Here is a 57,976-nt window from a genome sequence, read left to right as displayed (position 1 = left end):
AATCCTACTGGACATTTGTACTTGTATAAAAGTACTCCTAGTACTAATCTCGGGGTACTTTAGCAGGTGTAGAAACATTAAAGTAGGAAATGAGTACTAAAGTATCAGATTGCGAGCTAAGATTTGCTTTATTTTGAAGAGTGGAGGTTGGCTGTCATAAAGCAAACAACTTAAACCATCCAAGGAACTGGGTTCAGGGAGTTTGTTACTCCTAGCAGCAACAAAAGGAGAAAACGACCAACTTGGCAGCAAATGCTAGAGAAGCAAAAAAAACAAAACAAAAACCAGACGCTCAAACCCAGTGCAGTGAACTGCACTCTGGACTTGGTCATTGTGGAAAATTCAACAGCTTTTTGTAGTTTTTTTTTTAAATCTTGACTGACTTACATGGTGTTAAATGCATGCACAGGATCATGTGAGCTTTTTAGATTTGTCTCATCCCTTAACCAACAATATTTTTTGAATATGTACAAGAATATTGCAGCATTTATAGCCTTTTCAGGTATAGTTTCACATAAACAAATCTTTAAATTTGAGAAATTGTTTAGTACTGTTTTGGGGCTACATTGTTGTGTTGAAAGCTTGGATGCGAATCTAATGTGTTTTTTTTGTTGTTGTTTTTTTCTTTTTCTTTTAAATTGGCGCAATACCAATCTAGAGTAACTGATTAGCTTCATTAATGACAGATTTTAATTAATGCTCTCTGCACAGATATCTTTGTTATAACAGCTGGGCTCTTTGGTGCATTTTCTTCGATTTGATGACCTTTTTGTGGCAACTTGCATCTAACTTTATACTTCTGCTCAATATAATTTCACTTTCTCTCGCGCTCCCAAAGGAGCGACTGTTCTCGCGAAGCTTCACCTAACCCAACACCAGCTGGGGTTCGGGCTTATAAGCCACCCCTGGCCTCCAGTGCAGGGGCTTCCCACCAGAATCTCACTGGCACACAAACACACCCAAGCAGATTGGCAAAGAGCTGGCATTGGCACAACCATGCCGCATGCATGCGTGATCCGACTGCGAATGAGGTGAGAGGTTTAAAAAGGGGAGGAGAGGAATCAAGGGGATGGAGGGCGGAGAGAGAAGGGGGGGCAGTGGAGTTGTTATGAACAGAGATTGTCTGGAAAAAAGTTGTAAAGAGTTTGTTCTGTGAAATGTTCAGTGATGAGGGACAAATAAGAGGCACTTAGAGGTGGGAGGATGGCCAAAGGAAGAAAATGAAGGATGGGCAGCGTGGGGGCCTTTCAGTATGGCAGAGGGGAGGGCAGAGGGGTGAGGTGAATGAGTTTATATATGGAAGTTGGCCCAAAACAACTCTCTCTGAAGTTTGAAGTTTCCTGAACACAGGCTCGTTTTTCTTTTAAGTCTTTTTGAATCTTTAGTACAGTCATAAGACAGTTTACAAACTACTTTTAGTCCTGCTAATGTAATTGGATAGGGCCCTTCACAGCCATGTATCATCCTAATAGACCTATGCTGGGCAATGTATACTAATACACCCTTAATGGTTGTGGCAGGCAGCAGTGAGTTACCCTTTAAGGAATCTGTGATTTCCACTTATGTGTTTGCATCCAGCTCTGTGAGAGACTAAGACTTGTGCATTTAATGTTTTGTTTTGTTGTTTTTTTGTGCAGTGGCCAAGCTGAATGGAAGGCCTAGCAACTCAGCTGTGCAGCAGCTATCAAGTAATCAATGAGTCCTTGAGGCACACAGGAGCAGTGTCAAAACACAGCCATTGACTGCTAACAACAGCCAATTTGCTGCTTTTGCAGGAGATCACCTCAGCTAGATGTCGAATGTGTGGGTGCGCCCCATTATTTATGGAGTATAATGAGGCAGATTGACTGGATAGTGCTGTTACTCCAAATTGTCATCCAATTATTCACCCATTAGATCCTGTTTGCTACACTGAAAACCCCTCTACAATGCACCAATTTTTGCATTACACTGAATAATACCCTATTAAATAGCATAAATCGGCATATCCTCTTACAGTGTACAGAGGTGTCTGACACCTTCCTGAGATTCAGATGAGGAAGAAAGTCATGCATAAACCAGCAAACGACAACTGGACAGAATGTACATCAAATGCGGCTTTTATCTGTATTTACAGACTCAATCTCATTCTTCCATTCATGTATGCACTCAAATTTGCCCCCTCGATTGCTCTTGGGAGGCATTGTCCTCTGTTCTCAACAGTCATCTTTCAGCATTACAAGCCTCTCTGCAGCATTGCTCAACTCCACAGGGTGCTTCACATTTGTGTTTCGGTTTGCCCTTGTTAGTATAAAGACCTAAGGCCAGTGATGTGTTCACTACTGCTGCAATTCTGTTAGGTAACACTTGACAATAATTCACCGCCGCAAGGTCAGTTTTGCCTTTTTAGAAACTTTTCAGAGAATAATTTATCTTTATGTGATAACAATAGAGAGCAGGGATGTGCATAAAGAGTTTAGTCTGATTGCTTTAAAGGGATGAGAAATGATTGCAGTAATTCACAGGCTGGCGACAAGTGGGATTTTTGTTTCTTAATGGAAAGTACCAAGATGTTGTAAATTTGAAGATTCTATAGCAGTTGGTGTTAAATCTAAGCGATGGCTCCTCCAAATGGCCACACGCAACAGTGGAGCAAATTGCCAGATCTCAGAGGAGTAAGATAATGAAGCACATTTGCAGTCAGTCTGTCCTTGAATTCACGTGGCTCTCGTGTTGTGCTTGGTTGTACACAAGCAAACAATGAATAAAGGGTGAAAACGCTGCCCACTAACACATTTCTGACTGCCTGGCAACAAGACCGCCATGTCTTTTTCAGGAAATTACAAAAGACTTTAGATGCAACCCTGCACCCAAACAACCTATTCATTTAAGGATGGATAAGGCAATCTAAGACATGGCTTAAGTCTCCTAGTAGAAACACGGTTTAATGTCAATTTTAAAAATGAGCTAAAATGATGCAGGTAAAACACAGCTGGAATTTTATTTCTACGTAATTCTATTTGCACAGCTCTATGCTGCTGCATTTTTTTTAGAGCATTGTAAAACGTAAGGAAACCTACAGGTTTTTTTTTTTTAGGAGGGAGCCTTGGATGTAGAGTTTAACAAAGGCAGTTTTCTTCTCTGTGGAAATTGAGACGTGCAGGAATCAACTCCAGTGTTGGCTTAGGGCAGTTACTAAATGGGCTTCCATGCAGGAAGGAATTTGCTCCATTGGCCTACGTAAATCCCTGATGTCCTTGCCACCAATTGAGGTGACTGCTCTCATTGGTATCTATTCCAAAGGATACTGCTATTCAACTCAGGACCCACCCACTTAACATCTCCAGTCAATATTTGGCCCGTGGCTGCTTGATGTTGCTGAATGTCCTCAAATTTGTGGTATCCGGTCGTCACTGAGTTTCGTATGTGGGTGCTCCTTATCTCAGGCTCGGCAGCAATCACTGCTCATCTCAGTGCCAGGCCATTTCAGCTGATGGCTCAACTGATGCCCCTCTATTGTTTTGAGACTGCACATCTGCAAGTTGCTTTGCAGTCCACTTCCACTTTAGCTTCTCTTTTTCACCATCCTGTCTCCAACTTTATCTGTAGGCATCGATTCCTCCTCCTGTTCTATGCTGGGGTCTTGCTGCCTTCCCTGCCACCTGCTTTCCATGTTTGCACACTGAAAGGGCAAGGAAGTCCCACAACACACCCATGCTGCCAAATATAAATTACTACAGATGGAGATCAGTCTTTTATTGACTGCAGTTCTGAAAGATGCCTTTTAAAGTAAACTGAAGTACAATCTTTAACATAAGTAAAAGTGAAGAGCGGCTGAGATGAAGGCAGGTGATCTGCTATGACAATCTCTTATGGGACCAGGCAAAAGATTATATTTAACTGAAACAGCTGGCAATTTCCTTTTGACAATCAAGTCGATACCCTTTTAGTCGAGCTCAACCTGTCTCTGTATTTCCTGTTTTTAACCCAGTTAACAAAACCGCTTGAATAACATCATTTTCTGCAGGAAACTTCAGTTTCAGCTTTTCCAACGTTCCCCTTTGGGCTTTTGTCAATGATGCCCCAACTATGCAATTTTTATAGGCAAAATGCTTAAATATAATCGGGGGGTGCGCAATCTTATTGTGTTCATGTATATACTAAAGGCTTAAGAATGCTTATGGATTTATGTCTCGACATCCCACCATAGAAGTGAACAAAGAAACGTTCCTTCGATCAGCTTTGGAGGTCATATGTGATAACCTTCAAAGCTGATTGCAGTGCTGGAATACAAGTATGGCTTCAGCAACAATAAAAACAGCAGCACAGGATTATTAGACTTTAACCTCTGAGAAATGGTGGAATAGTGCTCTGTAGTGCTGAATTGAATCTTTGAGGATGTGGAAGATTCTAGCAGCTCCACTTGCAGAAGTAGGTCAGGCAGACGCCTACAGTGAGCAACTGCAGGTTAAGTGCTTGTCTTTGTATTCATAGATGGTGAAAGTCTGCCTCCACCTCTGGTGGGGGGAGGTGGTTGTCGACATACTGCGTCTACCCACAAGAGGGAGACAAGTCCACAAAAATGCAGAATGCGTTATTTCAATTCAACCACTTTGGTGTTAAACTTTGATCTTGTAATGAGACTGGGAGGGGAAAAAAACTTCAAGAAGCTTATTTGGTTCCTCGCAATAGAGAAGTCACTAAAAATATTGTACAGTAAAACATTTGAAGCTTTGATGGCTTTGAGATCATAAATGAAGCAAAAGATGAGAAGACTGTGTGGAAGAAGACTCCAGTGCTGACCTGCTCCTGTGCTCTGCAGTGTGAGGTAGTTGGTTGTATGGTTTCGCATAATAAAAAGCCTGGAGATAACTGTACAACCTTCTAGCTTTCCCTGCGGAGTCACCCAGACTTCACCTGAATGCATCCACATCGTGCCTCTTGATGTGGTAAGTATGAAGAAGAGCACAAAAAATAAGTGACTTCCTTTTTTTAAAGTGGTAATGAGTTTTCAGGGCTGTAGTTATATATTTATATTCAACACTTTCAACATTTTTAAAATCTCTTTCAAGGTCTTTTGGACGAAACTTCTATTGGCTTTTCAGTCAATGACAAAAAGATGCACCAATGCTCCATGCTGTACAGATGGCCTCCGTTATCAGATCTAAAATAATTTCTCCTCCAGCAAATTCAATTTCACACCAATAATTATAATGAAACATGGAGGGGGGTGGAGGGGGAAAAAAAAGCTACAAAACCGCTTTAAATCTAATACATCTGAAATACTAATCGGGTTTTGCTGTCGAGACCCACCTAATCCAGACATCAATATATCCACCTTGCTCTGCAGTGCTCTTTGGTTTATTTGGTGCAGTCCAACGGGGTATAGAGCCAACTATCAATAACGGTTTGTTTCTGGGCTTTTGTTAGCACGCCATGCACAGGAACGCAGAATATTTCCTGATGTCTTTGGGTTGGAATGTGAGGAGCCTAAAATGCAGGAAAAGTGGAAATTTAATATTTCGTTGAGAGTCAGAAACATTTTATGGTCTGGTAGTGACGATGTAATTCAAGTTTGCCTTAAGTCCCCTATTGTAACAGTTTGAGTATATGAACAGTTTGTGAATATGGCAGAGCTGTGGCTGTGTGTATCCGGCTGACACAAGTCTCCAAAATGAACTGTGCCCGCTGCTCTCTGTAGTCATGGCAGATAATGACAGTGTGCCCAGACGTTCCTATCAGCGTGTCCTCGAGCACAAGGCTGTATGTGAACTTGCTTACTGCCTCCGCCTCCTTCCTACTGCTCCCTCACACCCCCACCCCCTTCCCCCACCCTGCTCTGTCCCCCAGTGTGTCTGGCTAGTGGCTCAGACACCCAGTATCCGCATTGCGTTGCAGTGCTCAAACGAGGAAGGGGGGGAGAGGAGGGGAAGAGCACATATCAGCAATCTCTGCCGATCGTTGCTCTTTTCTACGAGCACACAAAGAAACTACTCCCCAGCATCTTCTGACTCCAAATTCAGCTGTTTGCCACCTGCTGTTTTACAAAAAGGGCGGCTCAAGTCTCCATTTGTCTTTAATTTTTAGCACATTTCACACCGTGACTGTTTTCCCCGTTAACACATCTGTTTTCTGGTTACTTTATTAGTCTGCCACTTCAAATTCTCACTCGTTTTCTAATTTCGGAGATTCTTCTGTCAAAGGAGTTTACTGACACTTTTTTAATAATAATATTTATTATTATATATATTCAGGAGTTGTGGAATAAAAGCTGCTGAATTGATGCGTAGATGGTTCAGGCAGGTTGTGTTGATGAAAGACTGAAGAAGAGAAGCAGCAGTGTTGTGGTCAGAGCGGCTGGGAGGTTAATCACCTTTGGGCTTGCTGTGGCTTTGATCCTCGCGCTGTGTAAAATCCACAGCCTTGGTCTGAGCTCCCTACGCTGCCTCTTCCACCCCCACACCTTCATTCCCCTCTATCCTGCACACACTCTGACATGGATGCATGCGTGCACGAGGACAAAAGTGTGCACACACCTCAAACACACGCCCCTCCCACTGAACACATTGACTCTCTTCCAGATGCACCGAGCACAGCAGCCCAAGTTCAAACGCACACGAAGTTAGACACCCACGTAGAGACACACTGCATCATGTGAACGTAGAGTTGGGGTTTTTTTGGGGGGAGGGGGGTTGTTGTTTGGTTTTTTTTTGTTGTTTTTTTCCCTTTTCAGGCGAGACGGGACGTCAGGCCTGGAAAAAATGAAAGGGGGGGTTGGAAAGCGAGGAAGCAAGGGTGCAGAGATGAGGAGGGAAGGATGAAAATGAGGGGTAGGGCTGAGATGAAGCAGGGGGAGGCGGGGACAGAGTGATAGAGGGTGTTCAAGCAGGAGAAGAGAGCGATAGCTGGAGATACTGCATGCTTGCATAAGTGTCTGCCTGTGTGTGTGTGAGAGAGTGAATGTTTGTATGTAGGTGACACAGATTTATGAAGGGGAGGGGGTGGGGGGTCATAGCGCTGTTGGTGGTTACTGGGTGGTGGTGGTGGTGGGAAGTGGGGTTATTGGTAGCGCACCAGATAATGGAATCAATGCAATCGTCTGTTTTTTACTGTGGTGTACCTGCCTCATAGTCTGTTCGGACTCTAATCGCCTGGAGAATTAATGATGTGACTTGGCAGAGGGAAACGGGTACAGAGCAGAGCCAGGGACAGCGCCTGAGAGAGGGATAGAGGAAGAGGAGAGACAAAAAAAGAGCAGAGCGAGAGATGGAGGGGTAGCGAGAGGGGAATAGCTTTTCTGTTCGCCGTCGCCGCTGTGTACTGCACTCAGAGGAAAAGGAAGACTGAAGATGAGGCAGGATAGGTTTTATCAAGCGCTGTTCTTTACCGCTGGATTAATTGGCTTTTTTTTTCTGTAAGAGGCAAGAATGGATCAATAACTCATCGTAAGAGTGTGTGCGCTTATACCTGTTCTGTGTACATGCACTTGTTGTATGCGTGTTCACAGGGAATGAGTGTGTTCATGTAGGGACCACCAGGCAAACAAATGGTGAGTTCGAAATGACTCAAGCGGGCCGTCTAACAAATCGAGCGATTTGACTGACCACATCCACCCGCCATATTCCTTCATTATGTCCACCTTCATGTTCATTCTGTTATAGGGTCTTCTTTTTTTCTTTTTTCCTCGAATATTTCACTTCATTTCCCCTCCAGCCTCTGGTTCACATCCTCCGCTCTTTGTCTGTCATGCGATGTTTGAGAGCAGCAGAGAAGCTCATAAAACTGGGGCAGAGGAAAATATCTCCAAGCACAGAGACAAAGAGGAAATGGGGAGAGGCAGTGTAAACTCTCACACAGACTGCAAAAAGGCTTTATATTGTGAGCACCTCACTGTCGCATGTTTGTCTGCATGCGTGCACCTGTCCACAGGCTGGTTTTTGGTATATTAAGGACATGCTCTGGATTGTTGGCAGGTGACAGCTTAGTCATCTGGACACAACATGCGTGTGATGCAAATGGAGCTTCTCAGCTGTGCATGAGTTGTTTGAACTCTGCCCGATTCTTTGTGTGGTATCTGCCGTGTCAGGCTTGTGTGACTTTTTGTCTGGCTAAGAGTAAATCAGTGCTACTCCTTCAAGGCTGAACATCTTTGTCATGGGGGAGTGATTGCATAATCCTGTGAGATCACAAGGCCTGTAGGAAATGTAAGACGACAGTGTCTGCGGTTGCAGGCACAGCTGTCCGTGGATGTTACATATATGTGCACAAAGATTCGTTGCGTGTGTGAAATGCACGACCGCTCTAGAGTTTAACTCGTCCGTATAAGGCCTGACTTGTACGATAAATTTGCGGGTTTTTCTTTGCGTACTTGTCTACTAATGCTGTCTGCCAGCAGGGGGCGTTTTTATTTCAACGACTTGCTGCACAGACCTGCACTGAATAGCAGGCGCTGGCTACATCAGGAGGAAAAGCAGCCAGACGGGGCCCTGAAAACAAAACGTAGACGTGTAACATTCCGATAACGGATGTTTATATGCGGACTCGTGTCCTAATCAAATCTGTCTCTCTTCACAGGATTTGATCCAGTTCTGTCGGACGAGACGATCGGACTGCATCGGAATCGGTAACCAACAATGGTAACGTCTCATGTGACGCATCAATTGTCATTTTAAAGTATTTTTTTTCTTTCCCCGTAATGTAAGATGGCATGTATCTAACATAATTGCATAATAGTGGCGTAAACATGACATGCTTATGAATTAACCACAAAAAGATGGCACACGTCACTGCAGTCCATTACGTAGAATTGACGGACACCTGACTGCGAGCAGCTCTCGGTGTGCTTCGTTGTCCCTGAGACCCTTAACCTGTGATGATATGAAAGGTCACAGGTGAGGTCCTTGGGAACAAAGCTGCATGCATTTGCTTCTGGATGCCAAAAACAATGTTCTTTAATAAAGACCAGCAAAAGTAAAAGCTCCAGAGTGTGCAGAATGATCTCCAGAGAGTTTCCTAACCTTCCCACTCATCCTGGAAAAGCTGAGAAGAGACAGCATGGTTCTCTCCAGGGGGCAGAACCTTTTGGCCGGCTTTGTGCTCTGAGTATCAGCCATCTTTTAATAAAGACAGCCAATGGTCGTGACCCCGATATGATTCGCACAGGACTTCTTTAACTCCAGAGATGGAAAACTACAACATTGGAACCTTTAGGGAGAGTTTTAAGCTCCTCATGGCAGCTGAAAATTTGTGCGAGTTCCCTTTTAACACATTCCTGAAAACGATAGGGAATTATTCATGTTTCTTTTCTACACTTTAAGACTAAATTAGCTCTTTAGGTTAACAGAAAACTGGCAAATTTTAAGTTAGATGTTGGTACATCCAGTATTTTTATGGATGTGATGTGTTATTGTATTTAAATGCCTTGTGAATCCAATAAATATAAGAGCACTTGAAAGCATTTCAAACTAATAAGCTGTGTTCCTTTATCTTGTGGGATACTTTTTCAACATTTCATACCTGTGTAAGAAAGATCGACATGTGACTCAAGGCTTCTGCAGATAATGCAAGTAAAACTTTCCAGGTGACTAAAAATGAAAGCGATGCAGCCTTCTTTCAGCCTCTGACGCTCAGCCAGGGTGGCTCTGTGTTCCCTGGCTCGCAGCCCTCCATGTGTTTGTGCATCCCAGGACAGTTGACATTGATTGTGCAGGAGACAGACTGAGACACATTAGTACGCAGCTCGCTCCTGCTGCTGAAAAACGCATTAACTGGCTGCATTGGGAGCCCTGTCTGGTAACCATGGCAAAGCACACAGGCGGGGAGGAGGAGGAGGGCTGAGACGGGGCAGTGGGTTCACCGTGCAGCCTCCCAGGGGTTGTCTTTCTCAAACGCGCCTTTCCTTTCCTCGGGCCACGTCTGTCATTTTCTCTCAGCCTCTCTCCCTCTTTTGAACTGACAGCTCCCCTCCTCACACATAAACACATTTGCATATTTCTTTTTCTCCTCACATTCTTCTGATTGATGGTGACCTCACCGATCTGCCCTTACTTCATACTCCACCCCCTTATCCAACTTCCCAGCACAACATAATCTGCCTCCAATTTACTTTTTTTCCCCACCAAATGCCTTTTTCTTTGTCTATGTGGTTCCTGCTCGTAGAACAATTACCCCCCCCCCCCCTTCCTCTCATTTTCAACCAAAGTAGCTGATCATTGTCCATGTAGCAGGTAACTTTTCTGTTCTGCTTCAGCTCTAACACTTCTTCCTGCATGGGATCAAAGTTTATCTAAAGTGAGTCACACCCTCCTCAAATCACAGTTCAGCCTTTCTTTTGTGGGCCTTGATTCTTTTTGTGGAAACTTCTGTAAGTACATAAAGAGTCCACTTTGTTACTTCTGAATAAAACTTTGTACATTTAAGAGGAGTCTTTTCTTTATTTCATACACGCGTGAGCGCTTCTATAAGAGCAGCGGTTTTATTGTTCTGGAGCATGCAGGTGAGTGTTAACATGCCCTATTCTTTCCAGGAGTGGGCATCTTAGCAAATTTACCTCGAGGTTAGACAGCAAAGCTTTGAAATGTAGCGTGCTGGGGTTTCTGTGTGAAGTGTTTGTTTTATATTTTTTCTTTTGAAGACTACAGGCCACTGCATGTTAAAGTTCATAACAGCTCGCTTGCAAAAGGACCGACTTGTTTGGAAATGCTTCAAGAGACTTCTCTCTAAAAAGAACATGGCAGCATGGCTTGAACAAACCACCCGACCTCTGGAGCAATGTCCTTTGGCCAGATGAGACCAAAGTAGAGATGTTTGTCCATGAAGAACAGAGAGAACCATACGTGGCATATCAACTCACCACCTCATACCAGCTGTCAAGCACAGTGGTGGAGGGGTCGTGATTTTAGCTTGTTTTGCAGCAACAGGACGTGCACGTTGCAGTCACTGAGTCGGCCATGCACTCAGATGGCTTCACATCGTCTATAAACAGCTAAAAGATGACTGAAATTGGTTCATTTAATATGATAATGTTCCCAAGAACTGGAGCAAATCTACAGAATGCCTAAAAAAGAAAATCAAGGTGTTGCAATCCAAAGTAAAGTAATGCAAAGAGTAAAAAATAAAATGTGAGACTAACTCTTTTAGCTGAAGAAGCTTGTAAAGCTACAGAGTCCTGGTTTAAAAAAAAAACTTGGTACAAGAAATTAAACATTTTGTGCTAACTAAAAACATTTAGATATCATTGTGTTGTTGAATAAAGTGTCAAACGTTAAGCTCCAGTGAAAAGGTGTTTTATTATAGGGATCTTGTTTTGAGGCACAAAAAAATAAAGGACTTTGTTCTAAACCTCTTACTCGAGTTGCTGGATGCAGAGATTTTGCTACATTGATTAAATGCATTGCACATGCTTAATGCTTGGCACGATGAATAATAGTAAGTGACTTGTCTTACACTATAATATGTGAAAGCATTTTAGTCCTTCTTTAACATGTTTTATGCCTGTGTGCACCATTACCAGCTAACATTTTCTAAAATCTGCAAATGAGCCTCTGGAGGGCAGAGCTGAGTTAGTCACTCTTCACCGGGATCCATCTGGTGAAGTACTCTTATACTTTAATTAAAACTGAGACAACACACTCGTACCCATCATTTACTAATGAAGATAATGAAAACAGCACTTGTGAATATTTATGAAATGTATAGAACTAAAATATGAAACGCAAAACTAGGCTTTAAATAAAGTAGCCCTTCTTTATACTTTAGTCACGGGGAAAAAACAACTTGGTTAACTGGTACGAAAAAATTAAAAAAAACATAGACTTCGAAAGGGTGAAAAATAGGGTTTAGACAACTGACAAGACGAACGTTTTTTTTTTATGGAAATACTTTCTGAATCTTCCCACCTATGCTAAACTAACAGTGAAACTAAAACTTCAACAATAGGGATGAGATAGCGTATTGAATATTTATGTGGTGATGCATTAAAAAATAATTGTGTGTAATGTAAAAAGCAATACTTCTGGAAATATGAAATATGGTGGTTAAATAATTGTAGAATTTATATATAAAATGTATTTAAGTACAACATGAATCTGTGTGTTAGGCATATTTATTTATAGCATATATTATATTTTAGATTGTATAATTAAAACCGAGATAAAATATGGGTTAGGAATTCATAAGCATTTGTTTTCGCCGCCTCCTTTTCAAACAGCAAATGTCAACATTTTTATTTTTTCCACGTGAAAATGATGACTTTGATTTCACGTTTAATGTATGAACACTTGTTTTTTGTTTGAGATAAAGACTTGATTGATTGAGCACTGTCAGAGTTGGCTCGTCTTTGGCACCACAAATGTAAACCTGGCGATGCTTCCTGCAGCATCAGTTATGACACTCTCACCTCCTGTGTCACTTCGCACTATATTTTCCAATGTGCCAAACTGAAATATGACTCTAACAAAAGAGACAAAACCTCCTGAGAATCACCTTCTGCCAGCTTCACCTGGTTATAGGTAGCAAGGGGAAAAAACCAAAAGCCAGGCAGAGCTAAGTCATAATTTCAAGCTAAAAGATTTGACTTAATAGCTTGAAATTTCCAGTTATTTTCTCTGAAGTGTGGGTTAATAACTTGTTAATAAATAACGTAAAAAAAAATCAACTTTTTGAGATAATCAAAAAATTTTGACTTACACATAAAAATATTGTTTTCAGTGGTTAAAAATTCCCTGCTGCTATCTTTACATCAATTTTAAATTTTGGCAAGCATACAATAAAAATTCTTTATTTTTACTGTCTATGTACTTCATCCATATATAAGGTAAAATTAAAATTAAAATAAAACATATCTTTTTTATTGTCTGTGTAATTTATCCATATATGAAATAAAGTGCATGATAAGATACAATATAAACCTTTTATACTGTCTATGGATTTTACTCAATTATTAATGTTAAATAAAAGACAGACTTTAAGATAATGTATATCTTGCAGTAACAACAAAATCAAATCAAAAAGTGGGATCCTGGTCCCCCTAGGGCCCTAGGAATTGCTGGGGCGGAACTGAAATTCTCCGCTGTAGTTTCCTCCGGAGCCGCGTGGATGTCACGTACGGCCGGAAGCGGTCGCAAATTTGAACAGCCATCACAGCAACAATAAACGCGCACTTTCACTTTACGGTATGTCTGCTGAATCAATATTTTATGAAAAATTAAACTAAAATCATACAGGATATTTATGTAAGGTGAGTTACGCAGCCCGTTGACGGCATTGTTTTGTGCGCTTCACAGCGTTAGCTACTCTTTTCAGCACCGTCGATTTTGAAACAGGCTATTACCTGAAAAACAGTCTGCTCCACAGTCATAGCTTCTGCTAAAGGCCCTTAAATGCAATTAAATGTATTGCCCTGTAGTTATTGCTGAGAATGCACGGGGTCTGTGTCATTTTTTTCGATAAGTTGCACAAGTTTTAATCTGTAAAAATTGCACCATTAAAGTACAAAATAACAGATTTTTGCATGCAGGGGTATTAATTGTGCACGTCATTAATGGGACACCTCAACACCAGCAGACCACGGCTACACTTTCCCGCCGTTGCAAGGTTGTAACCCAGAAAATAGACGTAGCCGTGCAGACCCCATCTCCTAAATAAGACGCTGAGCATGGCATCCTATTTTCCCCGTCAGTCCACCTTAAAAGTGCTAAATCGCCTGCAGAGGGACTCGTTTAGTCATTTTAAATTGATGCACGAGTTAAGTGAATCTATTCAAATTCACTGTAATGATTACTTTAGTTGGCTTTTTTCGTTTTTAAAAATATAAATCATTTTAAATAATTTTTCTGTATTTTTAAGCTATTACGTTTTTATGGTCTAAGCTGGATTTTTCAGGGGTTGCAAATAGACAAGCCTTTTTAAAATCTAACATTTTAGTTAATCCTAGTTTATGCTACTTCCTGTGTTTTTGTTTGATCGTTGATAATAAAACATTTATCACAGTCCTGGAGATTTTCCTTGGTTGGAAGCCCCAAACCTCTTTGGTGCGCACTTTTTTTTTTCTTTTTCACTTTCTGTTTCTTCTTTATTTGGATCTTTGTCTTGTGGGCCGAATGTGTAAACCACTACGCTGTTTTTATTCTAAGCCCAGTAGAAGATATGGCAGGAGACGTTAGAGGCCACCTTTGTTCAGAATTTTTCTTGTTATCACAAGCTGGTTTAACTCACATTTATTGATAGGCTGCTTATTTGTATTTCTATTAATTTGTTGGAGTTCTGAGGACTTTCAGCCTGTGGTCTCGTGGTGGTTGTTATTTAAGACTCAGACTAAAAGGAATGTCATTCTCTGCTCATATTATTCAAATCCATGTCCATCAACTATGCAGTCATATAGTTATTACATAATGTTACATATAATTAAGTAATTACATGGTTATATATTATTCGTGTTTTTGAGTTAGTACATGGTAAATGCGAGAGGACCCAAAATGGAGCCTTGGGGAACTCCAAGAAAGTTTTGTAGACTTAAACATGTCATTTCTGATCAGCATGTGTAGTAATACATTGTAAGGTTGTGTGATATGAACATTTTTCCAACCGACATTCATCAGTCCAATAAATGCCTATAGGAGATATATTCACACAGGTGACTTTTTGATGGGCGGTGTAATCATGCACAGACTGATTTGCACATTTAGAACACAGAAGTCCAAACATGGAATAACTAGTTGGCAAAAAAAAAAGAAGAGAAAAGTAAGTCGCCAATTTGGGATTTCTTTGGTTTTAAACCAGATGAAAGAGGTAAACCTGAGGATGTAACCAAAGGGATGTGCCGCTTGTGCAGACGTATATTTAAATAAAATGTTTTTGTTGTTTTCTGAACATAGGCTACTGCCTGTCTTTGTTTGAGTAAACAACTCGCTGCATTTGGGCGCACTCTGATGAAGGTGCATTTGCTCGCAGCTGGAAGAGGATGCCGTTAAGACAGCCCTATTATTTTTTCCCGTTGACTGCTTCTTTTAGTTTCAACCAACACAATTAGCAAACTTACTCATGGGCAAATACATCAATAAATCGTTCCTGTAAAAACGACCATTGAAAGGCTCAGCCTATTGTCCATGGTTGATAAATACGTCCAATCTTAATACATTGCAGGTGTAGAGCATTAAGATCCAATAAAAACACAACTGTGACTCTGACAACCTCACATCACTTAGACTGCTCTCATTAAAATGGGAAAAGTCCTGACTGAAAGGCATCGGAACTGCTGTTTTACAGGGATAAGGACTTTGATGGTTAGCTGAGGCAAATAGAATCGGCCAGTTTTGCCCTGTAAATGTGTTAAATCTGTATAAATGTGCAAATCTGGGTGGTCTCTAAGATCTCTGTAATTTGATGATTATGATGATTAAAGAGGACCTCAACAGTCTTCAGTATTAACCTATCACAGTATGTAAAGTTTTGATGAAAACATGTCCCCCTGACTCAACATGAAAATGACTGAATACTGCCCTCTATAGGTGTTATCCCCCTTTTAAGGTGGACTTGAAAATCCCCATAAGAAGCCAGTGTCAGAGCAGTGTGAGTTAAATAACAAAAATTAAGCAAACTACATTATTAGCTTCATAATGATATTATGAAAATATAATCAATGTTCATATATGCTGTCTTACAATGCAGACCAAATTTCTTTGTGTAATCATAAGTTATATGAGTATAATCACGCTTTTCGGTGATGATGGGAAATGTTTTGAAGCTACGATGTAAATTTAAAAAAAATAATAAAAGGCCCAGTACTTATTAAACGTAAGTAATGTGCAGTTTTATGAACAGAGTCAGCATTTTTATTGCTTTTGTCACATGTGTCAGTACAAGAAGTAATTGTAAAAGTAGCCAGTAACTCATAATAGCTGAATTTCAGCTTGAGAGGTTATCAGCCATTGACAAGAAAGGCATTTATTTACATTTATATCTATAACTGCATTTTAAGAGCTTAAGGTAGGCCCACTTGTCAGGGACACAAATTTTTAATATTAATTTCATCTATACATCAATTTTATCTGCTGCTTATCCAGTTCAGAATAATGGGGGTGGAGCCTATATGCAGGCTTCACAGTGGACACAGGGTTGTCATAGCGATAGGCATATCCATTAACACCTGTTGTCAATTTAGCATCACTAACTGACAAACAAACATGTCCTTGGACTGTGGGAGTAAGCTGGAGTACTTGGAGAGAACCCGTGTAGGTACAGGGAGAACAGGCAAACTCCACGCAGAAAGGCCTCAGCTGCTTAAGTCACTCCACCTCTGAGACATTTACTATGAATTTATCCCTCCAAAAATTGATTTGAAAAATTAAAAGATTAAATAGTGGTAGGGGTTATCATCTTCCATACACAATCTGTGGTCTGTCTGGACTCCACGTAGCTACACGTAGTTATTATGTTATTACGTCCAGTTATGTAATGAATCATAATGAGTAAAATGAAAACAATATTAAATAATAACTGTAATTTCTTTGTTAAATATGCAGGTGCACACCAACAGAAGTAGTCCACGCTGAAGCCGGCAGTATGGAAGAAGAAATTAAAGAACAAGGAGATCCTGTGAGCAATGAAAGGCAGGCCAGTGTAGGCAATCCAGTGAAGAGGGGAAGAGGGAGGCCGCAAGGCTCCAAGAAGCTGAACGTTTCCAACAGCGAGTCCACACAACCACAGAGGGGAAGAGGGCGTCCGAAGCTCTCTGGCACAAAACAGACAGAGCAGCGGGGCTCAGGAGATGACCATGCTGACAGTTTGGTCCAAATTCACAGGGGTCGAGGCCGGCCCAAAGGGTCCAAGAGTCAGGCCAGCGATGAAGACAGGACAGAGCATTCTCCTAAGAAAAGAGGCAGGCCACGAAAGTCTGTAACAGATGAGGAGGCTCCTGCTGAGGACTTACCGAACGGTGGCTCAGATACGCCAAAAAGGGGACGTCCAAAAGGATCGGTAAAGCGCAAGTCAGAGAGTTTAACAAGTGGGGAAGATGATGAAGGCAGCTCTGTAACGCCCAGGAAAAGAGGTCGACCGAAGGGCTCGCTTAATAAGAAATCAAGGCTGGAGAGCGAGCTTGGCATTGTGGGGATCTTAGATCTAAATGAGAGCCTAAACTCGGACAGAAGAGGACGACTCAGGAAAGCGGTGGTGAATAACACCTCGGCAGATATGTCGAATGGCATCTCAAATACGCCTCAGAGGGGAAGGGGAAGGCCAAGAAAAAGTATTGAACAAAATAAACTGGGCACAGATGGCTCCCAGCCTGTAAAGAGGGGGCGAGGCCGGCCTAAAGGGTCTTTAAACAAGAAACCCCCAGCATATAGGGTCCATGGTAAAGTGGGCCGGCCTCGGAAAGTACACATCCTGCCTGTGAGTGGAAGAAAACGTGGTCAACCGCGACAAAAGCCACCAAACAAAAGGGGGAGGCCGAGGAAGTACCCCCTGCCATCGCCTGAGGAGAAGAAAAAGCCAAAAGTGTGGAAGCCGCTGGGAAGACCGAGGAAATACCCTCGTGTGGATCCCCCAGAGGGATCTCTGCCCCCCCCTCGCAGAGCCCGTGGTCGGCCTCGCAAGTCAGAATCTAAGAAAGGCGCTCATTTACGCAAGAGTCTGCCTGCCGCTCCATTCACACCGCAAGACCCCATCGATGAACCTGCGAGAAAAAGGGGCCGTCCTCCAAGTACTGCAAAAAGCCAAGGCGAGGTCCCGCGGAAAAGGGGTCGCCCTAAAGGTTCGGTCAACAAAAATAAATCGAGAAGCGAAACCTTCCCCAACCACTCGAAAGCGTTGAGCGGTTCGCCTGCGGTTAGGATGGAAAGTGAAGCGGAGCTGGCAGAGGAGGAGATGGAGCACAACACGGAGACGCCGGCCATCGAGCACGCAAGCGATGAAGAAGCAACTCTGATTGATCAGGATGTAAACTTCGATGTTAGCAGCCAGGCTTGATGAACGATCCTGGTGTGACCAAAAAGAAAAGTTGCTGTAGTAATTGCTGTTTAAAACATAGAATCCATTCATATCGACAGAAACATGTTTTTAACATTTTGCCATCAGCTAGGCTAGATATCCAGCAGCTCCTCTGTTTTTCTGACTAACGTGTCCATCTTGTTTTTATCGTGCTACTTTTTTTTTCTTCAATACCTTTATTTCCGTCATCCAAGTAAACAAAAGTACTAATAATCTTTTACTAAAGCCGACATGTGGAAGAGATTCTTATAGACCGATTGTTCCAGTTTACATTCAGCTTTCAGATGTAGTGTTTGTTTTGTTGTTACTGTAAGAAGGACGCCTGGGGAATAACTTAGAGGCAGGTTGAAAGTCCAAATAAATGTTAGGACGATGAAAGGGAGGAGAAGAAGAACTATAAACAGCTTTTGTACGACAATGCAGTCTCTCATTAAGCCTTTCATCCTAAAGAAAAGAAATGTTTTCAAGGGATTTGTTTTCCATATTTATGCCATAAACTGACACAAAAATGCAGAGCTAAGCGTGCTCGCACACACCTCCTACACTGATACTGCTCTGCTGTCCAAGTCCCACAAATGACTGACCAAGTGTGATTGTAAGACGGGCAGATTTTAGTTTGTTTCCCCAAATCTCATTTAACTGGATAAATGTATGCAGTAAGATCAATATAAATCTGATAACAGTGAGCTATTTGCCAAACATTTTAAACTTATTTATATACATATTTCCCCCCCTATTGTGTGCTTGAAGTTGCTGTGACGGATATTTTTGTAAAAAGCAGTTTGAAGATGTGAAAACAGAAATGTTTATAGGTGAAAAATCACCTGAATCTGCAGCCGTACTCGACTTATAAAGTCTTGTGTTTAACCAATGTTGTTGACTTTGGCCCAGTCTCACTGCCTGCACCAACGTTAGCAACTAACTTAATGCAAAGATGGGTGACAAATTAAAGACGAGACCCACACAAAGGGTGATGGGACCAGTAGACTCAAAACCAGTAGGTCCTGGGTTTGAGTCCATCATCTGGCTGGGTTTACATGTTCTCCCAGAGTACTCGTGTTTCTTCCCACAGTCCAAGCTGAGTCTTTTGTCCACATACAAAAGGCGTGTCAGCTCCCTGAAAACAGGTTTTAAAAAACCTTCCGGGTAAATTTTCATGACTTCATGTGGAAAACTTTTTTTTTCTTGCAAATTCAAAGGTGTTGCACCCTTATCACCTGTTTTTTTTTTTTTTTAATTATTATTTTTTGTGCTCCGTGTTGTTATTTGCTCAGGATGGTTATTAGCCAACATGTCCATACGTTTGCGGTTGTATTTCCACCTGTGGGGATGTTGTTAGCAGATTATACAACAATCTTTTAAAGGGTCTGCACTTAATTTCTGCTCAAGGTCAGCGTGTCATTTCACGCTCATCTGTGAGCTACTGTGTCATGATGTTTTTAAACGATGCTCGTGTGGATGGGATTTAAAACAAAAAAACGGAAAGTTCCTGGTTTAAAAAAGTATCCGAGTACCTCTGGACATAGCAATAGCGCACATCTGTGAAAACACTTGTTTCTGCACTTTATTTAGGTTTTTTTCCTTTAATTTGTCACCCAGTCACTTGTAGCAGCTAACAGGTAAAAGAAAGCATGTCATGGGTTTATATTTGCAAGGTGGTTCTAAATCCAGCTCAGAATGTGCTTGATGATTAAAAGTTATTTGGTAATGAGTTTAAATTAAAATGATCTTTTTTACTTTTTTGTCCTTTTTTTGGTCAAACCTATGAGCTGTAGCAGGTTTCAGCCACACTGTCTTGTACTCTATATGAAATTATTCAAACAGAAATGCTTAATAAAGCAGAAACTATTTGGTAAGATTGAATTATTAGCCATTTGTCTCATTGCAACAAAGCAAATGTTGATGTTGTTTTAAAGATTTCTTTATTTTCTTGTTATTTATTTTAAGTTTTATTAAACCAGGAAAACCTTACTGAAAAGTTCTCAAACATGGCCCTGTGTATCCGAGAGGAGAGTTTACAGCCTCTGGAGGTTACTAACGTTTGAAATGATGTCATGATTTGTCCTCTACGCAGGTCCACGGTCGACGGTAGCTTCATCTTTCTTTTGCCTTAATCGCTAAAGCTTTGAATGTACCATCCCGTGCATTCCTCCTCTACATGTACCATTTTAAGCCTTTTTTTACTTTCCTCTTGTTGCAGATATCATTTCACTAATTTTTCAAAATGTTAGTGTAGCTGTGAAGCCTTTCGTTTGTTTGTTTAATCTTTGTAACTGTCGTGAGATCAAAATCCAGCTGTTGGGTTGGTTTCACGAACACTGCCTGACTTATTTTGGACGACCTTGTATAAAGCTGTGTGACATGTACGCCGTTCATACTGATTCTGTTTGGGTCAAATAAGAATTCAAGTTTCTAAATGCTGGATTGTGCTTTTCGTGAACGAAAGAGGTAAAAAAAAAAAAAAAAAGACACATCCCAGTAATATTTGACCTGCCTTTGTGAAGTCGAATAATTTCAAGTTGAAATTTGCATTTTGTGTGTGTGTGTGTTTTAAACAAGAAGCCAATAATTTGTGAGATTATGGTCGAGTTTAAAATAAAAATGTTGATCTTGTCGTTTTATTTCCCAAAGCGTGGTGTGATGTTTTGGTCTGTTTTCTGTCCATCAGCATTATTTTATTTATTTATTTATTTTGGGGCTGTTCATCGCCTTCACACAGTTTACGTGACTAAAGGAAGATTCGTCAGTTATCTGTTCATTACAAAATGCTGCTGCTCCACTCTCACCAGTCCTGTTTATGACTGCACTATGCACCCGAGTCATGCCGGAGCAAAGGTAGTATGTGTAGTGACAGATGAGTCATTCCAAACTATGGAAGCAATACCAGCAGACATTAGAATATTCAGCTTGGCACAAAGCAATGGGCGCTACATTTAAAGGGACAGTTCACCCCAAAATAAAAGTTGTTTATTGAGTTGCCCAATTCTGGTAATGTTGCGTTGCTGAAAAATCAATTTGAACGTGACCTGGTTACTAAGAAAAAATATCAGCGAGCTTATTTTGATCTGTTTGTTGTAGCAATTAGTTTCCCCCTACCAAACTACACCTGCAAACTATATACACGGGATGTAAAAATTAATGGTCTTCCCCCTTGCTGAGCTCTTTTGTTAGCCAGCTGTCAGCAGATGTAGACAGAAAGAAAATAGTTCCTGCGTGAAACTGACAACAACAAGGCTTTGAATGTTTTGGGGGAAGGAACGCTTCCTGGATGCAAATTGTTTTGCTTCATCTCTGAAAGGGAAGATCTCCATGGCGCTTTTATTATTTTTGTGTTTGACCTTAAAAATCACAACTTTTAAACAAGTTGGGAAGCTGTGTAAATGTAAATACAAACAGAATGGTTTGGTAATCTCATAAACTCATATTTTGTTCACCAGAAAACAAGAAATGTTTAAACTAAGAAAATGTACCTTTTTAAGAAAACATGAGGTAGTTTTGAGGTAATCTCAAAAAATTGGCCCACGGCTTTTCTTTTTTTTTTTTTACCACTTTGTAGCATCCTCTCTTCTTTTAACTACAGTCTGTAAAAACCTGGGAACTGACTGATTGGTGTAGGAGTCTAGAAACTCGACTGTCCTGGGTCTTCTTTGTTGTATTTCTTATGTCATGGTGTGTCAAATGTTTCCAGTTGGTGAAGGTGAAAGGTCTGGACTGCAGGCTTCTACTATAAAGCTATGCTGTTAAAATAGATGCAGTATGAGGTTTATACAATCAGAAATGCAGCTTTTGAACTAAACACTGATTCATGTTTTCTGAAAAGGAATCCAAAATTTCGACTCTCCCGACCACAGAACAGACCAGTTTGCCTCAGTCTAGTTTAAATTATCTTTGGCTCACAGAAGACGACAGCATTTCTGGATCATGTTCATATTTGGCTTCTTCTTTGCACGATAGAGCTACCGTATAACCTGCATTTGTAGATGGTGAGGAGAACTGAGTTCACAGACATGCCTGCTTTTTAATGCAATACCGCCCAACGACCTGAATATTATAGACATCCTAAGCTGATTTTCAGCCTTGTGCACACAGAGACTTTTTGTGCTATTATGTCTTTACAGTTTTACACTGGGGGACATTATTCTAACTTGTAGGTGCAGTTTAGTGCAGACTGGTGAAACTCTGCCCATCTATACTTCTGAGAAACTGCCTCTGTCAGATGCTCTGCGTATACCCGGTGTTACTGACAACTGGGTATAGTTTAGTTAATGTTAGTCTTACTTTTTTAGCCTTTCGTTGCCCTGTCCAAACTTTTTTGAGATGTGCTGCTGGCATCAATTAAAAAAAAACAAACAAACAACCTTTTCTATGTTCAATTGTGAATGTTAACAGAAAGCCCACAATATTTATCACATTTAAATCAAAATTACAAAAGCAACACACGACAGGATCAATCACAAATAACAGGAATGCCTCTCTAGAAAGAGGTTTGTTTCTTTTTAAAAATAATAGTAAATAGTTAATTGTGTGTTCTGCTATTTTGCAAACACCTTTTTGTTCTCCCAGCGGAAAATCTTCCCATAGAAACTTTAGCTTATAAAGTGATTGCACTGGAATTATGACCTCATTGTGTTTTGGGGTGTCTGGTTGAAGATGACTGCACAGGAGTGGAGAACCTCAGAAAACTGATTAATGGTGGTTCAAGAAGAGTCTGCCTCAGTACACCATCACTCACAATGATACTCCAGTTTCTACTAGTTATTTATTTATGATTGTATGAATGAGTGGATGAGTCCAAACCTTTGACTTTCATAAGAGTAATCCTTTGTCTGTCATCTCTCCGTACACACAGACAAACAGGTGACACGACAAAGGCGTGTTAAGCAAAGGGAAGCTTTTATGTTTATAAATTACAGACCCAGACAGACTCCTACACCTGGTCCAGGTTTTAAAAATTCCTACTTTAGGAGAATCACTGGTGGAATTTTCCACTCTCACCCGAGGTGGGAGATTCCTGTTGGTGAAAGGACGACCAAATGAGCCATTGTTTAAGCTGAAACGTGCTTGAGGTTTGTTTTTTTTTTTTTTTGTTTTTTTTTAAGGTAAACTTAAAAAAACAAAAGTGCCTTGGAATTCTTTGATCGTACAACAAGGATTTTTGGATTAAGCAGGTAGCTATCCATATATATAGTTGTGTAGATCCATTAAATTCAAGAAAAGGCATATTTCCACAGTTGATATCTCAAAAAATGGACCATCTGAAGGTAAAAAAAAAAATACGTGAGCATTATTTATGCCTTTTTTACTGCCATTTTAAGAATAAAACCTTAGCTTAGAGAACAGATTTATTTGTGGCATACAGGCTTTTTAACAGAAAGTACAGCGTTTAAAAATAATTGTTTTTCGTTTCCATCTGTGTGCCATTGCAACATTAGTTTACACACACACACGCACGCACAGAAATGCTGTTAAGATAGCAGTGGAGTCTGTTAATATGAGGAGCAAAGGGATGAGCGTGCATTTGGATACAGTAATAATGAACAGGTGGGGCTATTATGAAAAAACAGCTGTGATTTTAAACTAGAAAATGCAAAACAACCTGATGACTTCATGGCTGTGGGATGAGGTAATTCACTGCAAGACTCACGAATAGAAACCAGGCTGTAGTTCACAAAAACACCCAAACAGAGGATTTTTGGGACAATCTTCCATAGTGTAAAGCATCACAGAGGTCCTAAACCTTTGACCAAAGCAACCGAAAAACCTTTCAGACTGAAGAAGTTGGATACATTTCTGAAACATTAGCTAGAGGCTGATTTATCAGGACTACAACTTTATTGAGATATGCACCATGAACACGATGAGGATGAGTTGTTAAGGGTGTGTAGCAGGACAGGGAGGGTACTTTTTGGTTTCTGAGCAAATATCTCCATACTGTCAGCTGGAAGCAACATCAGACTGCAGCACATGAAAAATTGACTCAGTGAGTATTATGCAGTCATAATTATTATGCATAATAATGCATAATTATTCAGTTCAATTATGCACATATTATGCATAATTGAAGGTGCTGGAACAGTGAGGTGCTGATGAGAGAGAGTAGAAAGCAGAGGAGAGCTAGTGAATAAGGAAGTGCAGCGGATTACTATGGAGAAGGAGAGGGCAGCTATGAAGAGGAAGGAGAGTGGAACAGCGCTCGGTTGAGATGACATACCTGTAGAGATGTCTAGGAGAGAGGGCAGTGGACTTTTTAACTAGTCTGTTTAATAGTCTTGGAGAGTGAGAGGATGCATGCGGAAAGAAAACCCATGCCACGAAGAGATGAGAAAGAGTTAAGAAAAGGTGGTGATGATCAATGAGGAGCAGTATGACTTAATGCTGAGAAAGAGCGTTGAGTGTGTTGGTATTTGAGGACTGTGGAGAAAGCATATATTAGGATGCCAAGACAGGAACTGTGGTACTGCATGAGGAAGGTGGGAGAGAGCCCGGAGAGATGGAGGTATGAAGTTAGTAGAAGCAAGACAGAATATGTGTGTGTGCATGAAAAAGCGACAGATGGAAAGCTGAAGCTGCGAGGAGCAGAAGTAGTGAAGGTGGATCAGTTTAAATATCTGGGTTTAATGCAATGCAATGGACAGCTTGCAAGAGAGGTGAAGGGCCGAGTGCTAGGGTGGAGTGCGTGGAGACAAGTGTCAGTGGTGATTTGTGACAGAAGAATAGTTACAACAATGAAGGTGAAAGTTTCTAGGATGGTAGCGAGACCTGCTATGATGTATGGCACGGAGAGGAGGCTCCTGGCCTTCTGTTTCTGTGCAGGCCACGCCTCTGTATTCAGGTGAATAAATTAGCCTGTGAAGGGAAATGCGTTTGTTATGAAAAAGGAAATTTTTTGTTGTAAATTTGAGGCTGTAAACATGCTTTTTATGCTGTAAAATTGGGCATGTTAACATTTAGAGATTGAACTATTCTGAAGACAGCTCCTCAAGTGTTCACTAGAGGAACTGCAGCTTTTCAGCTCTGGAATAAAGGTTGATTAGCTGAACACGTGACTTTTTAGTAGAGACCGTAAAGATTAATAATAAAGATAAATACTCTAACTTTGATCAGAACCCCGATACAATAACGCTTTGAGAGAGGGCGGGGATGTTGACGTTTCTCGGGCGGAGTGATACTTCTGCACTGTTTCCGTTTCCCTGTTTAAACAGTGGAAGAGCACCTGGCCTCACCTGTCTGGAACTTTGTTTCCGCTTGCGGGAAACGGCAAAACTGGCGACTTTTAAACGAAGTTACGGATTGTCTCAGTGATGTGACCGGATTTAAAACCAGGTAAATCTACCGTTAACTTTTTTAAAAGATATATTTTAAAACCTGGTGCGGCGAAGAATCAACGGGCTGAGTCGTACTAAATATAGAGTTGCTAAACAAGTTCTGGCTGAAGCTACTTTTTCTTTCACGGGCTTCTAAAGTTACTTTACAGTGCATTTAAAGGCCCAGAAACGTCTCTGTGACACCTTAAGCCTTCACAGCAAACTCTAGACAATAAACTTGATCAACAGTGACCTGTTTTTTTTTTTTGTTTTGTTTTTTTTAAAAAGTGAAATACCGATAATGTGGACCGGTCGTCCAGAAGCAGAAGTATTTCCTGAGAAATCGCAGCGGCTGCCTCACATATTGTAATGCGTGTACAGCTTTGAGCACTCCTATCTCGTTTTCTTAAATGTTTAAGAAAACAAAACATTTGATAACACATTAGATTTTTTTTTCTAACGACTTTGCACGATATTTTCAATCCTGAACAGCTCAAATCAGATTAATGGACGATGCAGCTGATTCTTGGTTGAGGCCTCAAAGTGGTGAAATGCCATGAGAACTGCTTTAGTTCTCAATGTCATAGATTCAAAGAGGTGCTGGAAACGTTCTTCAGAGATGTTGCTTCATGTTGATATGATTGCATCACACAGTTGCTGCAGATTTGTGAGCTGCGCATCCATGATCTGCTGTTCCACCACATGTCAGAGGTGCTCTGTTAGGTTGAGATCTAGTAACTGTCAGTGCAGTGAATTCATTATCATGTTCAAGAAACCAGTTTGAGATGATTTCAGCTTTGTGACGTGGCACGTTATCCTACTAGAAGCAACTATCAGCAGATGGGTACATTGGTCTCAAAGAGAGATGGTTAGCAACAGTACTCAGGTTGGTACTAAGGGGTCCAAAATATACCACAAGAATGTCCCCTAAATTGTTACATCACAAGCAGCCTGAAATGCTGATACAAGGCAGGATGGAGCCATGCTTTCACATTTCTGCCAAATTCTGATCGTACAATCAGAATGTTGCAGTAGAAATTGAGACTCAAAATAAAATGTTATTTGTATAGGACATTTTCAGAAAAATCTCAAGCAACAATAAAATGAATCAAATACAAGTTTAAAAAGAAGCATTTTTAGCTGCTTGTTAAAAGGGATCAAATCCATTGATCAGAGGCTCAGAAGGATGTAATTGCAGATCTGGGGGCCACTGTTATAAAAGCTCTCAGCCTTGTGTGATGCGGGCCCTGATCACTTGACCTCCAGGACCTTGCTGGGAATGCAAGGATGTAAAAGTTCACTGATGTAACCTGAAGTCTGTCTGTGCAGAGCTCTAAAAGTCAAAGCCAGATCCTTAAAGTAGACTCTGAAGATAATGGGGAGTCAAGGCGAATGAATTAACAATGTTGTGAAGTGGGAGCACTCAGGAGATTTAGAAGATAACCTATAGAAGTTTCAAGGAAGCTTTCTTAAGACAAGTGAACAATGAATTGCAGTAATCCAAATGTGATGAAATAAAGGTGTGAATAACGATTTTCCCTTCAGAGTGTGACACAATGAAACTGAACTTGGTAATATTTCTCAAGTAGAATCCAAGAGTGAACCAGAGATTTAACGTGAGCATTCAAAGTAAAGGCCGAGTCAGAAGTTACACCTGAGAGAAGATTTAGCTAACGTGGCAGAGGATCAAAAATTTCCATAACCTTAGACACAAATCTTTTCAAAGCACAAAAAAAGGCTTCTGTTTTTGCTTCATTAAGTAGAAGAAAATTGTCAAACATCAAACTTTTAATATTTTCTAAATCCAAGAGTAACTATACAACTTAGAAAAATCTTGGGGCTTAAAGGAGGCATACAAATGAACGTCATCTGCATAGAATGATCCAAAAAAGTACTTAATAGTGCTCAAACTGTGCTGAAGAGGGACGAAAACAGCCTTCTGGTACACCGTAGGCAGGAGAATAGGACCTAGACTTGGAAGCAGTCATGGGAAAGGACCATTCAGGCAGAAGTGATGAGAGTCATTTCAAACCAGGCCACGATACGCCCACCCAGTATCTCAGTTAACTGAGCAAAAAGTGATCGTCAACATTTCTGAAGGTAGACATCAGCAGAACAGATCAATCTCCTGCATGATTGATCCGGGGCTGGGTGGCGGGGGCAGCACCTCCCTCTACCCTGCCACCTCCTCCCGCTTGTCCTTGGGAACACCAAGACATTCCCAGCAGTGGAACCTGGTGTGGTCTTTGCTGCTGTAGCCCATCTGCTTCAAGTGTTGTGCTGTGTATTCAAAGATCCTCTTCTGCATGTCTTGGTTGTAACAAGTGGTTGTTTGAGTTACTGTTACCTTCCTATCAGCTCAAAGCAGTGCGGTAGTTGCTGGTGAAGTTGCTGCCATGTGATTAGCTGATTAAATATTTGCATTAAAGATAAATTCAACAAGCGTACCTAACAAAGTGGCCTTTGAGTGTACATCGTGATCTCCTAATAATTTTCCCGTTCACCCTCTGGATTAGTCGTTTATTGCATTTGCGACTCAGACACGTAGTGATTCATGTATTAATCCTGTCACATAAATCAGAGCTGCAGTAACATGTTGTATGCACAGTGCTGGTATGTGTGACGACAGAGTGAGCCATATCTGGTAACACGCCCATGATAAACGGTGAACTTTGATGTTTTTATGAAGCTCAAGTTGAAGCAGGCTGCTGCTTCAAGCATCGTTATAATGTTTTGTTCCCTCTCTCACAGAGAAATGCGAACAAAGACGACTTTTAGGAGCTGGTAACAAAAGATTCTCAGCAGTGCAGCTGGTATTGACTGGAAGTAAAGAAACCCCAAGAATGGCTGACCTAATCAACAACACAAGTGAGGAGCTGGCATTTTCACCTGCTGCTTCAACTGCAGAGCCACAAACGCCAGTAAGTAAAAAGCCACAAGAACACAACGGCTTGGAGGACAAAAGAAAGCTTACAGATGATGAGGAGGAGGAGGAGGAAGAAGAAGATGATGATGATGCGACCAGCTCTGCTTTTCTGGAGCCAAGCACTTTACCGTGGTCGGCAGGCAGAAACAGCAGAGCCCTTACAGAGCAGGATGAGGGAATCTCGTCAGAAAAAGGAGGATCAGAGCTTGATGAGAGGGACACGGGAATCAGCAGAGGGAGCCAGGACCTGTCAGAGGAGCAGAGCCAGGAAGAGAGCGATGTGAAGAGCAAGACCAAATGGAGGGAGAGCATGCCCGAGGGGGAGAGGTGGAGGGACGATGAGATTAAGGTGAAGCAGGGTGATAAAGAGGACGGCTCCCTCGCAGATGATGAGGATGAGGAAGAGGAAGACGAAGGGGGATTAACATGGGTCTCGGAAAAATCATCTCCAGGTTTCACGCCACAAGTCACGATTTTGAATCACTCCACGAAAGAGGTTCCCGAGGTGAGCAGGCCACTCGGAGAGAAGGAGGTGGAGCCGGAGATGGAGCACGACTCCGTTGTAGAGTTTTACCCGGAGTGGACAACCAATGACGACAAGTACTGTGAGTATCCCGACCAACCCAGACTCTGCTACACCCAGCCCACTTTTTTTATTAGCATTAATAAGGACCTACTCCTTGCACCGCTGAAATCTTAGTGCTCTTATTCTGAAAAGTTGTTTCATTTTTGTTTTCAAAGTATTTAAAACTCCATCACAGTCATGAGGTGAGCAGCCAAAGTTGGCACACAGGCACATCTTAGGCGCCTTGATATCATTGATATCAGGTATTACGATGTCATCGCATTCCTTAACAACCTACTAACTGGCTGAAACAGCCTATTTGTGGCTTTTATGCACCTAGCACACCTTACAAAAAGAACAGTATTTTAATTTCACACCAATAAAATCTTGAATTGTGCTATATAGTACTCTTTTTAGTACTCTTGGATCTGTCTTTATATGGTTACCTGAGACTCGAGGCTCTACTTGATAGCACAGAAGCTCCACCTCCTCTATTCATGAGGGGCTGCCAATCAGAAGAGGAGCTTGTTTCACACAGTGGGTGAACTGAGGAGCTGCATCAAGACTAAGTATGAGAGAAATCAGGAAGTGTGAATCATGCAAAGTTACTCTATTAAAGTCAAAGAATAAAAATATGGAGTAGTAATTGAGGATAATAGGTCCGCTTTAATTTGATGATCTAATCACATGTTGGTTCTGTTCCAAGTAGGTTAGCGTGTTTTCTGGAGCACATTTTCCCCCAGTGAGAAAGTCATTGGTGACCCGGCCTAGATCTCCCTTTTTTTTTTTTTTGGTGCTTAACTGGAATTAAAGACACGTAATTATGTCTTTAGGTGAATCATGCTGTGGCTTCAGGATATGTTGTGTCATCTTTTTTGGTACAGTCTCCTTCCTGCAGAGTTACTTTGGCTAATCATAAACCGTAACTGTGTTCTTCCTCCTCAGACCTGTGTGAGCATATCTGCAAGGAGAAACTGAGGGTGGTTTTGGCGATGGTGGCTGCAGCAATACTTTTCCCCTTCCTGGTGTGGGGTGGTTACGCCCTAATACCTTTTGATTCGCCAAAGCTTGAAAGCGCCCCCCTCAGGGTGGTGTACACACTGCGCTGCGCCTTTTTTGCCAGCGTGCCCATCCTGCTCGGTGAGACTTTAGTGTTTTCCTGTGTTTAAAATTGTAATGCACCAAAGCAAATCTGTCATGCAAATAAGAAAATGAGGTGACGATGATCTTTCTCTGCAGGCGTGGTGGTGCAGGGCCTCGCCCGGCTGCGTTACAGCGCGGTCAAGCCCCTCGTTCAGAGTAACCTGTTGAACATCCAAGTGGCAGTGCACTGGCACTACGTCAATGAATCGCTCGGCCTCTTCCTCTTCTACTTCCTGCAGCTTGCTGTCATGGCAACCTACATCAGCCAGGACCTCATCAAACTGGTGCCGCTGCTTACCATCGTATTTGTTTTTGGCAGGTACGTGTTTGTGTGCGTGTTGTCAGCAACTGGTAGTTCAGTGATGAAAATATTATGTTCTGTTTCTGGTCTATACTTGCATCGCTGTACCAGTGCTGCAGCAGAGGTACAGTGGAGATAAATTATACGTTCGTGGTGATGTCACTGTTTGCGTGCAACATGGTCACTCTTGTGTGACCTCATCAGAAGCTCGAATGTCCTCAGCAACACTAATATCAGGAGGGACTAGGACTTCTGGTATAATAAGCTGACATGGTGTCACACCTCTTCCCTGCTTCTATAGCAAGGAGGCTGTCTGGTGAAAGGCTCACTCATGGTACTCAGAGAACCGGGGTTATATACATAACCTTATAGTTCTGGTCTTCTACATGTGTTGATGGGCAGGTTTTGTCTGAGTCACAAAAGGAAATTAAGGAAATTAGTGCAAGTTTTGCATGTCCTCAGTACCAGTATAGGTGGTCACATCATTGTGCTTGACACAACCAGTGTGTCGATCATAATAGGCTCGTATGATTGGAGTTTAACCATGCATTGCATTAACTTTTGATAATTGGTGCCAAATAAAGGGATCATCAGCAGTTTTTGAAGGATTGTTTAAAAAACAAAACAAAAAAAAACAAAAAGTTTGTCCAGATGTCCGCACGTCATAATGACCAAACCTATTACAGTTCATGCTAAGGGGGAGGGTTGATGACAACACTGTTGCAGTTACTACTAAAATCCAGGAGCTGTTGTACGTCCGTACGATTTATCCTCCATTAGCTATGATTGGCCCTATACAATGATCTGAATCCATGAAAGTTTTGTCTGTGATAAAGTTTTAAACCTGTTCGACTGTCACAGTCGTCTCTGTGAAACCTGGGAAACCTTTTTAACAGCCTTTTAAATAAAGTTTCACTCTTTGTTCAGTCAGTGGCTGAACAAACAAACATGACCCCTCGATCAGTTTTACTAAATTGAATACAGTGAAACTATTTGCATGCTCGAGCACGATTAAAACAAGATATATTATCTAAACCACAGAGAGGGTGAATAACTTGTTATATAACCTGTTACTTCCTGCTGTTTCTCTGTTGGACTCGTCATGCCTCTAACTGCTTTCCTGCCTTTCATCATCTGGTTCAACTGGGGATTTGCCCTAAACCTGTCTGATCACCCGTACTGCTGCAGTTACTTTATCCACAGTTTAAAGCTTGCATGCAAAAGAAAAACATCTGCAGTGGGGACATCACAGTGCCGCCTGCTTACAAAAAACAGTGAGCCAGTCGTATCGATCCCTGGTTCAAAGAGTGTGCTGTGGGACTCTGAAAACTAGTGATAAGTCAAGGGTAGCTCAGGGTTTATTTCTCAAAATTTGCAGTCTGAAATTGCACTCAAAGATTATTTTTTTTAGTTTTTTTACCTTTGTGCACGTCATTATATTTTGGGTAATCTGCATAAACCAGGGGTGGGCGACTCCTGGCCTCAAGGACCGGTGACCTGTAGGTTTTAGATGTGTCCTTGAGCCAACACAGTTCCAACTGTGATTTAAATGGCTAAATTACTTCCTCAACATGTCTTGAAGTTCTCCAGAGGCCTGGTAATGAACTTATCATTCGATTCAGTTGTATTGACCCAGGGTGATAACTAAAACCTGTATGACCTGGTTGAGGCCTGGAGTTCCCCACCCTGGTATAACCAATTAGGAGCAACATACAGTGGCTTGCAAAAGTATTCGGCTCCCTTGAACTTTTCCACATTTTCTCACATTACAGCCACAAACATGAATCAATTTTATTTGAATTCCACTTTAAAGACCGATACAAAGTGGTGTACATGTAAGAAGTGGAACGAAAATCACACATGACTCCAAACATCTTTTACAAATAACTGAAAAGTGGCGAGTGCGTAATTATTCAGCCCCCTGAGTCAATACTTTGTAGAACCACCTTTTGCTGCAATTACAGCTGCCAGTCTTTTAGGGTCTGTCTTTACCAGCTTTGCACATCTAGAGACTGAAATCTTTGCCCATTCTTCTTTGCAAAACAGCTCCAGCTCAGTCAGATTAGATGGACAGCGTTTGTGAACAGCAGTTTTCAGATCTTGCCACAGATTCTTGGTTGGATTTAGATCTGGACTTTGACTGGGCCATTCTAACACATGGATGTGTTTTGTTTTAAACCATTCCATTGTTGGCCTGGCTTTATGTTTAGGGTTGTTGTCCTGCTGGAAGGTGAACCTCCGCCCCAGTCTCAAGTCTTTTGCAGACTCCAAGAGGTTTTCTTCCAAGATTGTCCTGTATTTGGCTCCATCCATCTTCCCATCAACTCTGACCAGCTTCCCTGTCCCTGCTGAAGAGAAGCACCCCCAGAGCATGATGCTGCCACCACCATATTTGAAAGATGGTGTGTTCAGAGTGATGTGCAGTGTTAGTTTTCCGCCACACGTAGGGTTTTGCATTTTGGCCAAAAAGTTCCATTTTGGTCTCATCTGACCAGAGCACCTTCTTCCACATGTTTGCTGTGTCCCCCACATGGCTTGTGGCAAACTGCAAATGGGACTTCTTATGGTTTTCTGTTAACAATGGCTTTCTTCTTGCCACTCTTCCATAAAGGCCAACTTTGTGCAGTGCACGACTAATAGTTGTCCTATGGACAGATTCCCCCACCTGAGCTGTAGATCTCTGCAGCTCGTCCAGAGTCACCATGGGCCTCTTGGCTGCATTTCTGATCAGCGCTCTCCTTGTTCAGCCTGTGAGTTTAGGTGGACGGCCTTGTCTTGGTAAGTTATACTTTTGCAAGCCACTGTATTTGGCATCAGAAGCTCTCTGGTTCCCATTTGTAGCCAATGTTCTGTTAACCTGTTACATCTGAGCATTCATAAATGGACGGTGTGGAATAGATTTTAGCATTTTATAAACCAGATTTAATAGGTAACAGCTGATTTAGACTTCTGCAGCGAGTCTTCGTTGAGCTGATGATGTCACCTACACACGTGGACAAGCTTCGAGGCTACGTTCTGCTTTTCATAAGCAGTCTGCTGTCAGCCGATTTTAAAAACTGCTGTAATAATGAATACATTTAATTTCCAACTCGGGCTGAGAGCTCTGAGACGATAATTAATTCTTCCTATACCACAGCACTTTGAGCTACATACTGAAAAATAAGGCCTCAAATCTCCAGTACTCCATCACATTGTGCCCTGAAAAAGATCTGACAGTCTCGAAAACACGATGACAGAAAATTAGGACACTTTAAAAAAAGAAAAGGGGAAAAAAAGCCTCTATTAAGCCATTAGTGCAGCTTTGAGTCATCAAGCACTCGATACAAAAACAGATGAAAAGCATAAAGGAGCTGCGCTGTCTAATGTTCCTGCTGAAAGGAGAGAGTGGGTGTGTGGGCTGATGCGGGCAGTGATCAGATCTTCTCTCAGTATTGTGTCCAGCTGCTGGTGACTGCTTCAAACAGAAATGAGTCTCATCCCCCTCTCGTTGCAGGCTGATCTACTGGCTCTGCCTCTCCCTGGGCAGCAGCGCCAGAGGCTTCGGCTTCGGCTTCTCCTTCTTCCCCATACTGGTTATGCTGGGCACCAACCTCTACTTCGTGTGCTCGTCGATGGGACAAAACGGCATCTTTGACGTGGCGCCGCCCACCTCTGCTCCTCCACCCAGGCAGCGCTGGTGGGGTTAAAAGGGCGTGGAGCAGAAAGAGACAATGAAACCTGTAATATAATACTTGGAGTATAACGATACAGTTTTTGCTCACAGACAGCTCGTTCTGTCCTGGTGGGTCCAAGTTTTAATAAAGAAGTCATCTGCTGATGAATTAAATATGCTTTATGATTATTGATCAGCAGTGTTGTGTAAAAATATATATATTTTTGTATAATTTAGCCCTGATGCAGTTCATCATACGGGGCTGTTAATCAGTGACTTCATGAAAAGCTAAAGGATCTCGACTTAGTGCGAAATGTTTCCTCGGACTTTTTTCTGTTTACAAAGAATTCAAACGTACGAGCTCGTTATGTTGTGGGTGAAGAAAGTGACTTTAAAAACCGGAGCGTCAAAATCATCAAAATCAGAAACATTTAATCAACCGTCCAATCATAAAAATATGACTCTGTACAGTTGTCTTTTTTTTCTTGTTTTTGAACTTTGCTTTGAGCAGACTGACGTAGACGATCCGGTTTATATAGATTTAACATTTTGGACGCCCTCATGAGACGATCCGTTCTTAGTGAGCTACAACTCTGTGGTCTCATGTTTTGTGCTGATGTAGTACTTTTTTGTATGTTTGTATATCTACTTGTTATTTTTTCACTTTAGGTCATATTTAGTGATTTAAACTTTAAAATACACAAACTAAAACAAAATATCTGAACTCTCGACATAAGAGAATTAAAAGATTTTCAAATCATTGTCTTTCACTTATTTGTTTATTTTCACACTGCTGCTGCCAGCTGTGTGGCTTCTTAAACTTAATATTTATAACTGTGCCTGTTAAATGCACCTTTGTTGTTTTGATCAAAGGCTTTTTTGTTGTTGATAGCGGCACAAAGTGAAATGCTATTTTTGGATTGTCCTTTTTTTTTTGTGTCCAAAGGATGTTTTGTGTTTATCCCCCCCCTCCTGCTGTGAGTGGTAAATATGTAAAGAAAATGTCAATATTTGGGCCCCTGAACGAGTTCAATAAATCTTCATTATGAAACATGATAAGAGTGCAGCTGATGATTCAGATTAAAATGCCTCATTTCATCAATTCTGTCCGGGAAAGGGTGAGTCAATGTTCTGAGTTTTGGCAACATCAGGATGTAAAGCTGAAAAATGCCCCCAGTCCTGAAAAGCAGACTGCAGAGCCACGATCGCGGTGACCCGACGAAGCTCGAGGAGCGCCGTATCGAAACCAGCAAACGACGGACGTGAATGAACTCTGAGTCAGTGCCACAGGGTTGAAGTCCATTACTGCGTCTGCTATCAGAGGGATCGTGAACCCTCCACTTGCCCATCCAATATCAATCATTAACATTATCAGTGTAACGATGTGTTCAAATCAATAGATTCAGTCCTTGTCTAGCAGAGTCCCTCAAACATCCCAGAACTGTGGTGCCAACACAAAGCTGCTTTACATCTGTGTAACTTTATTTAAGCAGTCATTTATTGATTCATTTTCGAGCTAAAATTTGTGAGTTGCAATAAAATTGCACAATGTACTTTTCCTTAATCACAATACAAGGCTTGTCAGCATTGAAGGGTGGACATGAGCTGCTTGAATGTTCTCCCACACACACACACACACCGTTGCCTCTTTAGACATGTGTCTTGGTTGGTATGTTTGCTTTAGTTTCCCCAGTCTTTGTCATGTCATGCGTGTGCGTGTACACACCCATTATTCCATATCAAACTTTTCCATGTTGGGCTTGTTGTGATCTGTCCAGGAATCCCAGTAAACTCACAATCCGATCGGGAACTACCCTTGAAGGGAGTTTAGAGCCACCTTCATTTGCCGACTTGTTTTCTCTCTCTGCATTTTATTTATTTTCTTTTGTAAATTATTAGAACCGACAAATGTTACTAAGGCTGTAGTCTGGTCAGGCGGTTACTTTGAGGATTGATCCAGCAGCAACAGCCTGCAGTGAAAAACATGTTTGTTTGTTTGTTTGTTCGCAGGTGTGGCTACGTTTTGTTTAAACTGATGACCAAGAAGTCGAGTGTAAATTATAGTCTGGATCTAAAGTCCTGCAACAGTAATTCAATTTTTATCTAATGCCACACTTGTTTGCATTAAAAACAGCTTTTATTTCTCTGCTTTTACCAGTTTCCCCCCTGTGAAACATCAATGCAAACCCTTTAAATCACAATGAGTGAAGTCCATATACAATAACAGCGCCTTAAAAGATAATATTGGCTTTTTAGAAAATCTACAATTATTCATTCTTAAATCTCAGATGTTGTTGATGCACAGCTGCTGCTCACCTCCTCAGAGGTTGTGAGAGATGAGCTAAATTTGGCCGTCTGGTTATTGTCGAATGTGCGAATCGAACCTCCGTCTCACGTGTTTGTAACTGTGACAATAAGCAGAGGATGAAGAGGTGAAGGAAAAAAGGAAAGAGAGACACGTGAATGCACTAATGGACTGAATTCACAAAGATTTCTGGGTATTTCGCACCTCTTGCTGTGCCGCCACATGTTCCGGATGAGTCATTATAAAAGCACTTTTGCCCCCACCTCGACGCAGGAACAACAGAAAAAATGAATCACAGATCCAAATTCATTTCACTCAGTTTGTCTATTTAATATATAAAATACGGTAAAACATACGCAAAAAGGATAAGGTTTCAAGGGACTTGGATACTTTGGTACAACAAACACTTTTTTGTAAAAGCGGTATAGAATTTCAATAACATATCAGTGCATACTTTGTATATGAAAATATACACAAACTGTATATCATTCTCAAAAAAAACAACAAAAAAAGAAATATTTTCTTTACAACAAAACCCAAAGCAGACCAGCTCAACACAATATATTAGCTATAAATTTCATCTTTAGTATTTCATATGCTACATTATTCTGAGTTGTTTTAAAACTCATCTCTGATGCATGTCCTTATCATTACTGTACGTAACATATGTCATTGTTACCTGTATCCCATGCATTTACATGTTTCAAATTTCAGGATTTTACTAATTTCAGTTGTTTCCCGTTTTTATAAATATATTCTGTATCTTAATTAAAACTGCAGCATTTAACTGGTATTTCCTTCATTGCATTTGCTAATACCACAATAACTGATCGTGCAATTGTCAGCAAAGTTGCCTCAAAAAAGGAAACCAGTACTATATGTTTATGATACGGAAGAGAAAAATAAGAAAGAGGAAATTAAAAACAGTTGGCTATCCTACACAAAAAAATAGCAATAAAATAATAGCTCCATAATAATATCATTATAATAATAATAATAATAATAATAGACAATGGAACTGTCACCAGCACAAATTAATCCAAAAATAGTGAGATTCTAAAAAACATTGTACACAACAAGTAACAGGGGTGCAGGTTTTCATTCCTCATATAGATTGTCTTGTGACTACACTGCTAGATTGGACAGAGAACCTTTTTTTTTTTCCTTTTGTACATGAACAAAGCCAATCGGTGTGGTGTCACATTTCAGTCAAACATCAGCGCCCACAGAAACGAAGAGATGCCACTGAAGGTGAGTTTTTCTAAAAGTGGAAATGAGCGGGTGGTACGAGAGGAGATCGTTAGCTCTGTCTGCAGGAAGGCGGACACGCATCCCGAGTGTTCAAAAGGAATAGTTTGACATCTTGAAATTTCTTGATGGGATGTAGGCCGGAGAAGAGGCTCGATACGACGGTCCAACGGTCACACTCTGCCTGCCAGCACCTCTAAAGCTCACTCTGTCATTTTAACTAAAAAAAAAGAAAAATGCTGCATTAATTTTGAGATCTTGCATCTCAACTCTGAGATGTGCCGCAGCTTGTAGTTGTGTAATGTAAATGCCTGAGCTTGATACTTTTATAGTATTGTGAAAATGGATGCAGACGACGCATAACTGAGCTCGAGCTGACTTTATGGTCGTTAACACCAAGACGTGTCAGGTGGAGACATCCAAATTTATTTATGTACATTTTATACAAGCGGGGGATAAAAACAACAAATTTAATTGAATTGATTTTAAGTGTAAAAATTATCCAAATGGTGACACAGGCCTGCAAACGGTTCAAGATTCTCACTTGGATTTACTGCACACACGTTAAATGCTTTGATTGGTGACATATCTAATTTGCACACAGGTCCCCAAACAATCGAATCTAGACTCATATTGTGTATAAGGAGAAAAATGGGCACCCTTTTTTAATCCTGTAAGACCCAACCCATCAAAAAACAGCCAGAAAATTCTGATTTTTTCAAACTGAGATGTTCATTAACCCTTAAAGCAAAATCAACAAAAGATGTTTTTGCTATATCATGTTGTGTATGATATATTTTGATTATATACTTGCTATATATTTCTTTGTATCGCGTTTGATACACTGGGTGTTTTTGGCAATTTTTTGTTAACAACAATGTCAATTTTAGACCAAAAAAAAAAAGAGTTTTGTCCATAAGTTTTTAAAATTATGGCAAGTATTGATCATGTTAATGAGATAAAGGTCTCAGAAACTCCTGTATTAAGGGCATTATAAGGTTAAGAGACACTAAAGATTACTGACAGCTTTCATGCTTGCATCACTTCCCGACTCTGACAAACTCTGGAGGGAATCACACATTATTCACTTTCTTTAGTGATTTTTGGGAAATTTGTATTTTAACGTTTGAATCTGCAGCTGTAAATAATGTAAATAATTCGCTTTCATAAATGCAGCATTAGAGGTAAGCATCAGGCGTGTTGGCTGGTGTTTTGTGTACATACTGACCACATAAGTAAAAGCACAGATCTCCTCGTTCCCACTCACTGTATAAGTATTCCTTTAAAAAAAACTTCTCCAATAAGCGCTCTTTGAAAGTGTTGGCTGTTAAATTGCTAACCGTGGCTGACTGAGAGGGGAAAGCAGCGCTAACCTGAAATCAGTGGAGTGAAAAACTACCCTCCACACATACTAGGAAAGATGATGATGATGATGACGATGAAATACCTCAGCAACGCCGCCGCTAGACGCGTCAGTCTTTTGGAGAAAATCCCACGCGGCCCCAATGTCTTTTTCCGACTCGCGGCATGAACCCAGAGTCGGCGTCAAACGCTGCTCACCTACACTGACGGAAAGGTGTAGGATTGTTTAAATAACAGCCGGTCTGCACTTTGAGCATCGTCTCCAGGGGGGGAAAAAAAAAGGTAAAGTAATCGAGAGCGATAAACAGCCTGGGTTCACACACCAATACACACACTTGAAATGGTTCAACGAAAAACAGATTTGTTCAAGAAAAGCTACACTTAAACGTCAAACTTGGTTTTCCCGATGGGAAAAAAAAAAGAACTTGTCAGCTTACCGTGACGTGGAAAAGATTTTACACGAGTCCGTCAAAGTGTATTTTACCTCTCTACGCTAGAAGTGAACGGCAGTGTCCTGATAATAAGTTTATGTCACGGTGTAGGATTCTTTCTTTGATCGTGGGTTCTTTTCTTCAAAAGAAAGAAAGAAGAAGAACTGTGGCAAGCGAATATGATGACACCACAACCAAGCAGGCCTCTGTGAGTGAGAGACGGAAAGTGCACACACCATCGACACTAGAATAAAATAGGTTTAGTTGAAACACGTCCGATCCGCCGGCACCACCCAGCGCGGCGTAACCCCTGCACCTGTATCTCAAAACATATCAAATGCACACTCATATATGCAAACAGATCCACTGAGAATCAACACATTGCTTGTTTTTAGGGATACCTAGCAAAGTCTATGCAAATATATTCATATGTACATACACGTCGTTGAAGCCGAAAAGCTATTTTTACTTTGTCGCCAACTGAAGCGGTAGAAATATAGAAAAATGTCTTTTTCCTTTCACTTTTTCGAAACACGGCAAAGAGCTAAGGAGAGCTATAGAGAGCTAAAGAGGACATCAAAGCTTATTTTGTATAAGGAGTGATTTTTATACAAAGTCGGAATTCCTACTTCTGGACGACTAACAGAGTTTTAAAATACCAACAGATAGAGAACCAAATACTTCCCTACTCCAAAAAATCAAATCAAATCAAATAAAAAAAAAAAAGAGCCAACAGAGGCTCAAAAAACTCTTACTATTGAATTTCACTTGGATGGCATCTACTCCTGCTAATAAGCTGAGTAACCGGCTGGATTTCCATCCGAGTTCCAGAGGAGATGAGGTGAGAGGACGGGAGGAGCACCCCAGTCTGTGAACAAAGTGACCGCCAATACAATTCAATGTTTCACGACAGTGCGAGCGATAGCATGTCCCTATAGAGAACAGGGGCATTTGGCATTTTGTTTGTTTCTCTTCTTTTATTTAAATCTCAAAGAGAAGTTGATATTGGCACTCTGGCGAGGTGCTCGACTCACACAGCTGCAGAGTGCCACCTGAGGGGCTCGGGGCCTGCCTGGTTGCATGAGGTCGTGGCAGCAGAGGCAAAAAAATAAAAATAAAAAATAAAAAATCCTTTGACACAGAAATATTGTTACCTAGAAAGACCTTTGCTTGAGTCTGTTTTGGTCAGTGCCAAAAATTGCTCAGTCTTTGTCCAGATAAAGTTATTTCCTTTAGTGCAGTTTGGAAGTGCCTTACAGGAGAATCGACAGCACGCAGCCTAAATAAACGCTGGATTCTGGAGAGCAGGAAGTGGCGAGTCGTGCGGCATTAGTCCCGTAATGTCGACAGGCCACGAGTCACATTGTATTAAAATGAAAGGAGGTCGATGTAAATACATGGAGGCGATACGGAAACCGTGTGAAAGAGAAATGTTTGTTTCGTGGTTTCACTTTAAACAACGTATTTCTACCAAAGAAGAAAAAGAAAAATATCAATATGTGGGAGTCCATTCAAGCAAGAAGGCTTTAAAAATCTACTGTCCCTCCATCCGAGGGGCTAAAATATCCAGCTGAGCTCGGAGCCGTCCATCAGGAATTTTATGCTTGTTTTTAATGGGGTTTTTGGCAAAGCCTCTGAAGTCTGAGTGACGCGCTGAGTAATATAACTGTGTGTGATGATAGTGTCACATGACAGTGGGGTCGGGGCAGTGGTGGTGGGACTAAGAATGAGTGTGGGTGCGTGTTGTGGGAGTCACCAAAACTTCACTGTGGGTGCAGAGAGAAGGTGTTGGTGCCTTTATGTGACCCAGGCATCCAATCTCATGCGCTTGATGTTTCCTCCCTCCTGGTCTTGTTCGTTCGACGCCCTGAGGAGCTCGGCCGACGGGCTGAAGTCGGGCGGCACGGACCGGCTGGTGGGACCTGCCGAGCTGCCACCTCCACCTCCACCGCCTCCTCCTCCCGCGCCACCTCCGGCCGCTCCAGCGTCGTCGCGGTCGCTGCCTTCGAAGGAGCTGGCGTTGCTGCTTACGCTGTCTGCGGGCGAGCGGCCGGTCGGGGGCTCCAGGCATAGCAGGGAGCCGGGGTATTGAGGCGGAGCAGTCAGGATGGTACCTCCCGAGGTCGAGGATGGCGTGGTAGACGGAGGAGGGCAAGGGGTGCTGCGATCCCGGCCGGGCGAGATGGGCTCCGATTTGATGCTCACGCCGGAGCTTGTGTTGACGGTCAGCATGGCGCCTTGAGGGATGTTGGTCACCGGCCTGAGAATGGGGTCACAGAGGCAGAGGAAGAAAAATGGAAGGAAGATAAAGGGCAGAACAAAGAGGAAAAGCAAGAGACAATTTACAAATAATTAGCCACTTGACAAAAGGGAATATGGAAAAATTGGAAGACCACTCATGTGAAGACATAACCCACATTACGAAGCACAGCACCAACAGGGAAAAGCAACACTCCATTATTCCATAAAAACAATCAAATCTGAGCCTTTTAAAAGCAGGAGTTAAGATCCCAACTGCTCCCAAAAGATCAACAGAACAGCCGAAGAAGCGTGAAATGATTCGAGTGACAGGGTGGTTTGCAATGAGTCAGCTGTGACGGTGTAGAAACTCCAGAATGAGAAAACACAAAGTAATCTCGGGTTAGAGAACATGGCGGAAGCCGGAACTAAGTCTCTTTTCCTGTTTGACTGCAGACGGCACCAGACATGCTAAGAGAGCGAGGCAGCCAAAAGCGCACAGACACACAGGAAAAAGGAAGTGTGATACAGTACCGGCCCAACCACTCATCTCTACCCAAGAGCAGGTTGGACGGAGAGCCAACACTGTGGGAAGAAAACAAAATGTTGGAGCCCAAACCAAAGGGAACAGGTGGACGAGAAGGCATGTGTGGAGAGAGGTGTGAAACATTATTGCGGGCAACGTTTTCTTTCCAACAACAGCAATAATGTTCATAATGTTTTGGAAGCAAGAGCACAACAAAACCCATAAGAAAATCTTGTTTTCTGATCTACAAATACACAATACACAACGTGTGGAGCGTTTATGCAGGAATTCACGTGTTAATCGGAACACCTGAGTGTGGACGGTGGCCCTAAAGAAGTAACAGAGTACAAGATCGAATGCAAAAACATGGACAAAGTTCTTTTCTTCAAAGCTTGAGAGTGGCGAACATGATGGCATGTAAATCACATGGTACAAATTATTACTTTTAATGTTTGTGCCTTTTGTCCAATTGCTGTTTCAGTTTTTGCAGCTTTTTGTTTGATCCTTAAGGGCCACCGTATCCATGTATGTTTAAATTTAAAAAAAAGATATATAAATGATCAATTTAAGTAAATATCTATTGGCCTAATTTGGAAATACACTGTGAAAACAATTAGGTAAAATACCTATGTCACCCCTCATTTCTTTATATTTTGCTTCCAAGGAGAAAGACATTAATGTATTTTGATCTTGAACAGTAGTTTTCCAGGATTTCTGAAGTTCCTTCCAAGTGTTTCTTTGGAAATTGGTTGTTTTTTCACTCATTACCGGTCCAGTCCTTGTACCTGAGCATTTTTTGTTTTGTTTTGTTTGTTAAACCACTTAACACTGACCTGTGAATCATTCAAGCATAAGAAAGCCTCTAAATGTTTTCTATGCATAACAGACAACTAAGCAAAGAACCAATTAGAAGTGTATTTTTTAGAGACGTCGTTACCAGCTGCCTGTCACAAAAACAGAGTTTGTTCCGATTTCTTAAGTGAAACACAAAGGATGCTCTGTCATGGTTTGGGCCTTCTTTGATGTTGAGGATCATGTCAAAATTGATGATGAACACACAAAACATGCAGTTTTTTGCCTTATGTACTCTTTTCCCATTCGGGTGTCAATAAACTGCTGCATGTATTTCCAAATTTCCTAGAAAACATAAAGAAATGAGGAGTAGCTTCAAGGCCTTTATTATAGACGGAGCAATCCTTTCTTTTACAGTCTAAATATTCTTGAAAGCTCTTATTGAAGAGTTCTTCCTGCTCTGTCTTCCCAAAATTAATAATAAGCTCAGAAAGTTTATTTTTAAGGCCGGTTGTTAGTAAAAAGAATAAAAGAAACGTTGTCTACGGCAGCACGCACTGAGTGTTGTTTGTGTTTTAGACAGAATCCCATTCAAGTGCAAAGTGGACTACAGCCCCCCCTACAGACAAGGTCATGACATTTCACACACGCACACACTATTAGTGGCTTTTCACCTCAGATTGGCAGCCAGACTGGACACCTGGCTAGACAGCTCGCTGCTCTGTTTGTCCACGCCCCACATGCTGTGGACGAGAGGAGAGAACACACTTCAAGGCTCTGGTGTTCACGCTACCAAACCCCAACCCAGCTCACACAGCTCTTCAGTCACACCCACACCGCACTGATATAATCCAGTCCAGATGCTGCTTATTAAGGGAGAAAAACAGTGAAACCATCTGCTTAACTTGATAACAGTTTCTCTAAATCACACTGCATTTCCTCCATATTGAAAATAGCATCATACTGTGCATGCAAGTCCCGAATTACATCGAAATTACATTTAATTATTCCCCCTACGTTCCTACGCAGAAGATCTAACATCTTCACATGAGGCAAAGTCTGACTGAATGTTTTCATGAAGGACGAGCCAAAGTTGTGCTGACAAACAAATGCGGGCAGGTTTGTTTCCTAAAATGAGGAACCATTCACATCAGGACCGAGGAACTGTGGCGATTCTTTAAAACCGTTTCTCGCTTCCTATAAATTTTCAGGTTGACTGACAAAATAGTTTACCGAGGATCGAAATCCTTTTTGTGTTTCCCTCCTGAGCTGAGGGAAATCAAAGCTGAATTAAACCTATAGAGACAGAGTGCATTTAGGTCCTACCGTCACACAGCTAACCTGTGAATTTGTATTTAGTGAAGGTGCCTCCACCAAGAAGAGTTCAGTGACCCAGACTAAGACTGTAAAAACCGGATAACATCAACAGTCAGCCTTCATTTAGCCTACGTATGTGACATCAGAGTGACGTGTAGTTATATTTTTTAGGGAAGCTACTACGGAGGGTATCAGAAAGGTTTGGAGTTACAATGTTGCCACAGCTCAGATTTAACGCAGCTCTAACCCACTGTCAGTACACCGACACCACTTTGTCGCTGATTGGTTAAATATCTAAACATCACTTTGTCATCGCTATGATTTTTAAATGAAGCTTAAGGATTGTGACAGTTTGTAAACTGTGGGTAACTCAGAAGGCTGTAACGTTATGTCTGCAATGAAATGCCTACACACACTCGACAGTTTTAGCATCTTTATAAGGTGAATATAGCCTCGCTATGAATCCTGGATTTAATCAATTTGGGTAGAACAAGTCTGATGAATGTAGACTCTACGAGGTTAATGCTGAACTGGGATGAAGACAAATGGCTGTTGGCTCTGATAACAGCTGGATGATAGATCATACAAACAACTTTCTGCTGCCAAACTTCAAATAGATTTCATTTTTAACCTTTTTTTGTTTGGTGCAAATCATCTGACGTTGTGTCATTTTGCTTCTGAGGCAGTTAAGTTTTACTTCCATATATTCGATTTAAGTTTCTTTGGTGCTGTCTGGTTGATAAGCATGTGAGTAGATAAACGCTGTGGCAGCAGGGTCATCCTAAGTTTGTCCCATGCTATCTTTGCTTACAAAACTGTTGAACTTTTACCCCTGTACAAGGCACAATCACAGTTTTGTAGCCACGATTGAGGATCTTATCCTGATTCTTTCACACTGATCAGCTTTCATCTTGGACAGCATAAAATGTCACAGAAGTTTGCTAACAATAACTCGCCACAGCTAACTAGACAATAGCCTAAAAGATTCCTTTGACATAATGAAATTCTATATTTTTGGCCTTTATAACGATATTTTGCAGAATGAAAGGTTGCACTCTGTCTCTGTAGGAAGTAAAACACACAATCCCATTTATAATTATTTACGTAAGACATTGTACTACATTTCACTGTGCACACAGTTTAAAGATGCAGTGACCTGTATTCTTCTTCCAATATAAGGAATTTGTGTAGCTCTCAGTGTAGCTGGAAGCAGCTTCATCATATTTGTTTTTGATGCTGTGATATTTTTTCTTTATTTCTGTCTCAGCATGGCTCAGGGAAAGTTGTACGCAACAGGGGCAAACAAAGAGACTTATTCAGTGGTCTACAGCCAATAACAGCCAATGACAGGAGCATGACTTCCAGTAAAAGATTCACTTTAACAGGAAAAGTAGTGCCTTTTCAGCCAAGCGAGCCACCTGATGTTTACTAGTCAGTTGAGCGTACATAAACACGCTGCCTAACAAGGTTATTCAGGGGAGCTTTAGTTGACTGAGAACCGTGTGGGTGATAAAGGGTTTCGATAATAATAATCATCTGATAATTGTGTCATTTTGTTTCCACTGTGAGGCAATAAAACCACTTCTTCATTCCACGTAATGTTTTTTTTTTTATCAACCCAGAAAAAGCCGAACAGTGTTCAGGCTGATGTTATGAGAAGGCTGAGATGGTGAGATGCTGGTGAGAGACCAGATCGCTAAAAAAAAGGATGTGGATTGCTTGCATATAAAGGTCATGGTATGGATATCATGCAAGCTAAATGGGAGAGTCTGTAGATTCAGTACATCAGCATTAAAAGGGTTAGAGAGGCATTACAGGAACGTCTCAGCTGCCACCGTCTCTGGACCTGAGTGCAGGTTCAACTGCTGAAGATGAAGATGAAGAGCAGACTTACACCAAGTTGCTGAGTGATGCTAAGTTAAGCTGCTGCTGTGTTTGCTGTTGCTGCTGCTGCTGACTTGGCTGGGAAACCGTCTGCTGCTGCTGCCATGTGGACACGCCAGTGGGCAGCAAGCCTCCTGGTGACGCCAGAGCGTGTAGAGCAGTGATGTCCGCGCTGGTCAGCTGGTACTCTGAGAGGGGGCAAAGGTCACAGCAGGAATTCAAAATAGATTTCTTCTTTAAGCTATCAGGGTGAATAATTACATAAACTTGTTATTTAATTATTAAACTCTGTTTCATCTAAAAAGGATATTGCTGCTGCCAAAGCTCTCGTGTTGAGTTCACCTGTGTTGTATGCTGTAGGCATGGCGGAGAAGGGCAGCCCCTGTGCCAGGAGGCTCGGTGTGGCTACAGAGACCACTGGCGTGGTGAGAGTTTGAGCTCCAGCTGCCAGCCGCTGGGCGTTCTGCCAAAGAGGACCATAGCATGTTAGTGAGAGCAGGACAGAAAGGATCAAAACTTCCACATGTGACCCAAAGGAGTCAAGACTTATTTTTTGTTTAATGTACACTCTGACATGCTGGGAATGACGATGTGCACATGGCTGGATTCATAATGGCGTTCCACATGGAGTAAATCTCAGAGTTAAGTGTGGATTTACTGTCGGGACGTTCTTGATGACATGCATCAAAAACACTTTCATTGTTCTCGGTGATTTATAGAATTACATTAAAGGCACATTGTTCAACCCTCAGTTGCCACATTTTATTCAAATTAAGCTTCCACGAATATTAATGATAATTACCAAAATGTAAATCAGATCAATTAACTAGATAAAAGATTATGTGAAAGTAAATCCTCCCAAGCAGATCGACTCTGACGACACACAGACTCTGTAGAAATTCAATACTTTATCAATGCATTTTTAAAAAACATCAACAGATTAATTTAAAATATTTTAGCAAAATTTGGATCCATCTCGTCTCATTTTCTTTCTTTACTGTTCTATTTGGTGCTCTTTGTTTTTATGTAAAAACCTATACAAATATGTTCAATAAAAATTATACAATCACTGTTTAAGTTTAATATGGCTTATCTGGATATAAACATCCACAGTGATGTGAAAAAGTTTAAATAGGAGTCAGTACAGCTCTGTGATAACATAAGTACATCCCATGATTCAGTCGCTTCTAGCAGGAATAGCTTGAACTAATAGTTTTCTGTATGACTTTATCAGTCTCTCAAATGATCGTGGAGGAATTTTGGCCCACTCTCCATTACAAGACTGCTTCAGTTCACTGAAGTTTGCAGGCATCCAGAATATTTTGGTATACAGAGGATTTCACTGGGCTCAATGACTGCAAGGTGCCCAGGTCCTGTGGCTGCGTAAAGAGCCCAAATCATCACCCCTCCACCGCCGTGCTTGACAGCTGGTATGGGGTGTTTGTGCTGATATTCTGTTTTGCAGTCTTGCAGTTTGTTCAGATGCAGCTTTGCAAACCTAAGCTGTGCTGCCACGTTCTTCCTGGAGAGAAGAAGATGTCTTATGTTAACCCTCCCAAACAAGCCATGCTCATTCTGTCTTTTTCTTATTCTCATGTCATGAACTTTAACATGTAACATGCTAACTAAGGAAGCATTGAGGGTGTACTTAGTTTTTCACATGGCAGAAACTCCTCCCAGTCTGTATCATCTGCACTTATTTGCCATATTTTCTTGATAAATCAAGATTTTGTTTGATTTAAAAAGGTCAAAAGCGATAAAAGTACATCACAGGGTCTTGCAGCCAAAATGGCTCTTTGATTTCTTCATTCAGTTTACCATCGTATTCATACATACAGTTGCTCACTGTGTTTTTGGCCTTTCGATTTAAAAAAAAATGGCATAAACATTTAATAGGAAATAAAATTTCCCATTTCAATTTTAATATCATCTACTGTGCATATAGTGTGTTTTAATTTTAAATGGTAAATTTCAGAATAAACTCTCCAGTCTCACTATAATAAACTACAAACGGGTGACGTTATCTGCAGCTATCTTGAAGCTGATCCTGTTTGCCTCAATGCAGAGCTCATCTCATGATTCTCCAGTGGATGTCAGTAAAGGTTTGCAGTGCGCTGCGAGAGTGGTAAAGCATCCTGTTTATGTTTCTATCACTCAGTTTTATAGAAGCCACGGAGATGACTGTTTGCACATCCAGTCACCCATTTACATGACAAGATATTCAGTGTTTCTCCAACACAGGTGCCACAGTCACACTGCGAAATCTGTGGAACTGCTGCCCTGAGGTTTTATTATTATGTACACTCGCTGAAACACACAAATCTGTGAAGAAACACAACCCTCCAGAGTCAGGTTGAGCTGAATTATATCACAGATAAAAGCAGATGGAGGTTTTTAACAGAAGGAAATAATAAAAGGTTTGCGAATAAAAGGCCAAAGACGCAGTAATTCAGGTCTGGAATTACTCTTCTCGATGCTGAGGCTCATCATCCGGAGAGGAAACATTCGGACAGAGTTATGACTGTAACGCTGAATTTACACAGAGAGAGAGAAGAGACAGACCGGAGAGAGGAGCCGGATTCAATTATCTGCCTTTGTGAAGAAGTGAGGAGGAGCGGCGAGGTGAGAGCGATGAAAATTAATCACTCTTCTCTGGAAAATGAGAATCTTGCCTGTCAACTTTGGGAGGAATTGTGAAAGAGGGGGAACGGCAGCAGCCACCACCACCATCAGCAGCAACCATCATCTCTCTCTGTGTAAACTCAGCTTAAATCAAAGGCAGATTTTTTAGAATAACAAGAAAATTCAATGTTTTCTTCCCTCCAGTATTATTAAAAGTGGGATAAGTAAATGTTGCTATAACATTTTTGTCTCAAATAATAATCCTGCCCATGAATAGTCAGAAAACAGTGGAATAATAGCTTGTTTTCAACAAATCTCAACACAAAATTGTCCTATTTAAAAAGCCGAAGCCATCGCCTCACAAAAACATAGCTAATTAGCTTTATTTCATCTTAATCATTAATCAATTTGTTATAGTAACACCATAAATACAGAGGTGCACAATCCTAAAATGTTTAAATCCTAGTGTTTTAGAGCTAAATATGCATACGTGACAGAGGAAATGCCTTTAATGTAATGCCAGTTAGTTCTTAAACATCTGTACTTCACACAGTTTTTGGAGGATGGTGGAATGAGTCGGTGTGAGTGTCAGTGAGCAGGGAGCATGCTCCGTGGTGCCTCGAGAAGACATCCATGCTTTTAAAGTGGCATCGTATGATGAAGTAAATGGACCTGCATGGTTCAAAAACTTACAGGAGCACATTACAGTATGACACTTCTGCTGAAACAAAACTGATTCATGTGAAGGTCTGAATCACTTGAGTATTTCTAGATCACTGACAGGTTTATGAGCCCACGACTAAAGAAATGCTGGAACAACACATCCATGAGCCCTGAACCACATGCAGTCAGGTGGGAACCACAAACTGAAAGACCATCCCAAGAAATGTGAGTGGAGCAAGACCAGAACAATGTGAAACTCCTATAAGAGAACTGCATCCATGCTATTAATGTGCCATCGACTCATGCGAGTGACTGACGTGGGGGAAATCACCTCGTTTACCAATTCCAGCTCATCCTCTGTCTGCAAAGGGTGGTAACAGAGAGGGTTACAACTCTGGGGTAATTAAAAAAAGATATATGGAACAACAATGAAACTACTTACTGTAGTCTGGCAGCTACTTCACTGGTGGCTTGCTTAACAATGACATACTTGCAGTCTGATTATGAAATGTGCGGCGGTGCCATCACTCTGCCTGCCTACAGTCATTAGAAATGTAATGACTGGTCTCACTAATCTGGAGCTTTCGTTCACACAATCGCCCTCAGCCGTTACCGTGTCAACATATTTATCACTTTGTACCGAGCTAAGAAAAAACAGGAAAAGCTGCAGGAAATGTGAAGTAGTACAGCAGCAAAAAATCTTTAATAGTACTGGGTAGCAGAGGCTGCTTTCTGCTCTTAAAACACCAGCAGTTCGTGCATGTTTATCTTGTAGCTGTGTAGGTTTTCAGTCATCCAGGGCAGGGTAGTCTTAAAGCTTGAAAATAAGGCAATTGTACTTGTAGATGTTGTACCTCTCATCCAAGAGGCTTCTTCAGTTCAGTTCAACACTTTGGACGGAGAACCTATCGGTCTCATGGTGGATTCACCTGAAATCTCTGGTGGTAATGACCCATGTCTTTTTTCATACCCTGGGTCATGTGGTGACGCTCATGATCAATAGTGGGTCAATGACCACCTGAGGGACAAGCACGCAAGGGTTTAAAATGTCTGAGACTCTCCACTTTTTTGGTTTTAGATCTGAAGAAGGTGAAATGTTTTTTAAAACTTATAGAAGTACAGTCCCCTTATTTTTAAGTTCTTAAGACCACGTTTATGTTACTCAAGGACAGCTAATAAATGGACCTCGCTGTTGAAATGAACTTTAAGTCCTCGATGAAACCAAGACTGTTTTTTGTTAGCACAGACACTGCTGAACATGCCTCCAAGAAACGTGGGTGCACGCTTGGTTCAGGAAAAGAGAGGAGAGAAATCTCATCGGTGTGTCGGTGGGAGTAGGCTGATTCAACACGACTTTACTCACTTTCCTAGACTAAATAATGAGAAGAGTGAGCACAAAAACTCTTCCCCCAGGTCTTTACTAAAGCACAAAACTGATGGCAAGCATTCCTCTATAACAGACTGTTTATCTTCTGTGTAATTCTTGAATTTCATTCAACACATCAATATGAATTCCCAGAGTTTTGTATGGTTTTCCATTTCACTCACAAAACTTTCCTGAGATAAGAAATGAAAATAATCCTCCCGTGGTCCTGAAATAATCCTTCAGATTCATCGTTTGTCTTTGCTTCAACATCGCGGGTAACTTTAGTGAAGGCAGGAGGTGTTATGCTGCTCGTTAAAGGATGGAAGCGTTAAAGAAACCGACCCAGACAACACAAGTTCGGCTTAGTTAAGCTCACCATCTGCATGAGGCTCTTTCCGCCCTGTGAGGTGATGACTCGGAGGTCTGGCTTGCGGCTGTTGACCATCTGGGGGCTCGGAGGTGGGGGTGGAGACTTGGCCGGAACTACTTTCCCCAGACTGTTGCCGTTGGAAACGGTGAGGAGGCCTGGGGAGGCCCTGGCACTGGTGTATCCATTAGCTGCGGGGAGACGGAGGTGTGAATGGACAGAAATCAATAGGAAAATCAAAAAGGTGAAAGCAGACGGCGGGGTACAGACGGTGTGCCCCCTCAACGATGGCTTACATAATCCTCCCAAAGGTTTCTTTGTTAAACAGTTTTTCAAAGACGTGCAAACAGAACCAAGGAGTAAAAGCCCTCTAATGTTACAGATTATTGGATATGTTGAGGCAAATGTGCTCTAGTACTAATAAATAAAAGATTGGACATTTTTAATCTAGAAATCCAATATAAAGTAAGTAAATGAAAACGTTTTCCTGGTGCAGGCTTGAAATAAAGAACTAAGGCATGTGCCAGGCTGACTGCATTCCCCGCAGGAAGTGCTGGGAATCCCATGCATTTCTGTTGTTACTGGTGGCTTCCCCTGATCCCTGTGAGATACAATCACAGACGGTGCAGAGGAGGAGAGCAGGAACGAATACTCCCAATACAGACCGGATAACAGAAGGACGATCTGTGGTGAAAAACAACAAATAAGTGGAAGATAGCGCTCAGATATTTTAATACTCACGGACTGGACTTGGACATCCTCCATTTGAATTATTCAGGTCGCCTCCAAGAAGAGCGCCTATTGATAAAAGCTTAAATTAATAGAAATGTTGGGACTTAAGAACAAGAACATCACTTTAAGGTTCGGCAGTGGAAGAAAAGGTAATACATGGAGTTCTCAGTGATTTCTAATGCAACAAAAGCCTCAAAATATGAGAGAACTGCCTTTTGTTCTCACATAACATTTTACCACAGTGGACATTTTAATCTTTTGTACTTTGAAAAAGACCCCAGCTCATGGATACACTGTATACTATATGCACTCTATTTGTTTCTTTGTTTTATCTTAATTATTGACTTATACACAGTTGTTCATTCCCTCCTCAGGTTTCAGCTCCAACCAGTGCTGCACATGCATTATGTCACCATGCATTTCATTACACAAACTGTATGAGTATATCCAAAAAAAGGACTTTAAATTGAGTATAATCTAAATAAATATTAACTCCAGGTCTGCCCTGCATGCATCAACTAATCAACTAAAATTTAATATAAACGTGAAAAAAAAAAAAAAGTGTAAGTGAAGTGTAGCGAATGTCACACAGAGCAAATTAATCCAGAGGAGAGCGGCATGCATTTCTCCCTGAGGAATAAAGCAGCTTATTATGCATAATGATATGGAGCTGCATGCTTCCAGTGTCTGCTATAGTCTCTGATTACCTGACAGTGTCGCCTTGCTTGATTTTGTAATTATCTCTGCTATTAACTAATAAAGGCCAACGTTTACTTGTGTTTACAAAGAATTCAAAATGAATCTATGGGGGTACAAACATGGATAATTTTTTGTCATCTTTCTTTTTTTAAACAACTTCTTTTGTTTTAGATCAAACACACTGAAAAAACATGAGCAACTTAAAAAAGTCATGTTCGTGTAAAAGCAGAAAAATCCCTGCGCTGAAGACTGTTTACTGTCTTTTGCTGGTCTACAGGCCATTCCTCATCTCGCTCACCTGCACTGGCTGGTCGCTGTGGCAACCCAGGAGACACCGTATTTCTTTGAAGAGCCGGTTGCTGTGGCGACAGGAGGTGGGTATCCGTGAGCGACGATGATGTTACATAGGAGGTAGTTACCAGTGCGCTGCCTGGGTTGCTGAACTGCAGTGTGCTTTGATTGGACGCCTGGACGGTGACCGGCATGGAGAACGTCTGAGGCGGAGCTGTTGACTGCTGCGAAATTAAGAAAACGTCACTTTTAGTCCCACTGCGCGACATTACCGCACTACTTTATAACAATCAGAACATTACCTAGATTTAGCCTCACGCTACTTTTTTGGAATTAAAAAAAAAAGTGGTAAAACTGGCAGGTTGTGTACTTTACAGCTTCAACTAACAAACTACACGATCGTATATAAAAGCATGTAATGGAAAAAACTGTCTCCAGAGTTTTAGTCATCTCATTTGTAAAAGATCAAATCTAATTTCAAAGAAAAATTAGGCACTGTAATACCTTTTTTTTTATTATAATACGGTAAAATTAAGACGTATTGTCATGCTCCAAATAGGTGCACATAATATATGAATATGGGTCTACAGGCATTTCCTTATTTCACCATTGTGGAAGAAACACGACTGAAAACCGTTGCTGTATGACATATTGTGAAGTGGAGAAGTTTTAATATTGAAGGACCCACACTGGCTTGTGTGGGTCCTTCAATGTTATAAAATATTATTTTAAGTTATTGTTTAAGTTATTATTGTAAGTTAAAAAGTAAAGAAAAACAAGTCAAAATATAATTATTAAAGAGTAAAAAAAATGCAAATATAAACCTGTCATTGCTCTCTGTTTGATGAACATCAGAATAACAACCTTTATTTCTTTCACTTCCACAAAAAAGTAGCATTAGAAAATTATAAATAGATAAAATGACATTAAAACCACGATATAAAAGCCAATATACAAGTGTGGGCTTTTAAAAGTTTTTTTTAAAACGAGGAACTGATCGTGCTGAGCTAACTTTAAGAGGAAGTTTGTTGGGCTAAAACTGAATGCAGTCCCCCTTTCTATTAACAGTAATCAGTAAAATCTTAATTTGAATTTTGCACTGAATGGGAGGCCAAATTAATTTTGCAAGGACTGGAGTCATGCATTTGTAGCGCAAAGTGTTTGTGAGTAGTCTTGTACCAAGTGTAGATGCTAAAGTGCTGCATCATTTAGGAATATATACAATGACTTGCAATAATCTAATCAGCAGGAAATCAGAGAGTGGATAAGGTGTTCAGCTGTATTATTCAGAAGTCCTGATCTGACCTTTGTAATATACTAACCCATATAAAGACTGGGCTGAGAGATTTGAAATAACAGTTGAAACTGAGAAGCTTGGGGAAGGAAAAAAAAAAAAAGAAAAAAAAAAAAAAAAAAAAAAAAAAAAAAGAGTAGTTTGCTTTGGGTCAGTTATTAGTTGTCCAAAACGGGGAATGACACTATTAGTAAGATGTTCAGTACCAATAACAGTTTGGTTTTAAGGAATTTGAAGTCATCCAGTCCTTAATGGCACCAAGGCAGGAATGCAGGCAAGCTACATGTTTGTGTTTTTCTACTAAATAAGACAAGCGAATGTCAATAATCAGCATTACAGAGGTAAGACAGACACAAACTAAAGAAAATAGGTCCAAGGATTGAGCCCTGTGGGACCCCATATGGCATGAGGGTGCAGTAAACGAGGTAAAACTGTCCACAGTGACTCTAGCTGTACCAAATGTAAAATACAAACTGTAATGTTGCCTGAATCTGTGCTCATTAAAATGTCCTTAAAAACTTTACGTAAAGTGGTTTCTGTACTTTTTTTTCTAAGACCAGACTGAAATTATTGCCTTTTATTACCCCTAAGAGCTGCCTACTAACCACTTTTTCAAGAATTTTTGAAAGCAGAGGTCATTTGGAAATAGGAAGGTATTTATGCAGTTATGGTGGGTATTAATCAGTTTTCTTTAACTCTTTACCCCTTGAAAGCTGACTAGGAGTAACCTTTGAAGCTCTTTTCTGAACTGAGTGGTTTCATATCTGAGGGCTTCTTATGGAACGAAATGACTGTGTTTGCATCAGACGTTATAGTGAGATTGAGCTCTGCCTATACAGCTACCACTGGAAACTATTCTAATGTCATCAAACCACATGTTCATTGATAAATACTGAGCTGTCAAACACATTAAGGGTACAGGGGAGCTCATCAAATGTCATCTTTATGGGGAGAAAGCGTTAACGATCCATGAGGCTATAACATCAAAACCCTGCCTGAACAGCTTATGAAACAACACGTGAACTTCCACCTTACACGGTGTTGTATTTATGTCTGACACAAATTTGTTCAAATCCAGTAGAGTAATGGGGGTAAATGCAGTAAGGTGAATGGTGGGTGCCAAGGTAGAGAAAGAAAGGAACAAGTGGCACCCAGTGAAGCCTTAAAGTTTATTTTAAGAACTCTCACAAAGTTTACTACTGATGGTAATAAACAGACGTCTCAGTTTATAGATAGCAGTGTTATGCCACTCTCTCAGTTTTTAGCAGACTACTCAGTGAACACCATCAACTCCCTCATATGAAGCTGGTGGACCTGAAAATATGCAATGACACAAAGTTCCTGAATGATTTACAGTTATTACTGCAACTTTTCATTACCTGTTTTGCTTCCACTGATGCATCTGTGGTCAATTAAAAATCATACAACAATAGCAGCCATGTTGATGCAAGTAATCTTTTGTCATTTAAATAAAAGACATGAAGTGCTATCTGCTTTGTTTTGTCTTCAAAATGCCCTTTGTGTGCAAATTTCCTGGCGTGCAGCTGATACAGTGTACAAATGTTATGATCTTAACTCCGATCTATTGACTATAAATGAACATGGTATTATTGTAAAAAGCACAATTATTTAATTGGAGTCTTTAAGCACAAAATATAGGTGAGTATCATCAGCATACAACAGAAAAATAAAGAGAACTGAAGGCATGCATGGCCAGAAAAACCAAAAAGCAGTGGTTTTACAGATGTGTTGAGTTTTAGCCCTCGCTTGTGAATAATATAAGTTAGACTAACTCATTTACTGCCTTCAAAACAATGACCAACCCCCCCCCCCCCCAAACAAAAGCTCTTAATAATACCACCATCTCTAACACGAATCAAGCAATCTGCATTTTTTTATAAAGGTCACAGTAAAGTGTAACACAACTCGTTAGAGGAACTTCCTACCAGTAGCAGTTTCCTGTCAGTACTTAAGACAAAGCAGAACAACAACAACAGACAAGTGTTTGACCAATAAGCAGAACAAACTGCAATATAAAAAAAATGCTGCATGAATTAAGAGAAGACTTAAGTGTGAAGTTTACAAAACTTACTCCGTAGCGTTTGAAGAGAACATCCAGGTCCTCTGTGGTTTTCCGGTATTTGTCATCATTAAGGGGACTTTGGTCGATCGAGTCTTCGCCGTCTGGCTCTGGGCTGTCACAGCCGTTGAAGCCTTTCTTTCTCAAAGTCTGTAAGTGTAAAAACTGGGCTTTAGAAGTGAGAAGACATGATACTGCAATCATAGTATGAATCATGAGTTTATCATTTAAAGTGTTTCAGAAAATGTAGGTGGAAGAGAATCAGCTGCCACTGAAAATTATTTGATCACGGTTGTGAAGTCAGAAACACAATTCCCATTAATTATAACTACTTTCTCTATAACACCCCTGAATGAAGGCAGTGACTTGAGACAATGACACTGAGGTGCGCCGGTTACATTGCCTCTGATCACACAAAGATAAGATAACACTTCAAATTCTTTCTTCAGAGACTGCATTAAAACAACAGTCAAAAAGCCTTTTTCAAGAAGCCTAAGCTTTTAATCTTGTTGGTTTTGTCACATCAAAAACACAAAAGCAAACAGCAAATAAATCAAAATCTGGTGAAATGATGACAATACAGCTAAAAGACAAGAAAAACAAACAAAAACAAATCGCTTGTGTAGCATATGGCTACATATTTAACAGATTAAATGGGATATTGCCAGCATTATACAGCTCTTTATGTTTTAAGAGTTGGTGCAACAGTTCAGCCCTGACAGTTTCCATATTATTTAAAATCTAATCAAGGCCTTAGCTTACTCACTTCTGCACAAATGGTGAGGATGCATCGACTAACCTCAATGATATCGGCATTGGTCCGGCTCTCATGCGGCTCATTGTACTCTGTGTATTTGAGCAGGACCTTGTCCATGTCAGTACTGGCATACTGGAACAGCTTGTTCGCATGGTTGAAGATGATCAGGGCAATCTCGCAGTCACACAATACACTCAGCTCGTAGGCTTTCTTCATCAAACCAAACTTTCGCTTTGTGAATGTCACCTGAAAGAAAACAGAAGAAAGGATTTGTAAAAACAGCAGAGGGCAGGGTAAAAAAACTCCCAGGGGTTTCTCAGGGTTAAAGTACTACTAACGCTGTAACTCCTATAAAAGACCTTTACACAGGTCTTCTGTGCACCACACGCAAACAGGTCTAGGCCTGCAAAATAAAATGAAATCTTTACAAAGACAAAGTAAGTCTGTGACTATTTCAACTGCCTGTAACACAAACACATATTTCACACAGCAGATAGACACATTAGGTAAAAGCACACACAAATAACAGTGTACAAGTGACAACAATAGCAATAACATCATAAATAAAGAGGCATCAATGAAGCACAGTGAGTCAGTTTTCAGCATCGATACTGCTATAATTAGATGTGGTCTAAGTTGAACTAGAGATGCACACTTTGGCATAAATACTGCAGGTCATAAACTTTTTCCTATATTGTGTTTTTTTTTTTTTTATTTGTTTCCCAACTGACTGTGAATCAGTCGGTCAGTGTTGAGATGCATAGATTGTGCAACTGAATGCTCGGTCATTTCTGTGCTTCATGGTGACCTGTTTTATATTTAATATCTGTATTTAGAAAGGTCACTAATTCAACTCCAGCCAGAGACAAAAATCCCCTTTTGCATCAGGAAGGGCATCTGGATCAAACTCTGCTAAATAAGAGATGTGGTGTTTAAATGTGACAAGGGAGCAGGTGAAAGTAGCTTTACCTAACCAGGAGGTAACCTACAGAGCTGAAGTTAAGTACTAATAACTACAGTTCCTCTAGTGGCCCCTTTAGAAAGGCTCCAAAAGCAGGACAATCCCTACAGACGCCTGTTTTAAAAGTGTAAAGCTTGTTTGTAATTTATTACATTATATTAACAGATTTTCTTTCTTTTCGGA

At 41.0% G+C, this 57,976-nt stretch overlaps 3 protein-coding genes across 7 annotated transcripts in view; 2 read left to right on the top strand and 1 right to left on the bottom strand.

Annotated features, from left to right (window-relative positions):
• The first annotated feature begins 13,066 nt into the window (after positions 1 to 13,066).
• Positions 13,067 to 20,592, top strand: LOC102200975 (origin recognition complex subunit 4). Its single transcript, XM_005740622.2, has 2 exons — positions 13,067 to 13,151; positions 16,500 to 20,592. Exon 2 carries the CDS (start codon positions 16,540 to 16,542, stop codon positions 17,944 to 17,946), a length of 1,407 nt encoding a protein of 468 aa, XP_005740679.1. The 5' UTR covers positions 13,067 to 13,151; positions 16,500 to 16,539; the 3' UTR covers positions 17,947 to 20,592.
• Positions 20,593 to 25,060: 4,468 nt separating this feature from the next.
• tmem79a (transmembrane protein 79a) lies at positions 25,061 to 34,914 on the top strand. Its single transcript, XM_005740621.2, has 5 exons — positions 25,061 to 25,290; positions 28,023 to 28,802; positions 29,708 to 29,902; positions 30,002 to 30,224; positions 33,700 to 34,914. Exons 2-5 carry the CDS (start codon positions 28,115 to 28,117, stop codon positions 33,890 to 33,892), a joined length of 1,299 nt encoding a protein of 432 aa, XP_005740678.1. The 5' UTR covers positions 25,061 to 25,290; positions 28,023 to 28,114; the 3' UTR covers positions 33,893 to 34,914.
• A 2,208-nt stretch (positions 34,915 to 37,122) lies between these two features.
• LOC102199681 (myocyte-specific enhancer factor 2D homolog) overlaps positions 37,123 to 57,976 on the bottom strand; it is a 31,302-nt gene continuing 10,448 nt past the window's right edge. The window contains exons 3-13 of one of the 5 annotated variants that reach the window (XM_005740616.1): positions 56,875 to 57,078; positions 56,088 to 56,225; positions 52,709 to 52,925; positions 51,721 to 51,777; positions 50,989 to 51,170; positions 49,578 to 49,607; positions 46,304 to 46,424; positions 45,972 to 46,149; positions 43,435 to 43,503; positions 41,977 to 42,027; positions 37,123 to 41,464 (exon numbers count right to left, since the gene is read on the bottom strand). In XM_005740616.1, coding sequence (XP_005740673.1) covers positions 41,002 to 41,464; positions 41,977 to 42,027; positions 43,435 to 43,503; positions 45,972 to 46,149; positions 46,304 to 46,424; positions 49,578 to 49,607; positions 50,989 to 51,170; positions 51,721 to 51,777; positions 52,709 to 52,925; positions 56,088 to 56,225; positions 56,875 to 57,078 — 1,710 coding nt within the window. In that variant the 3' untranslated portion in view covers positions 37,123 to 41,001. The remainder of the gene's footprint in view (positions 41,465 to 41,976; positions 42,028 to 43,434; positions 43,504 to 45,971; positions 46,150 to 46,303; positions 46,425 to 49,577; positions 49,608 to 50,988; positions 51,171 to 51,720; positions 51,778 to 52,708; positions 52,926 to 56,087; positions 56,226 to 56,874; positions 57,079 to 57,976) is intronic. The other 4 variants (XM_005740618.1, XM_005740617.1, XM_005740620.1 and 1 more) reach the window with 4 other exon arrangements.

Source organism: Pundamilia nyererei, unplaced genomic scaffold, assembly GCF_000239375.1.
Source record: "Pundamilia nyererei isolate P.nyererei 1_Seehausen unplaced genomic scaffold, PunNye1.0 scaffold00102, whole genome shotgun sequence".
In the NCBI taxonomy this organism is placed as follows: domain Eukaryota; kingdom Metazoa; phylum Chordata; class Actinopteri; order Cichliformes; family Cichlidae; genus Pundamilia; species Pundamilia nyererei.
The sequence above is the reverse complement of the archived record's forward strand: the minus strand, read 5'-3'. Positions and strand labels throughout refer to the sequence as shown.

Bases quoted from the DNA above. Each gene is read 5' to 3' on its own strand.
- LOC102200975 (XM_005740622.2), top strand. From the start codon at position 16,540: ATGGAAGAAGAAATTAAAGAACAAGGAGATCCTGTGAGCAATGAAAGG.
- tmem79a (XM_005740621.2), top strand. From the start codon at position 28,115: ATGGCTGACCTAATCAACAACACAAGTGAGGAGCTGGCATTTTCACCT. The intron at 28,803-29,707 runs GTGAGTATCCCG...CTTCCTCCTCAG, and splicing joins AACCAATGACGACAAGTACT to ACCTGTGTGAGCATATCTGC. The intron at 29,903-30,001 runs GTGAGACTTTAG...CTTTCTCTGCAG, and splicing joins CAGCGTGCCCATCCTGCTCG to GCGTGGTGGTGCAGGGCCTC.